This window comes from Bos indicus, chromosome 14, assembly GCF_029378745.1.
Source record: "Bos indicus isolate NIAB-ARS_2022 breed Sahiwal x Tharparkar chromosome 14, NIAB-ARS_B.indTharparkar_mat_pri_1.0, whole genome shotgun sequence".
NCBI classification, from domain to species: Eukaryota; Metazoa; Chordata; class Mammalia; order Artiodactyla; family Bovidae; genus Bos; species Bos indicus.
In genome coordinates, this window is record NC_091773.1 from 21,241,446 (window position 1) to 21,313,534 (window position 72,089).

The following is a 72,089-nucleotide window of genomic DNA, read 5'->3' on the forward strand; positions in this document are numbered from 1 at the left end:
GATTGAAATCAAGCCAATATTGTAAAGCAATTATCCTTCAATTAAAAATAAATAAATTTTTTAAAAATCAAAGGAATAAAATGACCTCTTTGGAAAATCTTCTCAGAGAGCATGAATACAAATTCAGCTAATCAATAGTTTATTTTTTGTTCCAGGGTTACCACAGACAGCATTCATTTAACAAATATTTGTTAAGTTTCAAAGGAACTGAAATCTGGTGGGAGACAAACCACCACCATAAGGCAGCTGGATGATGAGGGTCTGTGGATGCCTGAGAGGGGCAGGAGACTGGCCACTCCAAGTGCTTCCTCGGGACAATAGAGTGGCTCACCCACTGGGGAGCTTCAGGGAAGTAGGGGGAGTGAGGCGGGGAGGGGGATCATTTGAGTCATAAGCGGAACTCTGACTATGGCTTTCAGGAGAACAAGTGGGGAGTTGGGGTCGGGGGAAGGTATTTCAGACAAATGGAAACAAGTTTTGGCCAAACCATGGGGACTGAGAGCACGTGAATATTTCAAGAACATAAGCTACTGTGCAGGCTTCCCCGGTGGTGTAGTGGTAGAGAACCTGCCTGCCACTGCAGGAGTTGCAGGAGACACAGGTTCAATCCCTGGGTCGGGAAGATCCCCTGGAGAAGGAAATGGCAACCCACTCCAGTACTCCTGCCTGGAGAATCCCATGGACAGAGGAGCCTGGCGGGCTATAGGCATGGGGTCATGAAGGGTCAGATACTACTAAACACGTGAGATGCTGCTTAATCCAGTAGGACTGTGTCCTTGTTAGAAGTTGGAGTGAGGAGACAGATACCCACAGCAGGACAACCACGTGAGGATGCAGAGGGCAGACAGTTATCTGCAAGCCAAGCCTCAGAAAAAAATCGACCCTGTCAACACCTTGACCTTGAGCTTCCAGCCTCCATAACTGTGAGAAAATACACTTCTGTTGTCTAATGCCGCCCAGACTGCAGTGTGGGTCATGGAAACCTGAGCAATCAAGAACGTGGGTCTCTAGGACTAGAGCCCGGCCTCTCAAATGGCCTTTCAAGTGTCTCACACTCCACCTATGCTTCACTGTGTTCCCATCCTGTGAATGTTCCCTTCAGATTGTTTTGAATGCTGTTAGGTGAGTGGAAATTACAAAACAATTTCTAATACTTGACCAAGATTGTTTATATGTGAAAGAAATTATTGTGCCCAAGAAAATGTCTGAGACAAACCATTGATCAGACTAGATGCCTTGAGGATCATCCAAGTCATGATTTATTTTTAAATAGTTGTTGAGTACCTCCTACTAGTCAACATGGTCTAGTGAAAGTGAAAGTGTCAGTCGCTCAGTTGTGTCCGACTTTTGCAACCCCCTGTAGCTCGTCAGGCTCCTCTGTCCATGGGACTCTCCAGGCAAGAACACTGGAGTGGGTTGCCATTTCCTCCTCCAGGGGATCTTTCTGATCCAGGTATTGAACCCGGGTCTCCTGCATTGCAGGCAGATTCTTTACCATCGAGCCACCAGGGAAGCCCTTATTACAGGAAACATCCCCTATACATGCTTAGTATTCTGGTATTGTGCTATATCTTTGGAGAGTTATGTGTTCATTTTAATTGGAGGCTGATTACTTCACAATATTGTAGTGGTTTGGCCATACATTGACGTGAATCCGGCACTTAGTGCAGCTGAGAGGAGCTAGCCCATGTCCAAGGTCAGGGGCAGAAGCCGGGAGGACCCCACGCCTGAGGGGAGGCGGCCAAGAGGAGTTACCCCACGTCTGAGGTCAGGGTCAGCAGCCGAGAGTGCCAGGCTGTGACGGCACAGGAACAGCCGAGAGGAGCTACCCCACGTCCAAGGTCAGGGGGGCTGGCCGGGAGGAGCTACCCTACGTCCGAGGGCAGGGGCGGCGGCCGTGAGGAGCGACCCCACCTCCAAGGAGCGGTGGCTGCGCGGGCACAGGAGGGCCTGGAGGAGCTATTCCACGTTCAAGGTCAGAAGGGGCGGCGGTGAGGAGATACCCCTCGTCCAAGGTAAGGAGCAATATGGCTGCGCTTTGCTGGAGGAGCTGTGAAGAGATACCCCACGTCCAAGATAAGAGAAACCAGAGTAAGATGGTAGGTGTTGCAAGAGGGTATCAGGGGGCAGACACTCTGAAACCATACTCACAGAAAACTAGTCAATCTAATCACACTAGGACCACAGCTTTGTCTAACTCAATGAAACTAAGCCATGCCAGTGGGGATACCCAAGACGGGTGGGTCATGGTGGAGAGGTCTGACAGAATGTGGTCCACTGGAGAAGGGAATGGCAAACCACTTCAGTATTCTTGCCTTGAGAACCCCATGAACAGTATGAAAAGACAAAATGATAGGATACTGAAAGAGGAACTCCCCAGGTCAGTAGGTGCCCAATATGCTACTGGAGATCAGTGGAGAAATAACTCCAGAAACAATGAAGGGATGGAGCCAAAGCAAAAACAATACTCAGTTGTGGATGTGACTGGTGATAGAAGCAAGGTCCGATGCTGTAAAGAGCAATATTGCATAGGAACCTGGAATGTCAGATCCATGAATCAAGGCAAATTGGAAATGGTCAAACAGGAGATGGCAAGAGTGAACGTTGACATTCTAGGAATCAGCGAACTGAAATGGACTGGAATGGGTGAATTTAACTCAGATGACCATTATATCTACTACTGCGGGCAGGAATCCCTCAGAAGAAATGGAGTAGCCATCATGGTCAACAAAAGAGTTCGAAATGCAGTACTTGGATGCAATCTCAAAAACGACAGAATGATCTCTGTTCGTTTCCAAGGCAAACCATTCAATATCACAGTAATCCAAGTCTATGCCCCAACCAGTAACGCTGAAGAAGCTGAAGTTGAACGGTTCTATGAAGACCTACAAGACCTTTTAGAACTAACACCCAAAAAAGATGTCCTTTTCATTATAGGGGACTGGAATGCAAAAGTAGGAAGTCAAGAAACACCTGGAGTAACAGGCAAATTTGGCCTTGGAATACGGAATGAAGCAGGGCAAAGACTAATAGAGTTTTGCCAAGAAAATGCACTGGTCATAGCAAACATCCTCTTCCAAAAACACAAGAGAAGACACGGACATCACCAAATAGTCAACACCAAAATCAGATTGATTATATTCTTTGCAGCCAAAGATGGAGAAGCTCTATACAGTCAACAAAAACAAGACCAGGAGCTGACTGTGGCTCAGATCATGAACTCCTTATTGCCAAATTCAGACTTAAATTGAAGAAAGTGGGGAAAACCACTAGACCATTCAGGTATGACCTAAATCAAATCCCTTATGATTATACAGTGGAAGTGAGAAATAGATTTAAGGGCCTAGATCTGATAGATAGAATGCCTGATGAACTATGGACTGAGGTTCATGACATTGTACAGAAGACAGGGATCAAGACCATCCCCATGGAAAAGAAATACAAAAAAGCAAAATGGCTATCTGGGGAGGGCTTACAAATACCTGTGAAAAGAAGAGAAGTGAAAAGCAAAGGAGAAAAGGAAAGATAAGAATCTGAATGCAGAGTTCCAAAGAATAGCAAGGAGAGATAAGAAAGCCTTCTTCAGCGATCAATGCAAAGAAATAGAGGAAAACAACAGAATGGGAAAGACTAGAGATCTCTTCAAGAAAATCAGAGATACCAAAGGAACATTTCATGCAAAGATGGGCTCGATAAAGGACAGAAATGGTATGGACCTAACAGAAGCAGAAGATATTAAGAAGAGGTGGCAAGAATACACAGAAGAACTGTACAAAAAAGATCTTCAGGACCCAGATAATCACGATGGTGTGATCACTCACCTAGAGCCAGATATCCTGGAATGTGAAGTCAAGTGGGCCTTAGAAAGCATCACTATGAACAAAGCTAGTGAAGGTGATGGAATTCCAATTGAGCTATTTCAAATCCTGAAAGATGATGCTGTGAAAGTGCTACACTCAATATGCCAGCAAATTTGGAAAACTCAGCAGTGGCCACAGGACTGGAAAAGGTCAGTTTTCATTCTGATCCCAAAGAAAGGCAATGCCAAAGAATGCTCAAACTACCCCACGATTGCACTCATCTCACACCCTAGTAAAGTAATGCTCAAAATTCTCCAAGCCAGGCTTCAGCAATCCGTGAACTGTGAACTTCCAGATGTTCAAGCTGGTTTTAGAAAAGGCAGAGGAACCAGAGATCAAATTGCCAACATCTGCTAGATCATTGAAAAAGCAAGAGAGTTCCAGAAAAACATCTATTTCTGCTTTATTATGCCAAAGCCTTTGACTGTGTGGATCACAATCAACTGTGGAAAATTCTGAAAGAGATGGGAATACCAGACCACCTGATCTGCCTCTTGAGAAATTTGTATGCAGGTCAGGAAGCAACAGTTAGAACTGGACATGAAACAACAGACTGGTTCCAAATAGGAAAAGGAGTTCGTCAAGGCTGTATATTGTCACCCTGCTTATTTAACTTCTATGCAGAGTACATGTTGAGAAATGCTGGGCTGGAAGAAGCACAAGCTGGAATCAAGATTGCTGGGAGAAATATCAATAACCTCAGATATGCAGATGACACCACCCTTATGGCAGAAAGTGAAGAGGAACTCAAAAGCCTCTTGATGAAAGTGAAAGAGGAGAGTGAAAAAGTTGGCTTAAAACTCAACATTCAGAAAACGAAGATCATGGCATCCGGTCCCATCAATTCATGGGAAATAGATGGGGAAACAGTGGAAACAGTGTCAGACTTTATTTTTCTGGGCTCCAAAATCACTGCAGATGGTGACTGCAGCCATGAAATTAAAAGACGCTTACTCCTTGGAAGAAAAGTGATGACCAACCTAGATAGCATGTTGAAAAGCAGAGACATTACTTTGCCAACAAAGGTCTGTCTAGTCAAGGCTGTGGTTTTTCCAGTGGTCAATTATGGATGTGAGAGTTGGAGTGTGAAGAAAGCTGAGCGCCGAAGAATTGATGCTTTTGAACTGTGGTGTTGGAGAAGACTCTTAAGAGTCCCTTGGACTGCAAGGAGATCCAACCAGTCCATTCTGAAGAAGATCAGCCCTGGGATTTCTTTGGAAGGAATGATGCTAAAGCTGAAACTCCAGTACTTTGGCCACCTCATGCGAAGAGTTGACTCGTTGGAAAAGACTCTGATGCTGGGAGGGATTGCGGGCAGGAGGAGAAGGGGACGACAGAGGATGAGATGGCTGGATGGCATCACTGACTCTACGGACATGAGTCTGGGTGAACTCTGGGAGTTGGTGATGGACAGGGAGGCCTGGCGTGCTGCGATTCATGGGGTCACAAAGAGTCAGATATGACTGAGCAACTGAACTGAACTGAACTGACATGAATCCACCACAGGTGTACATGTGTTCCCCATCCTGAACCACCCTCCCACCTCCCTCCCCATCCCATCCCTCTGGGTCATCCCAGTGCACCAGCCCTGAGCACCCTGTCTCATGCATCGAACTTGGAATGGCGATTCATTTCACATATGATAAGATACATGTTTCTTTAAAGTTTAGGTATTCCAACCTACACAATAAGGCAAGGTACTTGGGGAAAAAACAAACCTGCTCACTGACAGCTTTAACAGTTTTTTGAATTTCTGCTGCAAAGTTGCTGAAATCCTGAGCGAATTTTGCTTTTTCCAGAAGCACCACATTCCAACCATCTTCATCCACGTTTGAGTTATCCTGTTGCATGTTTACACAAGAAGCAGACGAAGTGCTGGAAAATGGAAGCTACGTGAGGATAAAAATAAAATCGGCAAATATTTCTCAGGCATTTGGGACATACAAGGCATAGGGATTTCTGCACTGTGTGATTGTAAAAATAAAAATATGTGACTGGAGTTAGAAATTAAAATTAAGCGGCATGAGAGAAGATAAGCCAGAGTCACATCTTGCTTCACATAGTTTATTGAAAATGATAACGAAGCATTTCTTGTGGAATAAAAGGAATGTCATGTAGTAGTACATACATATTTGGTGTATTATTTAGATCTCAGTGAGTTGTTCATTTCATTTCACACAGTGAAAGAGTGATGACAGATTAAATATTACACATTATGTAGTACCCATGTGGGAAAGTCACTCACTCTATTATAAATTCAGAGCAAGAACTAAATTAAGGACACTCTGTCTGACAAAAATCTAATTTTGTACCCAATGCAAATTAGCTCAGTGTTGTTAATAAAAGGAAATACAAGTCTTTAGTTGAGTTTAAGGTGTGTTTCTTAGAGCTTAAACATTCTCGGGAGACAGAGGGATAAAATGAGTTTGGGAAATTGAAATGAAACTTCCATCCATCTATGATTATGATGTATTATTTTCAAAAATGTATGGAGATTTGATTTAGTTGACATGCTATCTGTGGTTCAAGTTTTTAATTTTTTTCCAAATTTTGTTAAAACGTGTTCCTTATGAAGAAGCCGTTGTGAACTTTCAAAATGGTTCTGTTTGTACGTCGTCTGTGGTTCAGTAAGAGAATGGCTTCAAGAAACACAGCACGTCCAATGAGCTTGTGAAACAGTTTGTGAATCGGGGACATGTTGTAGAGCTGACATCAGAGAGCGAACTCAGAAAAGGGAAGCGCTGGAAGAGAACAGAAGGTACGAATGCCAGTTTCTTAGCCACTAGATAAACTCAGTCCCTTAAGACATTGGGGACTAGAGACCTCATGAATCACAGCTTTTACTGTGGTGCTGGGTTAAAATCAATTCCAATTTACAAGTATTGATATGGGTAATATCCATAAAAATAGGCAATGTTAAGTAAAATTATGTGCCACCTTTGTCTTCATAGCACTCTCTCCTATAAATCCACGGTGTCTAATCAAAGAGGGTTTAAGCACAAAGGAGTCTGGATAATTGTATAAAAATAGAACCAAGATTAAAAGCACTGAGTGTGGGAACTCAGGCACTCGCTAATGTAGGGCACAACCGAATTTTGAGATGGGGCTCACCACCCAACAACGATGCTCTGGGTGCACTCACGTGCCGTGTCTCTGCTGGGACAGATATGAGGGTGCGTCCAGCAGGCAGCTCACAGTCCCCCAGAAAACGTGGTTGACAAGCAAGCAGGGGATGGAGCATTTGTGCCAGGAAGACAAGTAAGGCAGCAATGACCTGTGCCTGCGACGGGGACGGGGGTCCAGGAAGTTACCTGAAGGCAACTGACGCTCTCCATCCATTTCGGGGACCACCTTATTGCATCTGCTGCACCCCAGGCCCTGGACTAAGTGCTGGGGACCCACTGTGTCACTAGATCCACCCACCAGCACTGAGACGCTTCATGCGTCCATTTTTCAGATGAAATACTGCAGCATGAAACTCAGCATAGAATTTGAAAGAAAAGATTATGATGTGGATCAAGTTAAACTGATTTTAACTCATGAATAGCATATGGAAATGTTTACCTGTTGGCTCAGCAGGTGAAGAATCCACCTGCCATGCAAGAGACATGGGTTCAATCCCTGGGTCAGGAAGATCCCCTGGAGAGGAAATGGCAACCCACTCCAGTATTCTTGCCTGGAGAATCCCATGGAGGGAGGAGCCTGGTAGGTTACAGTCCACGGGGTTGCAAAGAGTCGAACATGACTGAGCTACTTCACTTTCACTTTTAAAGTAGAAAGAAGCATCCAGTTATCACAAGAGCGGTCCTGAGAGATTTCAAAGGGATCAAATGGACATTTCTCAATTGTTTAAAACTTCAAAAATATTCCATCTTGTGACTTCCCTGGTGGTCCAGTGGTCGGGACTCTGCAATTCCAATGCTGGTGGTGTGGGTTAGACCTCTAGTCAGAGAACTAAGATCCCACACGCCATGTGGCTTGGACAAAAAAAAAAAGAAATCCATGTTGGTTGCAAATAACCTTTTCTTCAAATACCTTATGCATGAATTAAAATAATTTGATAAACATGATTATCTTTCTTCCAAACAATAGGCTGAGTTTCACATTTTTAAAAAGAATTTGAAAAATAGCAACTTATATATTTATGTCTATATACTAATGAACCTACAGGTGCCTACTTTTACACTGTTACTTCAACCTAGTGTCTTATCTACAATAAATAATTCATAAACATTTGCAGATCTGGGTGAAGAAAATAAGAAATAGAAATGAAAACAAAAAAAATACAGCTAAAATATGTTTTAATCATGTAATGAAATTCAGTTTTTCTATTTTTGAATACTGTATAATTTTGTCAATAAATATTTATGTAGAACTTTCTACATTGAGGTATTAGACTAAACACCATAGGGAAAATAAAAATGAATAAGGCGTGGTTCTTTGAAGAAATTGGCCAGTGGATAAACACAGCATTTCCAGTAAAGGTAAATGACTCTCCTTGCAATCATCATATAAAAAGGGGAAATAAATAGAGAAATGGTGCTGTAGGTCAACACTCATTCTCTATTGTCTCTCATGTACTTTTTAGAAAGACAGAACTCGAGAATTTATTTCAAAGGACCAATAGTATAGAGTCATCTACATAAAAGCCCCAGCCAAGAGTGGCTTCTTCATGTGACAGGCACACAGAGACAGACCCCCGCATGCCACCCAGCGCTGAGTGTCCTTCTGCGGGGGGACTTGGTGAACAACCCCCTAGGACCAGTTTGCTTAACATGACAGCAGAAATCTTTTATTCCTGGCATCTATTTGTTTTAATTCACCTTGGAATTTACACCTAGTTATTATTGAAGAGGCAGAGCGTCCTTGATAGCTGCATGCTTGACTCTTAGGCAAACAGCATCTGAATTTAAACAGTATGATAATTTGGTAAATGCTTTGGTTTTATATTTATGCATACATATTTTATATAAATATGTAGACATATGTATACATCTGTGCACACATACATGCACATACACACATGCTCTTGGGCTTAATATAAAACTTTAATTTGAAATTATTTGAAATGTTACAATACATCATGTTACATATTATTATCACTATTGTTAACTCGAGAAAACTAAAGCCCAGAGGGGTTACATTACCTTCTCCAAAGTGCTTCAGCCTTCTGGTGGAAGACCCAGGATTTGAATCCAGAATGACTGACTCAAAAGTCCAACCTCTCAACCGCTTCACCACAGGACGAATGAGGATCATAGAAATAACAAGATTAACACCTGGATCTCTGATTTGTGCAACTTGGGAATAAAGGCACCTTATCTGTTAACTAAATAAATGAATGAGTGGGTCGAGAGTGGAAGATAAAAGAGATGACTTGAACTCAGTTTGACTCAAAACAATTGTCAGATTTCGGGTCTAAGTATGATGTGGGGACATGGGACACAGCAGACAGGTTGTTTCCAGACACTGACAGGTGTGAATGGAGACACCGCAGTCGGGCTTGTCTTCTGGAAGTGGGGTGCTGTGCATGACGCTGGGTACATTCCCCCTCAGTGCAGCCTCGCTGACTCCAGCCTTCACCTCTCAGATGGAGCCCTAGATCTTCCTTGGGTCACACCTATTTACCTCTCCCACCTCACTTCTCTTGAATGCACCATTTATGACTATGATCCAGCTCCAGCTTCATTTGATCTCATCTGAGGATATGCCATACATGTAAGGTCACCTTCTCGAGAGTGCCTCTCCTGAACTGCTGAGGCCAGGCCAGGTGGGAATTCATCACACCTCCTCAGCACCCTCTGCTCACACCTGTCCCATCACCCACCATGGACAGAGGAAGAGGGCTCTGATCTAATTGCCAGCACATCCTTGCCACACAGCACAGGGTCTGCACAACACACACTTGATGGGGTTCAGGGCAGGCCACCCTCAGATATGCCCCTTGGCATCTTTGTTGCTGTTCAGTCGCTAAGTCATGTCCGAATCTTTGTGACCCCATAGACTGCAGCATGCCAGGCTCCCCTGTCCTTCACTACCTCCTGGAGTTGCTCAAACTCATGTCCACTGCGTCAGTGATGCCATCCAACCATCTCAGCCTCTGTCTCCCCCTTATCCTCCTGTCCTCAATCTTTCCCAGCATCAAGGTCTTTTCCAGTGAGTCAGCTGTTCACATCAGGTGGCCTGGTATTGTAGCTTCAGCTTCAGCATCAGTCCTCCCAAAGAATATTCAGGGTTGATTTCTTTTAGGAGTGACTGGTTTGATCTCCTTGCTATCTAGTACTCTCAAGAGTCTTTTCCAGCCCCATGATTTGAAAGCATCAGTTCTTTGGTGCTCAGGCTTCTGTATGGTCCAACTCTTATGACCATACATGACTCCTAGAAAAGCCTGACTCCTCCCTAGCCTTGACTAGATGGATCTTTGTTGACAAACTAATGTCTCTGCTTCTTAATATGCTATCTCAGTTGGTCATAACTTTCCTTCCAAGGAGCAAGCGTCTTTTACTTCCATGGCTGCAGTCACCATCTGCAGTGATTTTGGAGTGCAAAAAAATGGTCTCTCACTGTTTCCATTGTTTCCCCATCTATTTTCCACGAAGCAATGGGACCTGATGCCATGATCTTCGTTTTCCAAATGTTGAGCTTTCAGCCAACTTTTTCACTCTCCTTTTTCACTTTCATCAAGAGGCTCTTTAGTTCTTTGTTTTCTGCCATAAGGGTGGTGTCATCTGCGTATCTGAGGTTATTGATATTTCTCCCAGCAATCTTGATTCCAGCTTGTGCTACATCCAGCCTGGCATTTTGCATGATATGCTCTGCATATAAGTCAAATAAGCAGACTGACAATATACAACCTTGACATACTCCTTTCCCAATTTGGAACCAGTCTGTTGTTTTATGTCCAGTTCTAACTGTTGCTTCTTGACCTGCATACAGATTTCTCAGGAGGTAGGTAATGTGGTCTGGTATTCCCATCTCTTTCAGAATTTTCCACAGTCTGTTGTGATCCACATAGTCAAAGGCTTTGGCATAGTCCATAAAGCAGAAATAGATGTTTTTCTGGAACTCTCTTGCTTTTTCGATGATCCAGCAGATGTTGGCAATTTGATCTCTGGTTCCTCTGCCTTTTCTAAATCCAGCTTGAACATCCAGAAGTTCATAGCAGGTACTGTTGAAGCCTGGCTTGGAGAATTTTGAGCATTACTTTGCTAGTGTGCAAGATGAGTGCAATTGTGGGATAGATTGAGCATTCTTTGGCTTTGCCTTTCTTTGGGATTGGAATGAAAACCGACCTTTTCCAGTCCTGTGGCCAGTGCTCAGTTTTCCAAATTTGCTGGCATATTGAGTGCAGCACTTTCACAGCATCCTCTTTTAGAATTTGAAATAGCTCACCTGGAATTCCACCACCTCCACTAGCTTTGTTCATAGTGATGCTTCCTAAAGCCCACTTGATTTCTCATTCCAGGATGTCTGGCTCTAGGTTATTTGGGTCATGAAGATCTTTGTTGTGTAGTTTTCTGTGTATTCTTGCCACCTTTTCCTAATATCTTCTGCTTCTGTTAGGTCCATACCATTTCTGTCCTTTATTGTGCCCATCTTTGCATAAAATGTTCCCTTGGTATCTCTAATTTTCTTGAAGAGATCTCTAGTCTTTCCCACTGTTTTGTTTTCTTCTGTTTCTTTGCATTGATCTCTGAGGAAGGCTTTCTTATCTGTCCTTACTATTCTTTGGAACTCTGCATTCAGATGAATATATCTTTCCTTTTCTCCTTTGCCTTTTGCTCCTCTTCTTTTCTCAGATATTTGTAAGGCCTCTTCAGACAACCATTTTGCTTTTTTGCATTTCTTTTTCTTGGGACAGTCTTGATCACTGTCTCCTGTACAATGTCATGAACTTCTGACCATAGCTCTTCAGGCACTCTATCAGATCTAATCTCTTGAATCTATTTGTCACTTTCACTGTATTATCATAAAGGATTTGATTCAGGTCATACCTGAATGATCTAGTGGTTTTCCCTATGTTCTTCAATTTAAGTCTGAATTTGGCAATAAGGAGTTCATGATCTGAGTCACAGTCAGCTCCTGGTCTTGTTTTTGGTGACTGTATAGAGCTTCTCCATCTTTGGCTGCAAAGAATACAATCAATCTGATTTTGGTATTGACCATCTGGTGATGTCCATGTGTAGACTCTTCTCTTGAGTTATTGGAAGAGGGTGTTTGCTATGACCAGTGCATTCTCTCAGCAAAACTCTGTTAGCCTTTGCCCCAATTCATTTTGTACTTCAAGGCCAAATTTGCCTATTATTCCAGGTTTTACTTTTTACTTTTTCATCCCAGTCCTCTCTAATAAAAAGGACATCTTTTTTGGGTATTAGTTCTAGAAGGTCTTGTAGGTCTTCATAGAACTGTTCAACTTCAGCTTCTTCAGCATTACTGGTTGGGGCATAGACCTGGATCACTGTGATACTGAATTGTTTGCCTTGGAAATGAACAGAGATCATTCTGTCATTTTTGAGATTGCACCTAAGTACTGCATTTCAGACTCTTTTGTTGACTATGATGGCTACTCCATTTCTTCTAAGGGATTCTTGCCCAGTAGTAGATATAACGGTCATCTGAGTTAAATTCACCCATTCCAGTCCATTTACATTCACTGATTCCTAAAATGTTGATGTTCACTCTTGCCATCTCCTGTTTGGCCACTTCCAATTTACCTTGATTCATGGACCTAATATCCAGGTTTCTATGCAATATTGTTCTTTACAGCATCAGACTTTACTTTCAACACCAGTCACATCAACAACTGGGTGTTGCTTTTACTTTGGCTGCATCTCTTCATGCTTTCTGGAGTTAATCTTCTACTCATCTCCAGTAGCATACTGGGCACCTACCGACATGGGGAGTTCATCTTTCAGTGTCCTGTATTTTTGACTTTTCATGCTGTTCATGGGGTTCTCAAGGCAAGAATGCTGAAGTGGTTTCCATTCCCTTCTCCAGTGGACCACATTTTGTCAGAACTCCCCACCATGACCAGTCTGTCTTGGGTGGCCCTACATGGCATGGCTCATAGTTTCATTGAGTTAGACAAGGCAGTGGTCCATGTGATCAGTTTGATTAGTTTTCTGTGATTGTGGTTTTCATTCTCTCTTCCCTTTGCAGGATAAGGATAAGAGGCTTATGGAAGCTTCCTGGTGGGAGAAAGGATGCTAACTGTGGGGGAAACTAGGTCTTGTTCTGGTGGGCGGTGCCATGCTCAGTAAATCTTTAATTCAATTTTCTGTTAATGGGTCAGGCTGTGTTCCCTCCCTGTTGTTTAACCTGAGACAAAAGTATCAGTTCAAGTCAGTTGCTCAGTTGTGCCCGACGCTTTATGACCCCATGGACTGCAGCACGCAAAACTTCCCTATCCATCACCAACTCTCTGAACTTGCTCAAACTCATGTCTATCAAGTCGGTGATCCCATCCAACCATCTCATCCTCTGTCATCCCCTTCTTCTCCTGCCTTCAGCCTTTCCCAGCATCAGGGTCTTTTCTAATGAGTCAGTTCTTCCCATCAAGTTTCCAAATTATTGGAGTTTCAGCTTCAGCATGGGTCCTTCCAATGAATATTCAGAACTGATTTCTTTTAGGATTGACTGGTTTGATCTCCTTGAGAGCAAACTATGGTGGAGGTAATGAAGATAATGGCAACCTTCTTCAAAAGGTCCCAGGCACTCACTGACTCACTCTCTGCCCCCGACCCTGCAGCAGGCCACCACTGACCCATGCCTCTGCTGGAGACTCCTGGACACTCATAGGCAAGTATGAGTCAGTCTCTTATGGGGTCACTGTTCCTTTCTCCTGGGTCCTGGTGCACATAAGGCTTTGTTTGTGCCCTCCATAAGTCTGTTTCCCCAGTCCTGTGTGAGTTCAAGCAGCTCTCTGGTGGGGTTAATGGCGACCGTCTCCAAAAGGGGTTATGCCACACCCAGGTCTGCTGCACCCAGAGCCGCTGCCCCTCCAGCAGGCCACTGCTGACTGGCACCTCTGCAGGAGACATTCAAACACTCAAAGGCAGGTCTGGCCTAGTCTCTGTGGGGTCTCCTGGTATGCACAAGGTTTTGTTTGAGCCCTATGAATATCTCTGGTGGGTATGGGGTTTGATTCTAAAGGAGATTTCAGCACTCCTACCATCTTGCTGGGGCTTCTCCTTTGCCCTTGAATGTGGGCTATCTTTTTTTTGGTGGGAACCAACATTCTCCTACTGATGTTTGTTCAGAAGTGAGTTGCAATTTTGGAGTCCTCTCAGGAGAAGATGAGCACATGTCTTTCTACTCTGTCTTCTTGATTAGTGGCTCCTATACACTAAACAAATATTTAAATGAAATGAAATAAAAAAAGGCAACTCATTATTTTTTAATGATCAGTTTTTGTTTTTTTTTTTCTGAGTTTGAGAGTATGATTTCAGGAATCAGCCTATCTGGGTTTGTATTGTGTCTTTCACATTAAAAACATATTACACTGAAGAAGCTATTTAAACTTTTGGGACTTCACTCTCTTCTGTAAGTGAGGAGCATATTATAATCTATTTCATGAAATTGTTGAGCACATCAAAGGAGTTAATGCAAGTTAAGCACTTAGCAAGAATGCCTTACACAGAATAAACTCAAATGCAGCTCTTATTTTGGGAATAAACTTTAGAGAACAAGATAACTGACTTCTTCAGTTTGTAAATAACTTTTGCATAATGCCACAGTTATAAATATGTTCTTGTTCATAAACCACAACTGCCATTCAAACAAGGTTGTTGAATGAATTAGAACTTAAGAGAATGTGCTTGCAGACTGTTTTGCAAGGTAATTCCAAATCAGTTTAAAAACATTTTTCTCCAAAATTGGATGTATGCATCTTTTTTTAACTCACAATTCTTTATAGTGAAAAATAGCACAGAAATCTTTGTAGAGCTTTTTAAAGTGCAGCAATTTGCTGCTTAAAATTAAACCAGTAGAAACTAAATTAAATCAGTCTTGGTGGTGAGAGTTGAAAAAAGGCAACTAGTTTAATGAGTGTGTAGGTTTCAACTGTCCGAAAGAGTCACCCCCAAACTCAGAGCACATCCAGTCTGGCCCAGAGACAGACATGTGTAAGTAAGTAAATACTTCAGGACACAGGTTATGGACATTAATGATTCATTTAACCAAACCAGGAGATTCTGAAGACAGAAGACTGCTTTAGGAATATCCCTGGATGCTTCAGTTGTTGGAGAGAATTAACTTTCCTTGGTGGAACACAAGTTCCTGGTGGGGAGGCTGGGCTACTGTACCTCATGCATTTTTCCATTAATTGATCAAAACTCTGCAACTGTGGACCATCAGTGTCCCAATGTTTCGAAAATACATTGCTGCATTCCATGTATTAAAAATAAACCAATAATGACAGGCTTTAAAAATTGACAAAAACATATAACACTGTCTACTTTTATTTTTCACACTTGTTTCTTACATTTTTTGCTTATACGGGGAAAAGTACAAATAATAATTTTAAAGAAAAAATAAAAATGACAATTTGGGGGGAATTGATAACAAGTTTCACAGAAGGCAATGGCACCCCACTCCAGTACTCTTGCCTGGAAAATCCCATGGACAGCTGAGCCTGGTGGGCTGCAGTCCATGAGGTCGCTAAGAGTCTGACACGACTAAGCGACTTCACTTTCACTTTTCACTTTCATGCACTGGAGAAGGAAATGGCAACCCACTCCAGTGTTCTTGCTTGGAGAATCCCAGGGACAGGGGAGTCTGGTGGGCTGCCATCTATGGGGTCGCACAGAGTCGGACAAGACTGAAGTGACTTAGCAGTAGCAGCAGCAGATAACAAGTTTATCTAATGCTGTGGATTTATATTGTTTATATATGACATAAGAGCAAAACATATGAAGGTCTTATGAGATAATTAAGTATATAAGCATTTCATATCTTTAGATGATGTTTCATTTGAATTAGTGAGAAATACTGAGCTTCCCCCAAATTATTTTAAAGTGAAGGGTTCACAGCAGGAAACCACTGATATTTCTTCATATTGTTAATGACATTTCATTTTCTTTTCTTTATAATTGTACTAGTTATCTACTGCAGTGCAATAAGTTACTGCAAACAACATAGCTTAAAAGAACACAAATGCATTCTCGTGGATGGAATTGTCAATATATAACACATCACAAATTCTATCCACAAATTCTATCCAAAATTACAAAGTAAAATAATCACTACTAATTTTGGAGGAAGTTTAATAAAAGCTCTTTGTATTAAAACTAGAAAATAAGGTACCAAGAAGAAAACACTAAAAAGTGTTCATAATCCTCATAGCCCCAAGGAAGAGAATTGCTATTAATGTCTTCAATTCATAAATTTTAAATTCTGATATACACACTTTGATACATAATGTTGTCGTTACTATTTCTTAAACACTGTATTCCACTTAACTTTCATTATCTGCTTGACAAAATATTTGCTCAAATGATTTTATAATTTCTAAATAACAATTTTAGTTTAAATGTGATCATTTAATTTTAGATTAGTTGAATTGAAGAGTATTAGCCATGTGAAGTTTGTCCTAAATAATTTTAATGTTTCTTGTAATGTAGCATATAATCAACTTTTGAAAATCCTCCATGAATATTTGTAGGTGAAGTGAATTTTAGTTTATAAGGTGCACAATTGGATACACCTCTTATAAATTGATCTCATTAATAATGCTCAAATGCACTTCCGTTAAAGTGAGCTGAGTGGATGTTAAGCTATTTCAAAGGTCAGAGTTTCTAATCATATCACACGTAGATTATTAAATGAAACTAGGCTCTCTCATCTCAGTTAATGATTTTCTTCCTTACATTTGGCTTTCTTTAATGTTGTTACAGCCGTTCATGTTTCTATCTCTTTGGAAATCGGCCTTACTTTTGCTTACATGTTTATATTTAAACATTCTCAGTATTTTGCTTATGTACATCTCCTGCAATGGTGTAGAGCTGAAATTTGCTCATAGACAACACTAGGAGTTTTCTGTTTTTAACAATTCCCTTAACACATTGAAACTTCAGCTCTACCTGGGTCTTATTAGCTTTCTTTAACTTAATTTTTGGTTCATTGATGAACCAAAAATCTTTAGTTTCTTTTGTATCAGTCATTCTCCTTGGGATCTGCACACCACACATCCTGGTTTTACAGGTAAGTACTTTTATATTTAATGGGAGAATATTCAAAGCAAAATCTCACTAACTTTCAACATCAATACTTATTCCAAATAATACTTACAGGAACAAAACAATTCTATTTCATGGGAAATAGATGGGGAAACAGTGGAAACGGTGTCAGACTTTACATTTTTGGGCTCCAAAATCACTGCAGATGGTGACTGCAGCCATGAAATTAAAAGACACTTACTCCTTGGAAGGAAAGTTATGACCAACCTAGATAGCATATTGAAAAGCAGAGACATTACTTTGCCAACAAAGGTCCGTCTGGTCAAGGCTATGGTTTTTCCACTGGTCATGTATGGATGTGAGAGTTGGACCGTGAAGAAAGCTGAGTGCCGAAGAATTGATGCTTTTGAACTGTGGTGTTGGAGAAGACTCCTGAGAGTCCCTTGGACTGCAAGGAGATCCAACCAGTCCATTCTGAAGGACATCAGCCCTGGGTGTTCTTTGGAGGGAATGATGCTAAAGCTGAAGCTCCAGTACTTTGGCCACCTCATGCAAAGAGTTGACTCATTGGAAAAGACTCTGATGCTAGGAGGGATTGGGGCAGGAGGAGAAGGGGACAACAGAGGATGAGATGGCTGGATGGCATCACCCACTTGATGGACGTGAATTTGAGTGAACTCCAGGAATTTGTGATGGATAGGGAGGCCTGGCGTGCTGCGATTCATGAAGAGTAGGACACGACTGATCGACTAAACTGAACTGAACTGAAGAGACAATTCCTAATTTAAACAATTTAATGAAACAGTGCTTATTAATAACCTAGGTTTGATATAGGATTTTTCCCCTGATATGTCATGGATTATAATAAACTCTATATTTCAAAGAGAACTTAATATCCTCAGAACTTAGGAGAGGCTATTTTCAAGAGAATCTTTTATGCTATTTGAAAAGTGGATGTTATCAGCAGAGGCTGATTCATTAACTGTATCACCTTTTGAACACATCATGTTTTGCATCTTTCAGGGCTGTCTCATGCCCTCTGTCCTGCTGTGACGTCTGTTCTCACTTTGATTTCAACGACTTGTTCATGGAAGATATTTGTACCGGCAGATCCAAGGAGAGGAGGAGATGTCCTTACAGTGTTCTGTTAAAAATAGCAACAGCTTTCAAAGACAAACCTGGGAACACTCTTGTAATTAAACTGGTTCATTAACAGCTTTACAAGAATTGCTGAAATCTTACTTCTTAACTTTGAAGGCTTTTTATAAGTTAAACATGAAATAGCCATAACATCATGAAATATTATGCTAATAAGATTAGCCTCCTATAGAAAAAATTAAACTTTCAGTAGTTTCCAAACATAAGCACAATTTATTTGAACCAAAGTCATGAGTAAACATAAATATATTTACATTTGTGCATAAAATAGACTGTATTTAAAATTGCTGGATGTTTTAAAGACAGAACTGAATGCAAAGTACAGGGCTCAAAATTCCAAGACCAGATGGTTCTATAAATCCCAGCAGAAAATATACATCTGCTGGGTCTTTGTGAATCTGTTTCATTTGAAGGAGGTTTTATTTCATCAAATAGCATACTGTTTCAGTACATCGCTGGTCTTCTCTTAGAAATGCACCACTTGTATTAGGTGCTATTGTTTGTTTCTAGAATGAGTGGAGAGAAAATTATGCTCTGTTTGACACTCAAGGAATTGTTTTATGTTCTATCTAAAATCAATTTTATCAGTAGAATTTGATTTATTTGATGTATGGCACAAACAAATATGCCAATTATAGAGTTTGCTGAAATTAACAGGCAGGTAAGGACTTTCGAAAACCATTTAATTGCATCTGTAATCTTACAATATTATGTAAAGACCCTTCTCTATTGATTAGATGATACTGAAAATTACTTTAAATTGATGATAAAATGTCAAGTGTTGCATTTACAGTCTGCTAGCACAGGACTCCAAGTAGGAAGGTCAGGCAGCTGAAGAAGAGTTCCCATAGTTACCACAAGTAAGAGAGATACGCAATAAAACGCAGAAAGCGGAGTGAAGTTAAGCTCTGAGATTCAGAGCACGATAAGCAGAAACAAAACCAAAAACTGGATTTGGACTTGGGAGGTCTGAGTTCCTTCCCTGGTTCTCCTGAGTCAGCTGAGGGCAAGTCACCGAGATCTTTCCAACTTCGGCTTCTTCCTCTTAAAATGAGTGTTTTGTTTCATTTTTTAGTCAAATGATCTCTCAGGTCATCTCTAGCTCTGAAAACCTGTAAGCAAGAAAACTAACGGAGGAAAAGAACCTAGAAACATAATGTGAAGTGCTTTACAGTTTATAAATGAAGTGATGCAAGATATTAAATTACAATGAACATTTGAGAGATTTGGTATTATCTTTTATGCCAGTAAAATAAGATTTGTAGCTTTCTTATTATTTTCTTTGATTCTGTCATTTGCTAATCTTGATTGCTATAACCTTTTGATAATTAGGTTTACATATTCCTTGTGAGGATCTCATGTTTCCTTTACTTTAAAAGTCAGTCGAATCAGTCATTATTTTGAATGCTTGTAACTTATACCTTCAACAGTCCAGGCTCTGCCCTGGACATCTCTTTCTTCCTCATGCTTTGCTCCATATTTTCAGTGAGAACCTGCTGATTCCCAGAACATATGTATGGCATTACTACCACATGAACGATGTACAATTTACTATGGCATTATTACTACTAGAATTACTACTTTTCTGCTGGCCAAAATAAGATTAACTCCAAAGTCAAGCAATCAACTCATCTATAATTATCCCTGCAAGCTAGTTTAATGTTTAAATAGGCTTGAGTCACTTGGTTGGTTGTTTTGATGTAATATAGACTCGTGTTGATTGAACAGCTGGGTGCACAACAAAGAAACTCAACAGGAAACTTCTAGAACTGGTCCTTGAAGGAGCCATCCTAGTCGATGCACCCAGCTTATCTGTAGATACATATAATTACATTAGGTCACACACACCTGGGGGCTTCCCAGGTGGCTCCGTGGTAAAGATTCCACCTGCCAATTCAGGAGACGCAGGTTCAATCCCTGGGTCAGAAAGATCCCCTGAAGGAGGAAATGGCAATCCACTCCAGTATTCTTGTCTGGGAAATCCCAAGGACAGAGGAGCCTGGCGGGCTACAGTCCATGGGATTACAAAATAATCAGACACAACTGAGCACACAGGCATGGACACCCATCTGGCTGCAGCTTGTGCAGAGAGGGGACAGTGAACAGCTTTAAAGTGATGTGTCCAAATACAGCACAAAGGTAAACCCACAAGGCAAAAGCAAAAAGGTGCCAATGCCAGAATAGAACATACAGGATGCCTAAGAAAGATGGGTTCCCTGAATCTGGGGAAGTTGACAGGGTGACTTTTGCTTTTAAAACTGAGGGCCTGGGGACCTACCATTGGTTAGGAAGGGAATCCAGCCGGTCGGACAATCAGCCCACTGTCTACAACATGCCTTGCTAACTGAGCTCACTTCTGGATGGCACACTTCAATAAAGATTTGGATAAATTACAACGTGTTGAGAGACTAACCAATGCACAGAATCAGAACTGTGAAGCAAGTCCAAACTGTGAACACAAAAAATGAATGTCTACTTAGTGAGAATGGAGACTTACTGGGGAGAAGACAGCCGTCTGCAGAGAACGGGGTCACGTGCCGTGTTTCTCCACAAGGAAGCAACAGGATCAAATAGAAGCCCATTGTGATAACTGTGGCCTCGAGGCAATATTAAAAATAAATCCAAATTACCTGTTTTTAAAGGAAATAGACTCTGAGGAAAAACAGGCTCTGAGCCCATGGATTAGCATCTTCACAGATACCGGACAGAAGGGAGGACGGGTCAGCCCACGGTCAGGGTGCTTGCTTTTTCCCCGGAGGTAATTCCTGAGGTTCTGTATAAGAGCAACTTTAATCTTAAAACTTAAAAAATAATGTGTTTTACAACTCAATTCTAGGTCCTACCTTCTCTTCAGAGCAAAACTGGCTTTCTCATCACTTGCTTTGGCATATTTTTAGCCAAGACCCCAGTGTGCAGGAAATGATTAAACAAGAACCTCTGTGACCTTCAACAGCCAACCCGCTGCTTCAGGCTGTCACGAAGGAAAGATGCAGTCCTCATGTTTTCCCCAAGGACCTTCTTCAGAACAGAGTTCATCCAAAAGCAAGAAGGAAGGTCCTTGGCTGACAAATGGATGGCTCATCACAGGACCCTGGGAACTGCAGGAGTGCACATGACCTCAAGGTTCCAGTATCTGGAGGAGGGTCCTGCCTCAGCTCCCAGCCCCAAAGGACCTGGAGGCCAGATGTGCCCGTGTAGAAGGAATGGGCTGTGCTGGACGCTGGGGACAGAACCTCAGAGCACCCTCCCAGCCTGGCCAAGGGCTCTGGGCAGCTCAGCTCTTCCAGGATCCAAGGTCAGATGTCTGCTTCTCAGAAGGTAAAGAACCTAGGTAGATGAGCTGCCTTCCTCCCCGAGCCTGGGAGAATACTTGCCATAAAGAATTTGAAAAACCTATATAAGCAGGAAAAAATGGTATCTAAACTTTCAACTGAACTATAAGAAGGTAAAAATCAATGAAAAAAGAAAGACCACAATCAGGAATCCTATACAAAGTAAGACAGCCTTCACTTTTCAGAGAGAAAAATATATTTTAGGATAAAACAAAACTCAAAACATTTTACACAAGTATCCGAAGTAAAAAAGAGCATTACTTGATTTTTTTAAAAAGCACTAAATAATAAAATAGAAAAGACCACTTCAAGAAAAGGCCAAAGAAAAATAAAACTGAGAAGTAAATGTTAAGGCTTGGTGGCACAGTGGTTAAGACTGCACATCCAATAGGGTGGGCGAGGGTCCCATCCCTGGCCAGGGAGATAAAAACCCACATGCCACGTGGCGTAACCTAAAAAAGAAAGAAGAAACCATATGTATCTTCCACCTGCCACAGTATAGATGTATACATTTATCATTATTGTGTCAAGGTGCATAACATATGTGCATATAATTAGATAAAGAAATAAGGTCAACCTCTGAGGAAAGCGCTAAATAACAGTAAATGAAGAAAGTAAGGGAAGACATTCTCATACTAATAAAATCCTCTCTCACCTTAGGACCTGAGAACCCGGCAATGTAAAAGGAGAAAGGATCTCATGGTCAAAATGCAGCAGCTGTACCTGTGAAAGAGAAGTAGAGCAACAGGAGAAACCTACATAAATATAAACAAATATAGGTACAAAAAGGGCAAGCATGTAACTATGAGGTAAAATGATAAAATCATTTCCATCCAGTAACAAGCCCGGGCAAATCACTCCGCGCTCTGTCGGAACGCAGACCTGGCCTGGCTCATACAGACTGAGCACAAGTGCCCAGTCCCAGAGGGGCATCCCTAAAGCAAGCAGCCAGGCAAATTGTTGCAAACTAAAGACAAACAGGAAATCATCAAATGTGTGTTCATGGCATTGTTGGAAAAACCAAACAGCTGTATCATCCATCGTCAGCGGAGAAATGGGTACTCTTGTAGTTATTCCTGGAACTATAATGTTTACTATTTTACAAATAAATCAGATAATTTTTTAAAGTATATTATATATTATATATGTATAAAATATTATATTAATGCATTATATGGAATTTAGAAAGATGGTAATGATGACCCTACATGCGAGACAGCAAAAGAGACACAGATGTAAATAACAGTCTTTTGGACTCTGTGGGAGAAGGCGAAGGTGGGATGATTTGAGAGAATAGCATTGAAACATGTATATTATCATATGTGAAATAGATCACCAGTCCAGGTTCTATGCATGAGACAGGGTGCTCAGGGCTGATGCGCTGGGATGACCTTGAGGGATGGGATGGGGAGGGAGGTGGGAGGGGGTTAAAATTAAAAAAAAAAAAAAGAAAAAGTATAAACTTATGTTCTTGAATCCACTTTACTTTTAGAATTTTAGAATAATACAGCCAATGGAAAAATAAGCATTGATATACAAAGTATGGTCACATAAATTTTGTTATATTCAATATAGCCATTAAACACTAAACTACATATATATATATATATAAAATTTATTATATATAATTTAAATATATATAAATATATAAATGGGATGACTTGGAGAAATATATACCAGACAAGAGGCAAATGAATGGCATAAAATAGCAAAAGAAGAAAAATCAGCTTGCTCTTTTAGAATTGTCTGCAGTGTCAGTGAAAAGAAATTTCAGATTTACAGATTTAAAAAGGTAGAAAGAAGTCTTCCTGGCATGTAATAAATTAAACAAAGTCCAATTCCTTAACACCCTAGAGTCCTCCAGCCCCGCCACCCACACAAACCCCCCTTGTAGCTCTCTGAGTGACATATTTATGATTCCATGTTCATCCTTTGTCTTATGCTTTTTTACCTAAAGAATAATAAAGTCTAGTTACCCAAACCCTACTGCATTTATATTTTCTACTGCTTGGACACATTAGGTCTTCATTGCAATGTATTTATGCATTTAGAATAGGAACATTTTCCCCAGGACTTGTTGTTGTTGTTATACTTGTAATTAAATTCAAATTTGCAAGTCGCCAATAATCAGTATTGGGTCTCTCAGGTGGCACTAGTGGTAAAGAACACCCCTGCCAATGCAGGAGACCTAAGAGATGCAGGTTCAGGAAGATCCCCCGGGTCAGGAAGATCCCCTGGAGGAAGAAACACTCCAGCATTCTTGCCTGAAGAATCCTATGGACAGAGGAGCCTGGCAGGCTACAGTCCATAGGGTTGCAAAAGAGTTGGACATGACTGAAGCAACGTAACATGCATGTAATAATCAGTATTAACCAGTAGGCTGTTATTCATGGAAACAGAACTGAAGAAACAGTCTTGAAAAAATGCTTCTTTAAAAGTAGCATACACAATTGAGAACCAGTTTAATAATACCTTTCCTTTTAATAAGGGTAAATCATTAAGGCTGCCTAGAGAGGCATTCAGATCCCAAACAGAGTCCACATTTTCATCTAAAGTCAGTTAAAATAGCTAAGTCACTTGAAACACCATTCCTGCACTGGTTTTCATCTGAGAATCATATGATCAGAGGAAAATGAAGAATCCTTTAGCAAGAATGCGAACCGGACTGAACCCAGCAATCTGATTCATGAAGGTAGCAATTTTCGGTCCTTTCTACAGTCCTTTGTAGGAAGAAAGTCACCACTTCAGGTCTGGAGGTGGACAAAGCGGGACTCACAGAAGAACCTCTGGACCCGTTAATTCAAACCATTAGAATGCAACACCTAAGGAAACTACAGAGCAACAATCTACAAATTATTATAATTTCTCAGCATCCAAATGACTCATCAGCCCCTGGCTTACATGTAGCTGTGAATAACACATCACTGTTCACTGAGAGATGTAACAAGCCCATGCCATAAGAAACTGGTCCACTTTTGAGCTGTCACTAAACACCTTCATTTAAAGTTCCTCATTTTAAAGAATGTCTTATAATTTGTTTTTCTGAAAAATTCATGCTTGTTATTCAACAAGCACAAGAAGAAGCAAACTCGCATCCATTTACAAGGTTCTCATCGTGAACATTTTCAGATTCCTTATGTTATGATTGGAACTGCATGTGGCATATTTACATCCTTAGAGGATTTTGCAGCTAAAAAGACTTCTGAGCTCATTGTGTAAGGAAGAAGTGATGCCCTGTGACCAAGCAGTTTTGAGGATGATGGTGCCATGGAAGAACACACCGCCTTTTCCATTCAGCTCACTAGATGTTTACCACTGGCTGATGAATTCCCAGGTATCTTTGGATCCACTGTCAGAGAAGGGCATTCTTGCTGTTGCTCAGGACAACAAATTCAGATCTTAATAAGACTGTTTCCCATATTCAAGATTCTCTCCTCCCCTTATCTGTAAACCTTCACATTGGATTTTCCGTAACAAATATTGCTCACCTTGCTCATAACAAGCACACCACAGTGTCATTAATGAGAGCCCTCTCCTCTTGGTCCTGAGATGTCAGGGTGTGACAGCACAGCGGAGCCTTGGGACCGGCCGAGAGGGAGGTGCCCTTGTGCACCGCTCTGCCTCTGTGCCCTGCACCTGCCCACAGGAGCCACCAGGGGCAACTCCCATGAAGCACAGAGGAGAGGACTTCAGGGTACACAGGTTTCCATCCCAGCTGCACATCCTCAGGATGTTCATTTAGCATCCAGGGACCTCACTTTCCTTATATTAAAACAAGGATAATAATGCCCACCTTGAAAGACTCATAAAGGTCCTGTAAGGCTGGTGTTATGTATGAATCCCCCATCAGGGCTAGAGGCACTGATGTTTAGAAATGGTCCAGGTGGGGTGGACGCAGTAGGACCCTAGGCTCCAAGTCCTGGACTTGAACCCTTGCTCCCACCCAGGACACTGCGGTCCTCGCGTGGCCCCCACTTTGCTGTGCACCTGACTTCCCTCCATCCAGTGGGCACACGACTGGTCTGAGGAGGGATGGGGAAGCCTTGCTCTGTGGTTTGCCTCACTGCTTTCATGTTTTGGAGACTTGGAGGTTTTTCAGTATCCCTGGCCATCATCACTGAGGTGAGGACAGGTACAACATCCTCCCATGGGACTGAATCACTGTCTATAGAACACCGCCACAAAGGAAAGGAAGGGCCAGCACCCAGGGGTCACTGTGGCTCTGGGAGACAATCTCTTTTATTTCCAGTGCTTGCATCCCCGCTCTGCATGTGGCAGCTGACAGTCTCCTCCCCTCCCCTGAGAATGCCCAACACTACTTCCGTGAGGGGCTTATGATTTCATTCTCAGAGAACATGGGAGCTGCCCGAAAATATGGGAGCTGCCCAAGAACATGGGAGCTGCCAGAGTCCACAGCCTCCATGGGTGGCAGGCACGTGGCCATGGTGGGGCCACAAGCACAGGTAGGTGCCCACGTGGGAAAGCCCCAGCACTTTCCACTAACGACCATCCAGCCCTTAGTTCATTTCCGGGCATCAACTGATGATCCATCTCTTCCTGGTCCCAGGTCATCACTCACTCCATGCTACTTGATTTTTTAAAATTTATTTATTTTTAATTGGAGGATAATTGCTTTACAATATTGTGTTGGTTTCTGCCATACATCAGCATGAAGCAGCCATAGGTATACATATGTCCCCTCCCTCCAGAACCCCCTCCCACCCAATTCCACCCCTCTAGGTTGTCACAGAGCACAGGGTTTGTGCTCCCTGCATCATACGGCAAATTCCCTCCAACTACCTATTTTACATAGGTTAGTGTATATGTTTCAGTGCTACTCTATCTATTTGTCCCACTCTCTCCTTCTTTGGAATTATACTTTCCCCATTTATTGAAGGATAATAGAATCCACATCTCAAAAGATACTGTAAGGACAAAATGGATGTGCATGAAGCAACTTGGGAGGCTTGCAAAAGGTGATACGATAGGTATCACAGACCACATTGTATCACTAGACAAGCTCTTTGACTAATGCTAACAGGATTCATCTTCCCCAAATTTCCAGTGAATATGGCTAGACAGCCTACATAGCACGGATAGTCTAACTCAGTTGAATTCCTGGGATGTTTTCTCTCTCGCTGACCCCCAGAAAGGAGATTTATTCAGTACCAATAAATGGTGTTTGGTCCTTGGTGTAGGCATGGGAGATGCAGTGAGTATAGGAGACCAGATCCACCATCGGGTCCCTCTCCCCCTACAAGGCTGGTGTGAGTGGAGGCGGCTGGCAGAGAGCTGTTCTGGCCTCCCAAGGGTCCCCTCCATCAGCATCCTGCCTTCTCAAGGGAGAAGAAAGTGCTTGTGTTTCTTTGTGTACTTTTGTGCAAAGAGCATGATCTTTGACCCTGGCAATAAAGAAATGCATGTACCTAAATCCACACCAAGCAATGACGTGGGCACTGACCTCCACAGCTGTCCGCCACACTCGAACATGGGCCTTGAGAACCTCAGGGTAGCTCACATCATCCCACAGGCGCACTGCCTTCACGCACACAGCAGCCTGGGCCTGCTGACTTCCATGACCAGTCACGGCTGGGGGACCCGTGCAGGGCTGAACACTCCAGGGCTTTGATACCAAAACCTGCTGGTGAAAAAAGAAAGATGAGTGTGACAGTAGGGCCTGAGCTGAGTGACAGTGACGTGCCCTCAACAGTGAAGCCAGGTCAACCAAAGGGACGTGGTGGGAAGACGGATGCTCACTCTCCAGCTGGGAAGCTCTGAACAGTCAGCAACAGTTACAAAGTTCTTAAATCCCAGACTTTTGAACAATTGCTTTCTATTTAAGTTTTACAAAATGATTCAAAGTCCTGTCAAGATTAAAAAAAAAAACCACACCCATCTTTTCATCTAAAACTACATGAACTGGCCTTAGAAATTGCCTGAGTGATTTAATATTGACATGTTAACCTATAAAGGACATATTGCTCTTAATTGACATATACGAGTTGATTATATCTCTTGACTCATTGAAACAAACGCATGCATTTTTAAATGAAAGGATACAGTTTAAGAACACTATTAAAGTGGCCCTTGTTGTTCATTCCTTCAAGAAATAATTGAGCGCCACACACCAAGCGCTTTCTCCTGCTGGGTCCCCTAGAGCAGACTAAAATGCGACGCAGAAGAACCGGGGCCACCAACGTGGTCTTGAGAGCTGCCGTGGCGTCCCGTCCCCCCACCTCTCCGCAGATTCATGTGTGGAAGTGCTAACCCCCAGCTCTTCAGAACAGACTGCATTTGGAGATACAGACTTTAAAGAGTAGTTTAGTAAAAATAAGGCCATTAGGATGGACCCTAATCCAATATGACTAGTGTCCCTGTAAGGAAAGGAAATGTGGACACGGGCTAGAGGGAAGATCACGTGGAGACACAGGGAACAGACAGCCGTCCACAAGGCGAGGTGGGATCCCTTGGCAGGAACAAACTCTCCCAGCACTTTGGTCTCAGACTTCAGACTCCAGAACTGTGAGAGAGTAAATTTATGCTACTTAAGCCACCCAGTCTTGGTATGTTGTCATGGCAACCCTAGCAAACTAATCACATAGGGAAGACAGCTTTCTCAAGGAACCAAAGCTTTCCCAACTTGTTTAGTCTTTGACTACATATATTCTTAAATTATTGCCCTTAAACATATTAGCCCAATGATGTGTTGCAATAAGGCCAGAGTGCTAAAAATAATTTATAAGAATTAATTAAATGAAATAGTATGTGAGTTACATCTGCCAAGGTGCAATAAAAACAGTTAAACTTTTAACTACTTTCTTTAATATAAATCACAAATGGAAGCTAGCTGGAAGAACACTTTTAAGGAAAGAGTAATTTTTAGTATAATGCTAATTAAAAACTTAATTCTAGGCAGTGTTTGATGTCCTTCCTATTTGAAATTTGCTGGAATTTTTTTTTTCTTTTATGAGCTGTGGTTGATTGAATCCATGGATGTAGAACTGAGGATGTGGGCATTAACTGTACAATCTTGACTATGACTCATGATAGCTGCCATCTTTGTCTTATTTATGCTTTTAAATGAAGTGTTTTTAACATTTAATTAATTGTTTGTAGCAGATTTTTCTCTATTAAGTTAGGATGCTCTGTTTTTCCTAGAACGTTAAGAACTTTTCTTAAATTCAAGAGAGATGTTACACTTTTCATGGAATATTTTTCCTACAAATACTGAAATGATCTTTTTTTTCCTGTTTCATCTGTTCATGACATAATAATATGAATATTTAAAAATTTTGGTACCAATTATATTCACAGAGTGAACTTATTTTGGTCATGTTTTATATATATATTGCTCAACTTGGATTTTCAGTACCTTGTTTAGAATTTTTATCTAAATTTCTGTGAGATATTATCTTATAAAAGTTGCTTTTTTCATACTGCTTTTTTTTCTAATTTTGAAATGTTGCTGTCCTCGGACAATAAGAGTTCTGCATTCCCGCCTTTTATACTCTCTGAGTGACTCCATGGGATTTGGAACTGTCTAGATTTATTTATAAATTAAATACTAGGCTTGGTTTGAAGAACACGTGTCAGAAATTTATTCTGAAAAGCTTCCTTCCCATTTGAGGTCACAACGTCTAGACTATTCTGCCAAAGTGTTTTGTTTCTCTTTATTGCTTTGTGCCCTGTTCTGCATTTCCAACAAGATAAGTGGATAATGTGCTACATTAATAAATAAAGTTTGATTATTGTTTTTGCCGAACTGTGTCCTCAAGAAATGTTTGTGGACGCCCTCATCTCCAGCACCCGTCCATGGGGTCTCATAATGTGTAAGCAGGATCCTTTCAGATGATATCAAGTTGAGTCCATAAGCTGGGCTCTAATCCACTATGACTGGTGTCCTTGTGAGCAGAGGAAAATGCAGACACAGACACACAGAGAATACACCTCAGGGTGACGGAGGCCAACGGTACGTGGCAGCCACAAGCCAAGGAAGACCAAGGGCTGCTAGCAAACAGCCAGAAACTAGGTGAAGGATCCGCCCTTACAAGTTTCAGAGGGAGCAGGGTTCCATTGACTCCTTGAATCAGGCTTTTCTACCCTCCAAACAGAGGTCGGGACATTTCTACTGTCTTCAGCCCTCCAGTTGTGGTTCTTGTCAGGGGAGCCCTAGGAAGCTAACGTGATTATTAGCTCCCATAATTTCATGCTAAATTCATCCCTAATTTCTAAAACAGTTTTTCTGCTCATTTTTAATGTAAGGTAATTTTGATTTTTATCTTTGAAGGTATTGTTAAATTAAATGTCTTAGAATAAGTTATAAAGTCATGTTGTATTCTGAATGGTTAAGCTTAAATTATACAGCACGAGCAATAATGGTTAATGGAAATCAGAAAGTTAAAAAGGTGAAATTAATGGCCATGAGTTGTGAGAGTTCAGAAAATATATGGTAGTTTGAGATTTTAAAAAGTAGAACACCGAGCTTTCCCTGATAGTGTAATCTTGGTTTTGTTCATTTCAGTCCTTTGGTATTGATCTGTTTCTCAGGTCATAACCAATTTAGCTAAACATTAAACATGCCCGTCCCTGTTGTCACTTGCTGCTTGTACTGTGGCTCACCCCAGAGCTCTGAGAAATACTGAGAGTCTTTCAACTGTGCATAGCACAGGTACCATATTGAGTAACTTATTAATGCCACAGAGCTGATGTTTGAAACAGTACCAGTCATGAGCTCCAACCTCATCAGAGGGAAGTCTGAGATCAATACATTCTCAGAAACTTATTGATTCACCCGCATGACTCAAGAGGATGCTAGCTCTATTTTTTTAACTTTTTAAATTGTTGACTGTCACTCCTCTTTCTTAGTTATAACTAGCCCCTGTGTGTGTAAGCTCAGTTGTGTATGACTCTTTTATGACCCCACAGACTGTAGCTGGCCAGGCTCCTCTGTCCACGGGATTTCCCAAGGAAGAAAACTGGAGTGGGTTGCCATTTCCTTCTCCAGGGGATCTTCCCAACCCAGGGATTGAACCTGCATCTCTTGCATGGGCAGGCAGGTTCTTTACCGCCGAGCCACCAGAGAAGCCCTCATTAGCCCCGAGCAACAACATAAAGCAAATTCTCTATTAGTATCTTTGGTATATCACTTCACTTGACAAATTTCCTCCCCAAACCTAACACTCAGCGACATACACAGGGGTCAAATCCACATCTCTTATATCTCTTGCATTGGTAGTCAGGTTCTTTACTACTAGTGGCACCTGGGAAATCCTTCAAAATATTAAACTGGTGTAAAGGCAGCATGGTTATGACTGTCAAGATTCGTACACCCTGAGATGGCATGCGATGGGCACTGCTCCTGAGGGTGACGGTGACAAGGCCGACCGACCTCCTTTCTGCTGAGCATAGGCACAGACTTGAAGCTTGCAGATGCGCTTGACCACAGCACTGCCCAAAATAAGTACTGACTTAGAGAGCCCTGCCCAGGGCAAGAGTAGAAACTGTCTTCACCGGGTCTCCTGACTTTGATGACTATAAAGTTTAACTGTTTACATTTAACTTCTAACCCTTCTATTACTGCCAAACAGAAACACTCGTGGAATAATAAGAGGAAACAAAGTCCAGCCATGCTTCAAAGTGGTACTTTTGTTGCTGTTTTGATGTACAAAGAATCGAGAGAAAAGATTCACAGACCTTGAAATGAGCTATTTCATGCCCCAAAGACAACAATGTCGATCCATATCTAATTTCATAAGGGCTGTTTGCCTTAATGTCTGCTTGGAAAGGATGGATAATAATAAGAATTTTCATTCAGCTGGACCATTCAGAGAGGGCAGAAGCTTCTGAATGTTTCCCCTCTCCCCAGGGCTGTACCTGCCCATCTGATTCAGGATGAAGGACAGAAAATGTAGCAGTTATGATTTAAAAGAAACAAAAGCCTGTACCACAAACATTGAGGAAATGTTGAGGAATGCCATTTTGTGATAAAATATCCTTATGGAAAAGCTTTCTGAGACTCTTCTGAATTTTTAGTACAAATATGATCATTTAGTAACTTTTAGAGAGAAAATATGAATCATTCAAAAAAGCACAATGCCCTTGTGAATGTGACACAAAATCACACTTTTTCTGCCTCAAGAGGAATTCATCAGGGCCCAGGGGAGGTCACTCCCCATGTACAGGGGTGCAATATTGATTATTCTGAATTAAAGTTAGCTACAAGTGGTCAGCACAAGAAGAATCATTTCTGTCTCTCTGAAGCAGGAAATCAATCTTTCATTTGAGAGTTTCTTTCTCTGCAGCCAGAGAGAAGGTCGCTTTTATCACCAGAGATGGAGATTTGGGGGGAAGAAGCCTCCAGAAACAAGACTTGTGACTTTTTTAATTGACTCCCCCAAGCCCAAACTCTGTTTAGATTCTTCCATAATTGGATACCAAAACCTAAGTTTCTTATCCTGTCGATTCCTCACCAATTTACTGTGTCTTTGTCTAAAATGTATAAAAGCTTCCTGAATCAAAATTTGTTTCTTTTTTTGTCTGTTAACCTTTCTGGTGTCAACTGGATCATTAGTTCAGCCACAGGACTCAAGGGGGAAGGCTGGAGATGTCCCCTCCCCAACAGCTGCTTCAGCTTCAGAGAAGCCAATGATACATTATCGCCTACCATCCGAGCAGCGGCACGTCCAGCATGACTGTCAGATCAGAAACACGTATGGTACAACATTACGGTTAATTTTTGTTGTTTAGTTGCTAAGTTATGTCAAACTCTTTTGCAACCCCATGGACTGCAGCCTGCCAGGCTCCTCTGTCCATGGGATTTCCCAGGCAAGAATACTGGAGTGGGCTGCATCGAACCTGCATCTCCTGCATTGGCAGGCATGTTCTTTACCACAGAGCCGCTTGGGAAGCCCTATGGTTAACTGATAGTCAGTAAAACACCAGAAAGAAAAGTTAGTCTCTTCATCTGAAGGAAATTTGCCTCAAAATACTTTTCACTAAACACTTACCTCAGGACTCTAAATGCTTCCTGAAAGATTTTAATGACTCATAACTTTTTCGTTTAAAATTCTTCTGCAATTAAAATATCACGCATTTTGGACAGCTATAACGCTCTATCTTTAAGATACATTATCTCTGTAACTGAAATGGCACAGAAAACTAAGCAAGTGGGGAGAATAAATCGTCTCCTTTTTTTCTTACAGCCTTATCCACTTTTTGCTTTTATAGGAGGAAGAACATTTCTTTCTACATCCACATTACAGGAAGAAAATAATCTAAGCTACTTCACTCTATAGTTCATAGAGAACTAAAAATGTAATAGTCATCCAATTTTCAAAAGCAGAGTATAGAATACAGAACTCTAGGCACAACAATAGTCATTCAAGCTCTACTTTGTGATCAGTTAGAGAAAGGGGGAAAGAGATGGGACTAAAAATAAATTTAAAGAGAACAAGAAGAAACAGAAATATAAAAATATAAATGATAACAGAGAATGAAGAATATGACACAAGTACATCCAGGAGGTAACAGACAAGGACAGACTTCACGCAGCAAAAGGAACAGGTTCGCGTCTGCCAGTAATTCGTGTGCAAGGAACACTGGCGTATTTGAAAAGCCATCCAGAGAAAATCTTTCATGGACATAAGATTTGGACCTTTACCACATGACAACTATTAACAAGAAAATCCCCTCCCCTTTTTCACCCCAGTGGTATTTGGATGAGAAGTTTGCTTTTGATGTATGTTTCACAGTCAGGATAAAATACGAACACTGAAAAAATAAACAATTTTATTAGATTTTACCAACATACAATAACTCTTTGAAATCTCTGGTCCTGAGAAACGTTTTCTTTTTGCTCAAAAGGCTCATTAACAAGTAAGTATTGGAGTTAAAGACAGGTAAGCCCAAGACAGATTTTTCCTCTTTTCATAACCAGAAAGATAGGAAAACAACTGAAAAGGGAAATTAAAAAGTAAAAGGTGAAATTATGGAAAGGAAAATAGTGAAGGATTGAAAGACAGGATAAACTTTGGTTTTCAGGGGAGAGAACACTGACATAGAGTAACTGAAGAGATGTGAGTGGTAGAAGCCAGGGCAGTAAGCCAGGGTACACTGGAAAACAGGCGACAAATGGCTCTTGCTCCTGTATTTTATATATATATATATATATATAATGGGCTTCCTAGTGGCTCAGAGGGTAAAGAGTCTGCCTGCAATGCAGGAGACCCAGGTCAGATCCCTAGGTGGGGAAGACCCCCTGGAGAAGGGAATGGCAACCCACTCCAGTATTCTTGCCTAGAGAATCCGGTAGACAGAGGAGCCTGGAGGGCTGCTGTCCATAGGGTCGCACAGAGTCGGACACGACTGAAGCGACTTAGCATGCATGCATGCATTGGAGAAGGAAATGGCAACCCACTCCAGTATTCTTGCCTGGAGAATCCCAGAGACAGAGGAGCCTGGTGGGCTGCCCCGTCTATGGGGTCGCACAGAGTTGGACACGACTGAAGCAACTTAGCAGCAGCACACATATATACTATAGTGAAAGTGAAAGTGTTAGTCACTCAGTCATGTCTGACTCTGCAATTGCACAGACGATAGCTAGCCAGGCTCCACTGTCCATGGAATTCTCCAGGCAAGAATACTGGAATGGGTTACCATTCCTATCTCCAGGGGATCTTTCTGACCCAGGGATTGAACCCGGGTCTCCTGCATTGCAGGCAGATTCTTTACTGTCTGAGCCAGCAAGGAAGTCAAGTATTTATCTTTTCATTCTTAAAACACAGCTACTAAGACTCACAACTATAAAATCCATGAGACTGATGCTAAATTCAATGTCATGCTTTCAAGTGTTGAGCTCATTATTTTGCATTCTGCTTCTGCAGAATGAACAGCACCAATGCCCTCTGAGCCTGGACCTTGGGGATAACTGACTGACATCCGGATTCTAATTGGCCTCTTGTCACTTTTTATTTGCTCAACCATGTGTCTCCCTTCCTGCAGGGCTACAGAGCTGACGGAATGAGTTTTAATTTCAGAAACCAGGGTTAAGATAATGCAAGAATCAAACACGAACGTGGTTTTCTCTGTCATCATTTTTCATTCCCTTTCATATAAAATGAAGACATCATAGTTGATTGATGTGAACATCAATCAACTATTGATTGACACTAACAGCAGATTCATTGGAAGAGTCCCTGATGCTGGGAAAGATTGAGGGCAGAAGAAAAGGGCATCAGAGGATGAGATGGCTGGATGGCAACACCGATGCAATAGACATGGACTTGGGCAAACTTTAGGAGATGGTGAGGGACAGGGAGGCCTGACGTACTGCAGCCCATAGGGTCACAAAGAGGTGGACATGACTGGGCGACTGAACAACAACAACCACAGTTGACTGAACCAGGTGCCTCCATCAGGACACTAGAGGCATTTGTGGAATCAAACAGCTTCACTGATCTCAAGATGCTCGTATGCCAACTATAATTAAAAAAACAGTGCCTCCTGAAGCCTGATGCTCACCTGTGGGCAATGGCATACAACCAGGCGTGTTAGACCTGACAAGGCCTGGCAGGACCACTGGGTGGAGGCCTGTTTGACAGAGGCTGTCTGGCAGAGGCTGGCACCTCAAAACCTGCTCCCTGGGGTGGGAGCATCAGACCTGTGGTATAAATTAATGCCACTCAGATTCCACAGGAACAAGTTTCCTTCTCTTCAAGGCCAACCCAACTTCTATGGCCACCAGTCCAAGGTGGTACCTGCACACAGACTGAAAACACGCCACAGTCTTCACCATCCCTGTTCTGATTTACGGAGATCGTTAAAAAGGAAGGAGAACTGAAGGGAAAACAATTTTGTAATCAAAATAATATCTTACTGTGAAAATTCATGCCTTTGTGTGTTGTTAATTTTACTCTCAAGCTTCTGCCCAGCATCAAGAGTGGATGAGTCAGCAAAACCAGCCCCAGCTTGGCCACCCTGTACGGCTTTGAAAGTCGATTCCATGATGGAAAATATCAAACTGACCTTGAAGTTAAGCACAGTGTGCTATAAATGGTGTTGTAAAAACTTCTAAGACAATAACAACGTTATACAGTCAACACGATACTGTCCACTGCAGACAAGTGGGCAATTATCCTAACGTAAAGCTCCCACCAAGCGTTACTTAGGGAATTAAAGCGTTCCAGAATCTGGTAAAGCTATGTGAAATATTTCCTCTTTTACAACCCTGATTCAAATAGGATTCAAGCACATTAGCAATTTGTCATCTTGGGCAAGATATGAAAAGCCTATCTCTTCAGCCACCTTGCTTTAATGTTAAACATTAAAACAGAGTAAATATTATTACAACCCTATGGATATGTCTTAAAGCAAGAATTGAACTCTCAGTAACATTTCACTGAAAAATAATTCGTGCTGTTTCTATAGCTCTTGAAAGTGTGAGAATTCTGTCAACTTCAATATTAGAGACAAAGGATGCTTTTCACTTAGAGTTGATAATCTTTGACATAGTAAATTTTCTCATGATGATGGTTCAAGAAGTTTAAATTTTAAGAAACATATGAAATAAAAATGATCATGAATAAATATTTTAAATTCATATATGAAAAACAATTAAGCATACCCATATTTTTAGTTCATTTTTTGAGAATATTAAAAATATAACAAATATTCTTAACATTAACTCTCACTTTTATGTCATTTTAACTATCAATTTTTAGGTTTCCTACTTTTAGGGTGAAATAAAGTAACCTTTTTATTATTCATTTGGTTTCAGTATTGTTTTGTTTTTGTACAAATTGCAAAGAGATTTCTTCAGAACAGCACCGTATTATGCAAAACAAGTTCAGTTTATTGAGGCACATTAAAACAAAACAATACTATTAATATCTTATTTGTCTCAGAAATCTTCTCAATTAATGACATACGGAAGAGAATAATCAGGAATTCTGAGCATATTTTCCATCTTTTCACATACAGTTTTGCAGAGGTGGAGGAAGAAGGAGATCATTTTCCTTTGTTAAGTCTTGGCATTAACAGAAAAGGGGAAAAGATCTCAGCCAGGTTACAGAATAAACTCTCAAAAAAAAAAAAGTACAGATGGCCGTATCTGTAGGGCAGGAAGAGAGATGCAGATGTAGAGAATGGACAGGTGAGCACAGGGCGGGACGAGGGGCATGGGACGAACTGAGAGCGTGGCGCTGACATATACACACTGCCCCGCGCAAAATGGACAGCTAGTGGGAGCTGCTGTGCAACACAGGGAGCTCAGCTCGGCGCTCTGTGACAACACAGAAGGGTGGGATGGGGGGTGGGAGGGAGACTCAAGAGGGAGGGGATATACGTGTACTTAGAGTTGATTCACTTTGTACAGCAGAAACTAACACAGCATTGTAAAGCAATCATGCTCCAATAATAAAGGAAAAAACCCACCAGAATGTCAATGTATAGCACAGGGAACTCTACTCAACGCTCTGTAATGGCCTATATGGGAAAAGAATCTAAAAAAGAGTGGATATATGTATACGTATAACTGATTCACTTTGTTGTACAGCAGAAACTAACACAACATTGTAATCATACGTATAAAAAAATAAGTCCAATGGACATCAATTTTCAACACCGCCTGCGTGTCTGTGACCACCCCCCATCACTTCCATGGAGGACAAAGTCAAGACTGAATGTGACTCTTTGCAGGAAAAGGGAGCTGGGTGTGGGGACAGCTGACTGCTCTGTGCCCACCGCGTTGAAGGCCTGGCTCTAGGGACAGGGGACAGACCTGGGTGGAAGGACGGGACCTGTGCCCCTGCGGCCAGGCTCACCACAGAGTACAGAAAGCTCAGTGACAGCAGTTCCTGCCACAGCTGCAGAGGGGACTGAGTATTCTTCACCCCTCTCCCTGCCTTACAGAAAAGCAGCCAGAAAATGTAATGCTTACAACTAAACAGGTCTTTTCACATTAAATCTCCCCAACAAAGACAACCCCTGACAATTGAGGGTTATCCTAGGGAACCAGGTATGAATGCCTCCAAGCACACAGATACTAGCGACTGCCTCTGTGATGTGACTGCCTTTGAACAGAGCAAGGCTACCTCTCTCGCCATCTTGCATCGTTAAAAACACAGGTAGTCATCGCCTTGCAGGCTCCACTGTTTCTTCAGAGACTGGGAAAGGACAGACAGCAACTATTTGCTTTCAGATTTTGATGTTTGAGAGATGTTTGATGATTTTTTCTTTATAATTTTTAAACTATCCAAAATCTGGAAATGCTAGTTACTGATCTTAATATTTAAAGTTTTGAAAACACATGGCTATCTCAGAACAGAACCCATAGATTTTAAATCAGACAACACATGAATTCATAGAGAATAACAGAATAAGACCAGGATTTTATAACATGAAGAATTACTATTTGATAAAGAATTTCTGATCCTACTAGAATAAATAATTGCTGGTTACTAGCTACACTGTCATAATTCAAATAATAATGTTCTATAGATAATTCATTTTTATCATACAGTATTATAAATATGTGAAGATAGATATTTCACTAATAAAAATATATTCTTTATATAAAAGACCCAAAGAAATGGAATATGCACAAGTTTGAAGTCTCAGAAGAATTTTCCAGTGGAAAGACAAGAACCTATTGATATATGACTTCCTATATGACTGCAAAACAGTGACATCTTCAAAGGGTGCAATTTGAGTAAAGAAACCTATTTTATAACCAGGCCTGTATTTATAATGAGAAAAGTTACTCAGTATCTTTTATAGACCCATAAGATCTGGGAAAACTAAAAGGAAAAAATATGCAAAACCCTGTTTAGGAAATCTGCCTATTTCTAAGAAAACCAAAAAACAGACAAGGCCCATAACAGCACTCCATATGCTTGTAGCTGAACTCATTTATTTCAGCTGCTGATTGTCAGCAAGGCAAGTACTCCTAAACTTATCTGCAAAAAAGTAATTCTGGTGTCAGTTCACACGTGCAGACAGCCTCCACGCGGGGACATGGCACTCAGGCATCTGCATTCCTAGGACGTGGCCGAGGCTGGGTTCAGTCTCCAGGAGTCTGCCTGTAAACAGACTCTCTTACCTCCAGGTTGAGCTGACTGACTGAGAAAAAGGATTTCATTTTGTATAAATCTATGACAATCTATCTTTTTAAACAGTCACCACTAATAATCAACTCGCAGAGGTCTACAACACTATAACCAGAGTGATGATAAGATATGAAGCAATGCCAATAACATTGGCCAAGTATAAATGTTTCCAAATATTGAGATAGCTGTGCTTACAGTGGCAAATCTTACCTTGAAGCTTGATTAATTAATTACTAATTTTAATGTGGGATGAAATATACCAGGCCAGAGTCATGTGTGCTGAATTCCATTCATCCTTAAATCTCTGGTTCCACATTTGTTTGGCTATAAATACATCTTATGTTCTACCATTTTTCAATCCCTAAGAAAATACGATACACATTTGCAAATTCCTGCTTTTCTTGTATCCTATGGCATAATTATTTTTGCTGTTTGATACCCATTGAACATAATTTACACTGAAGAGCTTACTTTAAAACATTAATATAGTTTTGATCCACTATTAATGTTATAAGGGAAGGAGGGCAGTGAGGTGAATGGTTAGGACTAGGAGCAGAAACTGTCCAAGAACACTACCTCTTGTGCATGAGAAGCTTAAACACTTTCCAGTAATTCCAAGAATCACTGGCCACAGCTAGACCAGAGGGAGTCAAGTCACATGCTCACATTGCCCTCGGTCAGTGAGGGCGTCCTCACTGACCCTTGGTCCACTGAGGACCTGGAACTCACTGCCCTCACTGCCCCAAGGGATGGAACCCTGCCTGGGGTGAAACAGAATGGTCCCTGGAGGAAAGATGACTTCTTTCAAGATAACGACTGATTGATACAGTGTCATTTGTTCAACAAATATCCCCTGAGCGTGTTCTGTGCGTCAGGCAGTGGATGAGGACCTGTATACTTCCAGTGGAGAAAAGGGGATGGAGGGAGGGAGAGAGAAAAGGGGGGCAGTTTCCAGGAAATGTGGTGTCTCTAATAAAAATAAATATGACGCGCAAAAGTTCACTCGTGTGATTGTTCAGGATGATGATTATTTTTAAATTACATTTCAATGACTATAAATATTTGTTCACGCCCTACTTACTTCTAAAAAAGAATTTCTGAAATCAATAAAGGTAAAACCTGAAAAGGAGAAAACTGCTCACAAATCTACCAACTAAAATACATCAAAAATATTTTCACATTTCTGATTTGCTTCTATTCGTTCTTTCTATGTACTCACAAGTTTTGTACAGCTGTATGGTAACTATAACAATTAGCCAAGTTGTTTCAGAAAACAGCTTTGTAACACTTCACACATTTTTATTTTGTCAAAATTTTCATAAAAACTGCCATTCAAATGTATACAGGTTTGTGTCTATTTTAGGAACACTAGAATCTGAGGCCAATCACCTCATTTTGATGAAAAACTTAAAATGGAAGAAGCAGTTATGTTGAAACTACATGACCCAAAGGAAGTAAGACATATAGTAAGGAGCTATTATTTCTTTAAAGTCACTTAAGTTTTGAACACACAAAGTCCTGTTTTTCAAGTCAATTTGTTTTAGTACCAAGATTTTTATCCTCTCTTGTTTCAGCTCATGACCCACTTTCAAACCACTTCTGAGTTATTAATTCAAAATGGTCTCTTGCCAGTCACTAAAACTCTTAATTTATGCAAGACAAAAGGAATTTTTCCTTAGAGGAATTTAGTTTCACTTATGAAGCTTTCATCATCAAGCAAATGAGAAAGTATAAACTTTATCAAAAGCCCTGAGGCAAAATCAGATACAGTCACTTTAAAAAAAAAAAAAAGGAGAGAGAGAGAAAGCAGAAGGCAGCAGATCTATTCAGTTTAAAAAGTATTACTTGCTAGAAAAAATCACAACGGCAATAAATCAATCTAAGAATCATTACTTCATTTCAGCCAGGCAATCCATCTGCCAGTGTTCTAACACTGTGGTACTTTTAGTTGAGATCTTACCTTATCCCATGTAACTGTCGGCTGTGGTTCTCCCTGAGCCTGACTTGACATGTCCACATTCTTTCCAACTTTACACATGTGTCCGTTAATAATTGAGTAAACACTAGGAGAGCTTCAGAAACAACCCCAAATAATGTCATGTGATACCATATTTGTCAATACGTGCCAGTCAAGTCGAGAAGTTCAAGCAGCATAAATCTGGGGACTGTATTGGTCAATCACGAAAGATTTTTTTTTTTTTTAAATCAATGACTTTGACATCCAAGAGAATAATAAACATCAAACCCAGGGTAGTGGTAATAATGCTAGAAGTGAGAGCAAAGAAAAAGCAAGTAGAATGCACAGCCTTTAATCATGTTTGTATATTTATTTCTTAGCTGAGAAGTGGATACAAGGATTTTCATTATTCTTTCTCAGCATCTTTTTTATCTTTGAAATAAGAGTATATGGTAACATCAAAAATTTATCGCTGGCTAGGATAAAAAGATTTAATCTTACTTCATTTCCATAAAAAATACAAATTACCATGACTCACTTAATAATGAAATAGATAGCTGAAATAGTCCAGTTGCTACTTAGGAAATCAAATTTGTAATTTTTCAAACACCCAAAAAATAAATCTCCAGGAAAATCTTTTTACTGGAGAATTTTATCCAACAATTTAAAATGAATGATATATATGGTTGAGTACCTTTTATGTCCACCTGAAGCTATCACAATATTGTTAATTGCCTATACTCCAATACAAACTAAAAAGTTTAAAAATAAATAAATAAAAAGAATGAACATTGATTCTATACAATCTCATCTAGAAAATAAAAGAGAAAGGCATCTTCCGACTTTTTTGAGGACATGAAGACAGGAAGAAAAATAAGCAGAAAAAGAAGATACAGAACCAGTACTTCTCATGAGTGCAGACACAAAATTCATTAGCATAGTGCATTATTCTTTCATAAGAAAGAATAATGAAAATCCTTGTATCCACTACTCAGCTAAGAAATAGGTATACAAATATAAAATCCATTAATTGAAAAAGATTTATACACTATGACCAAGAGATTCTATTTATTTGCAAGTGATATTATTGTCTGTGTAGAAAATCCTAAGAAACCTATAAAAATACTTCAAAGTGAGCTCAGCAAGATTGCAGGATAGAAGATAAATGTAAAGGAAAAATCAACTGCATGTGTATATTCAAGCAATGCGATATGGACACAGACATTTTAAAATAATACCATTTACAAGTGTTTAAAACATTAAAATATTTAGGCAATATATAAATCTAACAAAACATATATAGAAATTATTTGCTGAAAACTGAAAAATGCTGATGTAAGAAATCAAAGGCTAAACAAATAAAGAGACATATTTTCAAGGCTTGGAAGTCTCAAGATAATAAAGAAGTCATTTCTCTATAAGTTGATACTAGGTTTAACACAATTCCTATCAAAATTTTAGCAAGACATTATTTGAAGAATAGACAAGATTATTCTAAAATGTATATGGAAATGCAAAGGAACTGGAAGAGGTAAACAATTTTGACCAAGAAGAATAGAGTGAGAGGAACCAGCCCACGAGATTTTAAGACCGATTCTATAGCTGCAGTAATCAACACTGCATGGTATTGGTGAATGGTAGACACAGACATGTATGTCAATGGAACAGAGTAAAGAAGCACACAAATATGCCCAACTGGTTTTGACAAAGGTACTAAAACAACTCCATGGACGCCTTTTCAACAATGATGCTGGAGTGACTGGGTATCCATAAGCAAAATAATGAACAGCAAAGTAAGTCTCACCCCTTACACAAAAATTAACTCAAAAAGGACAAAAAAACTTAAATATAAAACAGAAAACTTTTAGAAAAAAAAATAGGAGAAATCATTGGAATCTAGGGCCAGGCAAACACTTTGCATTAAGATCACAATTCACCAAAGAGAAAAACGATAAAAGTGGACTTCACCAAAATTAAAACCTTTTGTGCAGGGCAGAAGAAGATGATGGAGGAGGAGGATGGTGAGATTGCCAGCCTCCCCACAAATACATCAAAAACTCATCAAGATATGGAACAACTACAAAGCAACCTCTAGGCAACAGCAGAAGACCCCAGGCCTCCAGGGTGACAGGCTAAGCTCCCTGAAATGAGGTGGGAGACAGAATGGAGATAGAAAAAGGGAAAACATGGAGAATTTCTGGAAAGCAGCTTGTGCCCTGAGGGAAGGAGGGAGTCCTGAAACACGAGTTCGCATGAACAGGGAAGCTCCCTTGCAGGCAGACCCAAGGGGGAGCTGTGGAATCTTGGAAAACCAAACAAAGCAGGGGCTTAAAGGGCGGAAAACAGAGAAAGCTGCACTTCTCAGCCCGTTAATAGCTCACAGACTGGCCCCAACCAGAAGGCAGGCTCCGGAAACCGAGAGTGGGGAGGCATATAAACCTCGCCAGCACACACAACCCTTGCGGTGCAAAGGGCCAACCAGGGGTGTCCAGAGGGGAACACACTAGCCCCACGACAAAAAGGGCAGGCCAGTGAGACGAAACAAGTGCACACAAGCCTCCCCGACGCAGAGGGCACAGTTGGGGAGCTGAGAAAAGATCCACCCAAGACCCTACCTAGCAGGCTTCAGCCAGCAGTGCAGGGCAGAACAGAAGCACCGGTAATGATCCCAGAGACAAGTGGGGGGCTGGCAGCTGTGAAGATATGCTGAGAGGGCCACTTTGAAGTGGCCACAGAGATTGACGTGTCTAACACTGCCAAAACCAGAAGGACTACCCAAAGACATACTGAACCCATAGACACCAGAAAACCTACTATTGGACACTGAGCTGCTCTTCAGAGAGATGAGATCCAGCTCCATCAACCAGAACACAGGCACAAGCTCCCCCAACCAGGAAAACAACACGGGACAGCAACCCAACCCCATCAACACGGGCAGACTCCACAACCAAGAACTACGACTTTGAGAACTTTTCATTTTTATTTTTTTAATAAATCACACTGTTTATTCCCCCCGAATATTTCTACCTTCATATTAGCCTTTTGCGGTGCTGTGGGGTTTTCCTTTTTATTTTTCTTGTTTAAAAAAAAATCATTTTAAGATTTTTTTTTCTTTTTTTCACCTTTTTTTTTTGATGAGTTCTTTGATTTTGTTTTTTTATATATTCAGCTGTTTTTCCTATAGTTCTTTACTGGCTGTAGCTATTCATGAATATATATAAATCTTTTTCACGTACGTCTATTTATCTTTGCTTTTTTATTTTTTCTTTTCTCTATTTTTTTACCCACTTTTTCAACCCTCATTTTCTCTGTTCCCTCCCTTCTCCTCTTTTTTTTCCCTCTTTTTGTCTTCTCCCTTGTTTCCTTCACTGTTTCTTTTTTCACCATATAAGTTAAATTGTTGAGCTCTCTTTGCTGTATTCCCCAGTTGGCACTCTGCTCATTCTCAGATTTCCAGATTAGGCATTAGCTAGCTCTGCTGTTAATTGGCCAATATCATTTTTGGTTTCCCTTGCTCACCAAGTCAGGAGAAGGCAATGGCACCCTACTCCAGTACCTTCGCCTGGAAAATCCCACGGATGGAGGAGGCTGGTGGGCCCACAGTCCATGGGGTCAATAAGAGTCGGACACGACTGAGCGACTTCACTTTCACTTTTCACTTTCATGCATTGGAGAAGGAAATGGCCACCCACTCCAGTGTTCTTGCCTGGAGAATCCCATGGACAGAGGAGCCTGGTGGGCTGCCGTCTATGAGGTCGCACAGAGTCGGACATGGCTGAAGCGACTCAGCAGCAGCAGCAGTTCACCAAGTCAGTGTCCTGTACTCCTTTCTTTAGAACACTTTGGTTATAACTGTATGTGTGTAAGTATGTGTATGTGTCCCATTATGTCTATAATTACCTGCTTGATCTGCTTGATTTCCTCCCATTAGAACACAGACACAAGTCACCCCTAACAAGAAATCAACACAAACCACTCAATCAACCTTTCCCTCCAAGGGCAAAAACCAAAAGGAAGAAGGAAACAACACTAAAGCCTGGAAAAATGAGACCTCAAGAGGAGGAAGTTAAGGAAAAAAAAATATGAAAAGACAGAGAAATACAGCACAAATGAAAGAACAAGATAGAAACTCACAAGACCAAATAAAGAGGAAATAAGTAACTTATCTGGAAAAGAATTCAGAATAATTTGGAGTAAAGATGCTCCAAAGACTTGAAAATAGAATGGAGAAAATGTAAGAACTATTTAACACAGTTAATATAATCACAAAGAACATAGAAGAAATAAACAATAAGCAAACAGAGATGAATAACACAATTACTGAAATTTAAAATACTCTAGAAGGCAATGGCACCCCACTCCAGTACTCTTGCCTGGAAAATCCCATGGGCAGAGAAGCCTGGTAGGCTGCAGTCCATGGGGTCGCTAAGAGTCAGACACAACTGAGCGACTTCACTTTCACTTTTCACTTTCCTGCATTGGAGAATGCAGGAGAAGAAAATGGCAACCCACTCCAGTGTTCTTGCCTGGAGAATCCCAGGGACGGGGGAGCCTGGTGGGCTGCTGTCTATGGGGTCGCACAGAGTTGGACACGGCTGAAGCGACTTAGCAGCAGCAGCAGCAGAAGGAACCAATAGCAGAATAACTGAGGTTATTCCTCTGAATGAGGAGTGAGCAGGAAGAGAGAATGGTGGAAATAACTGCTGAAGAGCAGAATAAAGGGAAAAGAATTGAGGATAGCCTCAGAGACCTTTAGGACAATATTAAATGCACCAACATTCGAGTTATGGGGGTCCCAGAAGAAGAAGAAAAAAACAAAGGCACTGAGAAAAAATTTGAAGAAATTATAGTTGAAAAGTTCTGCAACATGTGAAAGGAAATAGTCAATCAAGTCCAAGAAGTGCAGACAGTCCCTTACAGGATAAACCCAAGTAGAAACACATCAAGACACATATTAATCAAGCTAACAGAAGGAAAAAAGAACAAGTAGCATACAAGGGAAAACCCATACAATTAATAGCAGATCTTTCAGCAGAAACTCTGAAGACCAGGAGGGAATGGCAGGATATATTTAAAGTACTGAAACAGAAAAATCTGCAACAAAGATTACTATACCCAGCAAAGATCTCATTCAAAATTGATGGAGAAATCAAAAGTTTTACAGACAAGCAGAAGTTAAGAGAATTTAACACCACCAAACCAGGCTTACAATAAATACTAAAGGGACATATATAGCCAGTAAACACAAGAGAAAGGAAAGACCTACAAAAACAAAGCCAAAACAATCAAGAAAATGCCAATAGGAACATATGTATCAATAATTACCTTAAATGTAAATGGATAGAATGCACCAACCAAAAGATATAGACTGACTGAATGGATAAAAAAAAGCAAGACCCATATATATATTGTCTACAAGAGACCCACTTCAGACCTAGAGACACATACAGACTGAAAGTAAGAGGATGGGAAAGGATATTCCATGTGAAAAAGTCAGAGTGGCAATCCTTATTTCAGAATAAATAAACTTTAAAATAAAGAATATTATAAGAGACAAAGAAGGACACTACATAATGATCAAGGGATCAATCCAAGAAGATATAACAATTGTAAATATGCACCTAACATAGGAGCACCTCAATACATAAGGCAAACATTAACAGTCATAAGAGGGGAAATCGAAAGTAAAATAGTCATGGAAGGGGACTTTAACACCCCACTTACACCAACGGAAAAATCATTAAAACAGAGAATCAATAAGGAAACACAAACCTTAAATGAAACATTAGGCCAAATGGATCTAATTTATATCTTCAGGACTTTCCATCCAAATGCAGAAGAATATACTTTCTTCTCAAGTGCACACGGAACATTCTCCAGGATAGACCACATCTTGGGCCACAAATCAAGACTCAATAAATTTCAGAAAATCTTATCAAGCATCTTCTCTGATGATGACATTATGAGACTAGATATCAACTCCAGGGAAAAAACTGCAAAAAAACACAAATTCATGGAGATTAAACAATACATTACTAAATAACAAAGAGGTTACTAAAGAAATAAAAGAAATCAAAAGATTCCTAGAAACAAATGTCAATAAAAACACAACGACCCAAAACCTATGGGATTCAGCAAAAGCAGTTCTAAGAGGGAAGTTTATAATGATACAATCCTACCTCAAGAAACAAGAAAAGCATTGAATAGACAACCTAACTCTACATCTAAAGCAACTGGAAAGAGAAGAACCAAAAAAAAAAAAAAACCTAAAGTCAACAGAAGGAAAGAAATCAAAAAGATAAGAGCAGAAATAAATGAAAAAGAAATGAAGGAAACAATAGCAAAGATTAATAAAACTAAAAGTTGGTTCTTTGGAAGATAAAGTTGAAAAACCACTAGCCAGACTCATCAAGAAAAAAAGGGAGAAAATCAAATCAACAAAATTAAAAATGAAAAAAGAGAGGTTACAATAGACAACATGGAAAGACAAAGGATCATAAGAGAATATTATGAGCAACTATATGCTAATAAAATGGACAACCTGGAGGAAATGGACAGATTCTTAGAAAAGTCCAACCTCCCAAGTCTAAATCAGGAAGAAATAGAAGTAATGAACAGGCCAATTACAAACATTGAAATCAAAACTGTGATAAAAAAAACCTCCCAAAAAACAATAGCCCAGGGCCAGATGGCTTCACAGAGGAATTCTATCAAACATTTAGAGAAGAACTAAGTCTTGTTTTTCTGAAACTCTTCCAAAAAATTGCAAAGGAAGGAACACTTGAAAACTCATTCTACAAGGCCACAATCACCCTGATACCAAAACCAGGCAAAGACAACACGAAAAAAGAAAATTACAGACCAATATCACTGAGGAACATAGATACAAAAATCTTCAACAAAAGTCTAGCAAACAGAATTTAACAACACATTAAAAGGCTCATACATCATTATCAAGTCAGATTTATTCCAAGGATGCAAGGATTCTTCAATATATGCAAATCAATCAATGTGATACACCATATTAACAAATTGAAAGATAAAAACCATATGATAATCTCAATAGATGCAGAAAAAAAGCCTTTGACAAAATTCAGCACCCATTTATGATTACAACTCTTCAAAAAATGGGCATAGAAGGAACTTATTTCAACACAGTAAAGACCATATATGATATGATAAGCCCATAGCAAACATTATTCTCAATGGTGAAAACTAAAAGCATTCCTTCTAACATCAGGAACAAGACAAGGGTGCCCACTCTCACCACTATTATTCAACATAGTCCTAGCTATAGCAATTAGAGAAGAAGAAGAAATAAAAGGAATCCAGTTCAAAAAAGAAGAAATAAAACTCTCACTGTTTGCAGATGACATGATACTATACATAAAAAAAAAAATAAACTATCAGAAAATTACTAGAGCTAATCAGTGAATTCAGCAAAGTCACAGGATACAAAATCAATACATGGAAATCTCTTGCATTCCTATACACAAACAATGAAAAATCAGAAAGTGAAATTAAGGAATCAATCCCATTCACCATTGCAACAAAAAGAATAAAATATCTAGGAATAAACCTACTTAAGGAGACATAAGACCTGTATATGGAAAATTATAAGACATTGATGAAAGAAATCAAAGATGATATAAACAGATGGAGAGCTATTCCATGTTCCTGGGTAGGAAGAATCAATATTGTGAAAATGGCTATACTACCAAATGCAATCTACAGATTCGATGTGATCCCTATCAAATTACCAATGGCATTTTTCACAGAACTAGAACAAAAAAATTTCACAACTCATATGGAGATACAAAAGACCCCAAATAGCCAAATCAGTCTTGAGAAAGAAGAATGGAGCTCGAGGATTCAACCATCCTGACTTCAGACTATACTACAAAGCTACAGCCATCAAGTCAGTATGATACTGGCAGAAAAACAGAAATATAGACCAATGGAATGAGATAGAGAGCCCAGAGATAAACCCATGCAACTATGGGTACCTTAGTTTTGACAAAGGAGGCAAGAATATACAATGGGGCAAAGACAGCCTCTTCAATAATTGGTGCTGGTAAAACTGGACAGCTATATCCAAAAGAATGAAATTAGAACACTTCCTAATGCCATACACAAAGATAAACTCAGAATGGATTAAAGACCTAAATGTAAGACGAGAAATTATAAAACTCTTAGAGGAAAACAAAGGCAGAACACTCAGTGACATAAATCAAAACAAGATCTTCTATGACCCATCTTGCAGAGTAATGGAAATAAAAATAAGAGTAAACAAGTGGGACCTAATTAAACCAAAAACTTTTGCACAGCAAAGGAAACTACAAATAAGATGAAAAGACAACCCTCAGAATGGGAGAAAATAAGACCAAATGAAACAACTGAAAAAGAAATAATTTCCAAAATATACAAGCAGCTCATACAACTCAATACCAGAAAAACAAAAAACCCAATTAAAAAGCAGGGAAAAGTCCTAAACAGACATTTCTCCAAAAAAGACATACAGATGGCTAACAAACACACGAAAAAAATACTCAAAATCACTTATTATTAGAGAAAAGAAAATCAAAACTACAATGAGATATCACCTCACACCAGTGAGAATGGCCATCATCAAAAAGTCTACAAATAATAAATGTTGGAGAGGGTATGGAAAAAAGGAAGCCTCTTGCTTGCTGGTGGGAATGTAAATTGATACAGCCACTATGGAGAATGGTAGGGAAATTCCTTAAAAAGCTAAGAATAAAACCACCCCCAGCAATCCCACTCATAGGCATATATCCTGCTGCTGCTGCTGCTAAGTCACTTCAGTCGTGTCCAACTCTGTGCAACCCCATAGACGTCAGCCCACCAGGCTCCGCTGTCCCTGGGATTCTCCAGGCAAGAACACTGGAGTGGGTTGCCATTTCCTTCTCCAATGCATGAAAGTGAAAAGTGAATGTGAAGTCACTCAGTCATGTCTGACTCTTCACGACCCCATGGACTGCAGCCCACCAGGCTCCTCCGTCCATGGGATTTTCTAGGCAAAAGTACTAGAGTGGGGTGCCATTGCCATATATCCTGAGGAAACCAAAATTGAAAAAGACACATGTACCCCAGTGTTTGTTGCAGCATTATTTACAGTAACTAGAACATGGAAGCAGCCTAGATGTCCATCAACAAATGAATGGATAAAGAAGCTGTGGTGTGTGTACACAATGGAATACTACTCAGCCATAAAAAGGAACACACTTGAGTCAGTTCTAATGAGGTGGACGAACCTAGAGCCTATTATGCCGAGTGAAATAAGTCAGAAAGACAAATATAAATATCATATACAGACACATATATATGGGATCTAAAAATATGATACTCATGGATTAATTTTCAAGGCAGCAATGGAGAAATAGACATAGCAAACAGACTTATGGACACGGAGAGAGGGGAGGAGAGAGAGGGCGAGATGTATGGAGAGAGTACTATGCAAGTTTACATTACTATATGTAAAACAGATAGCTAATGGGAATTTTCTATATGACTCAGGGAACTCAAACAGGGGCTCTGTGACAATCTAGAAGGGTGGGATGGGGAGGAAGATGGGAGGGAGGTTCGGAAGGGAGCGGACATGGGTGTACCTATAACTGCTTCTTGTTGATGTATGACAGCAAACCACAAAATTCTGTATAACAATTATCCTTCAATTAAAGAAAAAATGTTCAATTTAAAAATACTTTTGTGTTGTGATTGATAGACCTTGTCAAGAGGATGAAAAGACAAGTTACCAACTAAAAGAAAATGTCTGCCAACCACGTGCACAACAAAAAGTTAGTATCTAGAATATACAAAGAAACCTTAAAATTCAACAGTAAAAGACCAAACAGTTTACATAGAAAATGGACAAAAGGTATGACCTTGCAATGAACAGACTATTCAGATGACAAATAGGCACAAAAAATGCTCAACATTCCACCCAGTCACTAGGGAAACCAGAAAAAATACATATCTGGTTTGCAAGCAGAAAAGCAGTCATTGATAAGAAGGAATTATTCCTAAATCTTATGGGAGCTGCTCATATGATTGAATACTCGCAGTTGTTATTTATTTAAATGTCTACTTAAATGATAGACCTTTAAACACAAATCATAATTGAATCATTGACAAAATTTCCTACAGACTCTCACACAGTAAAATTTAAAATAATTTGCCCTATTTATTTCAGAAAGAACAAACATGCTCCTTAAGATGAATGAATGTCCATCCATCCAACAAATGATAGGATCCTTTTGAATAAATCACATTCAAGTCAAATTCTAAGGATTTCCAAATATTTAGATCTTTTACACTTGAATTTTTTTGTGAATAGCCAATAGCTACATAAACAGTTTTAACATTTGTTCATGACTCCTGAATTAATATAGAAAATAAACCCACAGGGGCCATTTAACAAGGACTCTATGATCAATAATAATATCTAAGTGATGACTTTCCCAAAGAACTTTCTGAGATGACCTGAGAGATCCCTTGTCTTTGTTGCTCCATCACCCCACAATCCCTGCCACTCCTTGCTCTTGCACACCCTCTGGAAATACAAGAAAATGACAAGATAAATAATATTTAGCAAAGTGTACTTGTTTCAGGTTTCACCTTGTGTGCAGGTAATAAACTTTTTAAAAATCTCCAATTCTGATGGCAAACAGAGTCTCAGGTCCCAACTCCATGAAAGCCCCTGGGAATGCCTGCAAGATATTAGGAATCAGGTCCCAGAAGAGCCGACATGGTCCCTGCTCCACGGATGAAGGAATTCAGGCCTGGGGAGGCTGGGGAACAACCCTCACAGCTAATCCACAGCAGAGACAGTGTGAGAATCTAGGTCACTCAACTCCCGGCCTGCTGCTCTTTCCGGAACATTACACTCGCTCTTAGAATTACCAGGAATCACTTCCAATGAACAAAAATATTTATACAGTAAAAAGTGGATTAATGACACAATGAAAGTAGGTGGTAAGTAGTCATCTAGTCAAGGCAATTGGGAAATGCAATTTCAACTTTTTAATGGTAACTAAAACTCGCAATAAGCCAAGTCAGGATGAAATTCTCATTAGTCAATGTGGTCTCATACACAAAATTTTTTTTTTAATTTCCTGGACTCTACATCCTACCAAAAAAAAAAAAAAAACCACTAAAATGACCAACTTGCTATGTCATTGAAGAAATTTTGATATAATGGTGAGAAAATCCAAAAGATCTAAACATGGAAAGCAGGAAGTATGGGCTGGAGGAATTCAACTGGAATGGTGTGCTGACAATTCTGGGTCTTTTCCCCTCATGATGGTGGCCAGGAGCTCACCCTCAGTGCTATTTTATTAAAACTCACTCATTTGGTGGATTTTACAAAATACCATGATGCCTCTCCCAGAAGAGTATTTTTATTATTCACACTGTTGATGACTATAGGCTTGTTCACAAAAGTGCCCACACTAGGATTCACACCTCTCTTTGAAGCTCTTTTAATTTTGATTTTATCTTGTGCTCAGCCAGTCTAGGGAATGAAATTCATCTTTGGGTAATTGTGATCTTGGCTTAAAAGGACATTAAAAGAACTAAAGAAAGTAGATAGAACATCTGTTAGGATGACACAAAAAGGGTACATCTTAAAATATTTAGTCTATGCACCAGCCAAATAAAAGAATCCTCTTTTATAAATGTAGTGAATGATTAATGGGCCATTTCAAGGCCAATTAAAAATCTCGATACACAGATCTACAAGCAATACAAGTGCACGGCTGCAAGAGACAAAAGATAAGCAGATGGCAATTTCAGTGCCAACTGACTGGCAGAAAGAAACCATTAGCATATTGTAGCTTGAAAAATGAACAGGACCAGAAAGGTGATCAGAGTTCAGTTAGACATCAGCTGATGCAGATGAGCAAACAGAAAAAAAAAAACACAGAAACTAATGCAAGAAAGTAAGAAGGGAAAGGACTAGCTGGGTATGAAACGAAGGAACCAGTCACAGGACAGATATCTAAACGGGCACCTTGCTTCCCAAAAGCACCCATTAAATACAAAATAATGCAAGTGAAACAAAAGCCGGCACCATTCCTCCAGAAGGATTTCTCAGTCTCGACACATTGAAAGTCTGAAAGTAATGTCTGGGTCTTTTGAAAGTAATTTCCCCCAGGAGTTATCAGGAAAAAAATTCATTTCTGTACCTTCTTTTCAGAGCACAGAAAAGGTTTTCATGACATTAACATTTCTAGGAGAAAAACAATTCTTTACTCAAATATGTCAATGGAAACAAGAAATTATTGATCTATTGCTACTTACGGTGTGAATTAATCACTCAGTCATGTCTAGCTCTTTGCGACCCCATGGACTGTAGTCCGCCAGGCTCCTGTCCACGGAAATCTCCAGGCAAGAATACCAGAGTGGGTAGCCATTCTGTTCTCCAAAGAATCTTCCTGACCCAGGGATTGAACCCAGGTCTCCCGCACTGCAGGCAGATTCTTTACTGCTGAGACACCAGACAACTGGTGCTTTGAGAAACAGTTCAGTGCAGAAAACACTGACTGGTGAGTTGACTCAGGCTGGCTGTAGTACTGCACCTGGGGTGTGGGCGTGAAGGTGGGTTACAGGAGCTACTTTGTGGCCAAGAAGCAACTACTATGAGGAGGAAAAAGAGGCCAACATGAAAGGGACTGAATAAGGAAAAGATATCACTGCACCTTGAGTAATGCAGCAACTCTAAGCAGACTTACCCAGCACTATGAGGGGCATATGAATAAACCATACACATGCACACACACCATGCATTAAGCCATCTAAGCAAGTTCTCAGTTACTCTCAGCCAAACATATTGCAAACTGATTCACCAAGTATTCTCGAAAACACGTACGTTTCAATTTCCATATAAGGTGTAGATTGATTCATGAATGGAGTTTCACCTTTTCTGGGAATTTCAAGCAGAAATTAAAGACTTATTATGGTGTTAAAGGGCTTTCCAGGTGGCACTAGTTGTACAGGACCCACCTGCCAACATAGGGGACATAAGAAATGTGGGTTCAAGCCCTGGATCGGGAAACAGTTCCTGGAGGAGGGCATGAAAACCCACTCCAGTATTCTTGCCTGGAGAATCCCACAGACAGAGGAGCCTAGTAGGCTATAGTCCATGGAATTGCAAAAAGTTGGACACAATTGAACACAGCATGCACACTAGCAGACAGAGTGTTAAAATGCCTAATTTGGGGGTCTAAATTTTGGGGAACCCTTAATTCCTGAGACGAATACACCGAAGAGTAGAGATATATTGACTTAACCTATTTCAGCAATAAAAACTTAATGGATTTTGACAATATTAATGCCTTATGCATGTTAGTAAACTGATGGATACTGGACAGAGATGAAGATCACAAAGATCTTCCCTCACATGCTCCCGCTGCAGCCACAGAGACACAGGACAGGACTCGGAGCCTGTAAGACTACAGTACTGCTTGGCCATCAGTACGTTAGGCTTCAGTGTAAGCTGCTGCAGAGAAATAAAGGGCCAGCAGAAGGGAAGGGAGAGCACAGAGAAAGCTACTAATAACCCAGGTAGAAAGGCTTGGATGTGAGTGCCTGACACCAGAGGCAGAAAGGAAGACGATCTGATATGTGTCAGAATTAAACGTCTAAGGACTTGATGAAGAAAAGGTAGCTGAGAGGATGATTGCCTTTTAAAAAGTTATTGATCCTTCTTCATTAAACCAAATATGCTTTCTGGCATATTTTCAAGGAAAAAATAAAAAGCCACTAAGTAAATTCTACTTACACAAACCTGAGTGTTTTTACATCAGACACTTTATCTTTAAAATTATCTCTCCCTCTCATTGCTTCTTAGCCTTTTGGCCAAGATCAAATGCAATATCTGTTCTTAATCAGCTTAAAATTATCTCTCCTTCCCTGGTGGCTCAGACAGTAAAGAATCTGCCTGGAAGGCAGGAGACCCAGGTTTGATCCCTGGGTTGGGAAGATTCCCCTGGAGAAAGGAATAGCAACCCACTCTAGTATTCTTGCCTGGAGAATTTCATGGACAGAGGAGCCTGGCGGGCTACCGTCCATGGGGTTGCAAAGAGTCAGACACAGCTGAATGACCAACACTTTCCTTTGCTTAGGTTGACACAGTTTTCTTCATGTACTCTTTCTCCCCTCCTAGCACGGAAGTGTTATTCTCTTTTTATTTTTTAGTATCTTACCATAATTTTTAGGAAGCCATCCTGAGTTACCAAAATCCAGAGTTAGTATCACTCTCCACCACAGAAAAGAGGCGTGGCGATGATTTAGTGATGTCCTGGATGGCATCACCGACTTGATGGATGTGAATCTGAGTGAACTCCGGGGGTTGGTGATGGACAAGGAGGCCTGGCGTGCTGCAATTCATGGGGTCGCAAAGCGCTGGACACGACTGAGCGACTGACCTGAGCTGAACTGAACTCTGTCCTGACGGTGTTTCCTTTGGTGGTCTGACTGTTCACGTCTCGCTGGCTTAAACCTGATCAGTGCTTAATCTCTGTTCATTCATATTTATCAACATGTTTGAAAATGCTCTGCTTCCACTTCCACCTTTGCTTCCTGCATATCATATCTTCTTATGGACTCAGTTTCCTACTTTCTGAGACACTATTTCTAGTACTTGTAGCACATACCCCTAAGCTTCTAATAACTGACAGTGTAGCTTATGAATGAATTAGGTAGCTTCTAATGAATTGACAGTTTTTTTTTTTCCACCTGCTTATGTTAAACAGATATTTACTCAAAGTAATTGCTATGGCTTCCCTGGTGGCTCGGTGGTAAAGAATCTGTCTACCAATGCAGAAGACTTGTGTTTGATCCCTAAGTCAGGAAGATCCCCTGGAGAAGGAAATGGCAACCCACCCCAGTATTCTTGCCTGGGAAATTCCATGGACGGAGAAGCCTGGTGGGCTCTATACAGCCTGTGAGGTCGCAGAAGAGTTGGACATGACTTAGTGACTAAACAATAACAATTTTCTACACTATATTTGACCTTTCATGAACTTTCAGTATATATTTTATCTTTCTATGAAAAAAATGCTCAATAATAACAGTAAGTTGATATCTGGATATTAGACATTTCTTGATATAAATCCTTCCCTTCCACCTGTAATTTTTCTATATGACATGGTTAGTATTTTAACACATATTTCCACTTCTACTTCACTTTTCCCTCATTTTATTTCTTCCTTTTAAATGTCTTATAGTGAAGTAGTGAAGTTGCTAAGTTGTGTCCAACTCTTTGTGACCCCATGGACTGTAGCCTACCAGGCTCCTCTGTCCATGGGATTTTCCAGGCAATAGTCCTGGAGTGGATTGCCATTTCCTTCTCCAGGGGATCTTCCCAACCCAGGGATTGAACCTGGGTCTCCCGCATTGTAGACAGACGCTTTACCGTCTGAGCCACCAGGGAAGTCCTTAAATGTCTTAGTTTCCTTTTTAATGATTTGTTTCTTTACTCATTGTATTTAAAACCTTTACATCCTACTCTCCATCAGACAACATGATTCTTGACTTGTCCCTTTCTGAAGACTAGTCAGTGCCCTTGTAACCTTGAGCACATAACGACTGAATTTAAACTATAAGAAGCCAGAGCAAGCAGTTTTAGGACGTTATAGCAGCAGTTTTTGTTTTCCAAGCACTCCTGAACAGTCTCCAGATGGAAATAAATTGGAGTCTTCTATCAATTGACGTCTTTTTTCTGGGCTAGATGCCAGATTTAATAGTATTCATAATCACCTTCTTGCCAAATTGTTTTTAACCTACATTTGTTTTTTGTAAGAATTAAAAACACATTCTACAAACAAGTCTGAGTTTCTGACTACAATTATAAATTAAAATTATATACAAAAAAATACAAACTATTTATATCTTAGAATATTACATGAAGAAAAGCATAAAAATTCATAGTTGATTATATGCTGACTTGTCAGTAAATGGAGCATTAGAAAACAAATTTCCATCAAAAGCTACCAGACAAGTAAGCTTCCAAAGATCCCAAATGTCACACTCATACCTACACATGGGCACATACACACATACACACACAAGTACGTATGTATGCATTTATATTCGTTGATTCATATTTTAAACTACATATGAAGTGATGTGTTAGCCACTCAGTCGTGTCCAACTCTTTGCGATCCCATGGACTGTAGCCTGCTAACCTCCTCTGTCTATGGAATTCTCCAGGCAAGAATATTACATATAAGAATATATAAAAAGGTAGATAGATAATTTCTAATTTATATTAAAAGCTTTAAATGAGAATCAAATAATATCCTAAGAAGTAATATTCAGCTCTTTAAGAAACATCTGATAGCTTAAATAAAACTGTTGAAAACACATGCTTGCTTAACCCAAAATTTGCATTATCTAAAATATACAAAGTGAGATTAAAACAAATTTTCATACTTTAATGATATCTGTGGTCCTATCTTACATGAAAGAAAACGTGGATTTCTTGGATGTTTCTCCTAGCAATGAATATTTATGATATTTGACCTAAAGTTGGGAAATATAATTATTAGCACTAAGTGATACTAAGTTATAAATGGAGCCTTTAATATTGGTCACAATGTCCTGTGATCTTGTTGAAACATAATTTTCCTCAAGAATTTTTACCTTTGAAACTTGGGAGTTGGATTAAATGATCCTCAAACATTCTCTCAGTTTTAACAGTTTATCATGATAAAAAGAAAAAAATCCTTAAATTAAAAAAAAATGCAGATGATGAAAAGGAAATTGACCATATTTTTCACTAAACCACTAAAAAATCATTTCTGACATGATGCTCTTCCAAATGCAACTTTATATAATACACTTCATAGAATGAGGACAAAGAAAGGTATTTTACAGACACAAAGAAAATTACACACTGCCGTTGAATTCCTCCACTGTAAGGAACAGGCGTGGCCGTCAGTGAAGTCCTCTGGGGTGTTCACACGTGGCCACTTCGAGCACAGTCTCAGTGAGCTCCCCTGGCCACAGGAAGTCATGGTCACACTACAGCCCTGAACCCAGATGCTTGGGCTGGCACGCAAGGCTTTCAACTGTTAAAAGTGACTATCGATGTTTATTTTAAATCTCCTGAGTTAAAAGTATTTGAGTTCTTCTAGTTTACCTTCTCTGTCCATTTTGACTCCAGTTTTAGTTACCAATCAACAGATAAAACAGAGGCTCACTCGGTGACATATTCTCAACAGAGTAGATACATTTCTATATTTTTAAGTTCTTTTCTATAATTTTTAATTTATTTATATACTTCTGGCTGTGCTGGCTCTTCATTATTTCAAGGGCTTTTTCTCTAGTGGCAGTGAGTGGGGCCACTCTAGTTGCAGTGCTCGGGCTTCTCTTTATGCTGGCTTCTCTTGTTGCAGGGTGTGAGTTCTAGGGTGTGTAGGCTCCAGTAGTTGCTGCCCTCGCGCTCCAGAGTACAAGCTCAGTGGTTCCGGGCTTAGCTGCTCCAAGACATATGGGATCTTCCCAGACCAGGGATAGAACCTGTGTCTCCTGCATTGGCAGGCAGATTTTTTGCCACTGAGCCACCAGAGAAGTCCTACGTTTCTGTATTAATGTGATTTTGTAAAGCACTATATTCATTGATTATAGATAAATAACTAAGATGAAACGAACACACATTTGCTTTTTGAAGGTGCTCCTGTATCCTTATCACACCAGCTGTGCTGAACAGAAGGCACCTGCCTTCTGACAGTGTCCAGTCAACAGGCACTGCATGGAAAAACTAACTCACTGGGCCCCTGTACTGCCCAGTGGGCAATCTCAAAAATGCTGCAGTCCATGGGGTTTCAAAAAGTCGGACACAGCTTAGCAGCTGAACAACAACTACCTTCACACCCATGTGCTAATGGTCCTGGATCTGGGCATACGACATCTTAAGGGCAAGGGCGGCAGAGTGGCCTTGGGTGGGAGACACCCCCTATGCTCACTTATTCCACATGGTGCCCAGCAGCTAGCATCGGGAGCAGGACGCTGACCGTTACCTGATAATTTGTGGGGGTTTTTGGTGTGCAGGGAAAAATCACAAACAAGAAGATGCCAACAATGCTAAACGTACACTCAGATGGGGTGAAGGACACATCAGAGCAGAGGAGTGAGAGTCACCTGGCAGAGCTGTGAGACGAGGGGCCCGAATGGGGCTTTCATTCAGTCTGTTTAACGAAGGAAGAAAGGAACTGAACTGACATCCGCATGAGAGACAAGGAAAGCTTCGAGGCTTGGCCAGAGAGTCAGGCTGTCTTTGGAACCTCTCTCATCTCTTCTTTAATAAAAAGTCTTGGGAATCTTTAGATTTATCAGCAAGGAAATTGCTGAGAACCGAGGAAAATGTCTGTCTTCACCATTCCCTTTGAAAGTCACTTCTAAGAGACACATAAAAGTGCAGTGGACGATCTGGGTCCTGCATGAGTCTAGAGCTCACAACAAAAGCTTTCTCCCTAACACGCTGGACTCGCAGTAACCTCTCTTGGCGAAAGCAGACGAAGGCACACCATAGACCGGGATTTATTTATTTTGGAGAAAATCATAGGTTTTTGTACTTATGCATTTGCTTTCACTTACAATCTCTTTAATGAGTCCACGTGAAAAGAGCTCCCAGCAGGATGTTAGACAATTTGTTATTATGCAAAAATCTGAAAAATGAAAAATAACTTCTAGCTACCACTGAATAATGATGAGTTTAAGGGGTAATTTTTTTTCGCCTAATTATGAACGTAAATACATTTAAAAGTATTGTCCTATACTTCTCAATATTGTACATTTATCATCTTTGATAATTAAAAAAATTCAATAACAACAACAACAACAAAAGGATTTGGGGGAGAAAGGGTGATAACAAAGCAAATGCCAACTATGCAAGGATTTGTTTTAAAGAGTTACATGTACTCATCTCTCACTATTTGATATTTTCTCCTTGCTCCTTTGAGTTTTTTGTTTTGTTTGGTTAGAGATCACAAATGCTGAAGAAAAATTCACAGAAATAAGGTTTTAAACAGATAGGAAATCAAGATGGATGGTGTATTCATCAAAAAGAACAGCACAATAAAACATTCATGATGCAGCAGCCTGCAGAGGAGTCCTGGTTACGGGGATGTGGTGGATGGCAGCCCTCTGCACTTCAGCTTTCAGCCAGCTGAGGTTTTACTAAACTAGAGTCCCAGCTGGTGCTGCTGCGGCCGCTGGTCCTCCAGGCCAGTCCCCTCCCCGGGCCTGGTTTTGCTATCCAGGGTGCCTCCAGGCTTCCTCTCCCTGGTCAGCTTCCACCAGGAGGTGATGGAAGAAGTCTAAGGCAGTGCAGACCCAGAACACAGGCTTTCCTCCTCTCTGCTCCCCGGACATCCCTGCACCGTCTGGCCATCCCACTTCCCGTGCTGTGACCAGAGAAACTATGGCTCCACTGGGATCAGCTAGGGACTGTCGGGTCTACAGCACCAGTGAACGCATCTTCCACAGAAAACACGGGGATAAAGGAGGACAAGACAGCAGTCTCCACAGCACAGAGGAAAGACAGCCCCATGCCACTCACATCTAGAGCCTGGAGGATGGGAGGAGAGACCCTCAGACATGTCTAGGAGATGCCAAGTCAGCCACACCAGCCTCTCACTGAGTCCTCCTTAACAACAAGTGTTCCCACCTCAAAATGAAGTGAGGTCATCTGACCACGCTCTCTCATCAGTGTTCTGCCTGTAGCTTCACTCTGACTATTTTACCTGTTAGAGGTGAAGGTGAAGATGAAGGGCAGCCACCAGAGCCATTCTTTTTATGGGTTTAGAGACACGATGCACAACTGAATAGATAAACATTTTCCCCTGACTCTTTCTATTTTGATTCCTTATACTCATCTTCCCCCCACCCTGCCCCATTCACCAAGTGAAAGTGAAGTCGCTCAGTCGTGTCCGACTCTTTGCGAGCCCATGAACTGTAGCCTACCAGGATCCTCCATCCATGGGGTTTTCCAGACAAGAGTACCGGAGTGGGTTGCCATTTCCTTCTCCAGGGGATCCTCCCGACCCAGGGATCGAACCTGGGTCTCCCACATTGTAGGCAGACACTTTACCGTCTGAGCCACCAGGGAAGTCCCATTCACCAAACTCATAAGCAATGACTGGAGAAGAACTCGTGGACAGTTAAGTTAGGGAAGGTGTGCATGAAATTCCTTCCCCACCACAAACCCTAACCCTATCTCAGGGAATACTGGAACAGAATCTCAGTGGTGGATGGAGAAATAGCTCATAGCACATTGTGGCTCAACCTTGGGGAAAGCCACATCATTTGGACAATTTATGCATGTTTCATTTTTGCCAGGCTACAAGCTCACTTCATTATTTTACAACTAGTATAGTTCAATGTGATAACAACAGAACAATAACTGTTGTTCATTCTCTCACCATCTTTAAAAGGCTGGAAATTGCATCAATAATCAGAGAATGGAAGATGGTATCTATTTCTGAGACAGTGGGTGGTGGTGGTTTAGTTGCTAAGTGGTGTCTGACTCTTGCAATCCAATGGACCATAGCCTGCCAGGATTCTCTGTCCACAGGATTCTCCAGGCAAGAATACTGGAGTGGGTTGTCATTTCCTTCTCCAGTGGATCTTCCTGATCCAGGAATCAAACCCAGGTCTCCTGACGGTAGACCAGAAATAACTGTTTATCCAGCAAAACAAATCAAGGAAAAAAAAAAAAAACTAGCATTTCCATTGTTACTGATTTTGAATCAAGGTATATAAATATTGAAAAATCATTGTCAAAGATTTTTCTTAATTTTATGTAAATGGTGACAAAATGTTCCAAATTCATGTTATTTCAGCATTAGTTTCTGTCATACACGTTATTATGTTCCCCAAATCAGAGATTACTTCTACTTGTTAATTCTGTAACTTCTTGTCTCCAACAGATTAACAATCACTCTTTAAGTCTCAGTATCTTTTTCTATAAAATTGGGACACGATATGATAGTAATAATTATTATTTATCCCCTGTACTACTATCTCAGCGATAGCACTAAAACAGTAATATTGTTTTGGGAGTCTGTTTAGCAGGGATGCAAAAACGTATATCTGTGTTCTGTTTTTTCTTTCTTTTGTCCAACTTCCTGAAGTTACTCTTCAGAACATTTCTGCAGTGTTTCTGGTGATTTCTGCTTGCAGAAGTTTTCCTTTGATTGCTTTACTCCCAACACAGACCTAAAGAGCACTTCTTTCTGTATTGGGAGGGTTGTATAATTATTTGCTGCTGATGTTGTCTGTCAAAGATACTTGGTCAAAAAAATAATATTTTGGCAACATTCTCTGCCTGGAAATTAATAGAAGGACCGACATCTCTCGTGGGACAGAAACATACATGTTGTTAAGAAAGGAAAACTGTGAATGAGTTTTCTTAGGAAGAAGTTCTGAGGAGGAGAGAAAAATGAATCTTCGGCCCGAATTTTAGGTGAATGTTCCAGAAAGCACCCATTGGAAATTAAAGAGACTTCTGAGAAGGAGAGAAAACTTCATACTCAGCTAAGACTCCCCGAGAAAGTCTCTCAAAGATGCCTCGGCCTTGGTAAGGTGAATGCCTGGTAATGAAGTCGTCTCCCGGACTGGCCGGCTCTGGGTCCATCCACGCCACTCCATAAACCCCTAGCAGGACGTAGTTAGGAGTCTGTTCTCTCCAAACCAACAAAATCAATGTGTTTGCAGGCACGACCAGTGTTCCTTCTGGACACAGAATACCAAGGTCGTCTTCTTCTTGATGTTTTACTTTTTAAACTTTTTTACAGACAGAATCACTAAAGATTCCAAAAGAAGCATACAGCAATAGAGATGCAGGTGTAGAGAATGGATGTGTGGACATGCAGGGGGGTGGGAAGGGGAGGGTGGGATGAATTGGGAGAGTGGCATTGACATAAATACATTTCCATGCATAAAAAAGACAGCTAGTGGGAAGCTGCTGCATAGCACAGGGAGCTCATCTCGGTGCTCTGTGATGACCTAGAGTGGTGGGATTGAGGGGGGAGGGTGGCAGGGAGGCTCAAGAGGGCGGGAATATAAGTATACATATGGCTGATTCACACTGCTGTATAGCAAGAACTAACACAACATTCTAAAGCAACCATACTCCAATAAAGAGAGAGGAAAAAAAAGAAAAAATAGGGCACTAAAGCAATATTGTTTCAATTGTATAAAAACAAACGGGTATGTAAATATGTATTAAAAAAAAAAACAGAATAAAAGTACATACACCAAGGAAAAAAAGAAGCATGCAAAACACAAACTATGGCTTGAGGAGGTCAGTGTGCACATTCAAGATAAACACAAGGAGCCTATGAACCAAGGAAGCCCAGATCTCAGCAATCTGCAAACCGCAGGTGCCCCAGAGAAGAACAGCCCAGCTGCCAGGGTCCCCAGCACCAATCGGGAGTTATTCGACCAAACATCAGAATCCTGAGCGGTTTGGCAGAGGCCTTCCTGCAATTTCCTGCCTGTGCATCAAGCTCTAAACCTGCTTGAGCATTTCAAGTCATGTGGCTCCACCAAATGTGCAGAGATTCCTTTCCTTGGCAATGTGATTTAAAAAAAAATAGTTTATGACGCTTAAAGATATGGCTTATCTACCAGAGAAAAGCCTAACTTTGGTAAAGTTCCAGGATTTTCCACTCATTCCTTCTGTTCGCAGGGAAGATGAAGACATGGGTTTTGTGCTGCCTGTGTGGGCCTGCTGCCTCCCTTAGAAGGTTGTTCCCATGCAAGTTGGGGGAGGTGGGGGACCTGTCACAGGATTGTCCCACAGGGGCTTCCATCAAGTCCCACCAACAAGGACCTAGTCTTTGTAACCTGCTGCTGCTAAACTAGTTACGTGAGGATGTGGGGTGACAGGCAGAGTCATCCTGAATTTCTTCAGACTGAGAAGAAAAGCTATGACAAACCTAGACAGCATATTAAAAAGCAAAGACGTTACTTTGCTGACAAAGGTCCGTCTAGTCCAAGCTACGGTTTTTCCAGTAGTCATGTATGGATTTGAGAGTTGGACCATAAAGAAAGCTGAGGACCAAAGAACTGATGCTTTTGAATTGTGGTGTTAGAGAAGACTCTTGAGAGTCCCTTGGACTGCAAGGAGATCCAACCAGTCAATCCTAAAGGAAATCAGTCCTGAATATTCCTTGGAAGGACTAATGCTGAAGCTGAAGCTCCAATACTCTGGCCACCTGATGAGAACTGACTCATTAGAAAAGACCTGGATCTGGGAAAGATTGAAGGCAGGAGGAGAAAGGAACGACAGAGGATGAGATGATTGGATGGCATCACCAACTCGATGGACATGAGTTTGAGCAAGCTCTGGGAGCTGGTGATGGACAGGGAAGCCTGGAGTGCTGCAGTCCACAGCGTTGGAAACTGAACTGAGAAATACCTTAATAGAATAATTTTACTTTAACATTTAAGGTCTTATTTCAACAAACAATTTCAAAGTTACAGGGAAAAAAAAATTCTGATTTGAAACTGAGCTGTGTACACCAATTCGTCTCATTCTCTTTCGAGATTCCACAGAAATAACAGCCCAGATGGTGAATGCAAATAAATAAACACATAACAATCAAAAGGCCAGAATGGGAGAGGTCACCAACAGGCAGAAGATTTCAGCAAACTCTGGAAACACATAAAATTCATGGGAGAAGGATGACAGATGAAATGGATGAGATGCCCCTGCTTAGAGAGAGCCCTGAGGCAGGAAGCACCTGACTGTCTGGGCAGAGACCCCGTCCTTGAGGGTGGGGGCAGGCATGGAGGAGGGGCTGCAAGCAGAGGGGCTCACAAAGCCCTTGGTGGAGAAATACAGCTGACTGTACCCGGCACACCTATAAGGACACCAACTGCTAAGAGGAAAATATATGTTGCCCAATCGCATCAGTCGTGTCTGACGCTTTGCAACCCTATGGACTACAGCCCACAAGGCTCCTCTGTTCATGGGGATTCTCCAGGCCAGAGTACTAAAGCAGATTGCCATTTCCTTCACCAGGGCATCTTTCCAACCCAAGGGATCAAACACAAGTCTCCTGCATGGTAGGCAGATTCTTTACCACTGAGTCACCAGAGAAGCCCAATAGGAAAATATACATATATAATCCTTATTGTTAGTATAAATGCCTCTCTAAAGAAGCTGAACAAACTGACAGAAGAAAAGTAATGGGTTTTGGGTGAAGCTGGACTTGAGAGAAATCCCCTCTTAATATATTGGGAGGAGAAACCTGCCATTTTCCCACCCAATTACCCAAACTAAAACTCCCACCAAGGGGAAATTTTGTAAGAAAACAGACCTGCCTAACAGAGGGCAGGAGACATTGAGACCACCTGCCCAGTATCTTCAAGTATGAACAGACAAGCGAGGAGAGCAGGAAAGAGCAGGCTGGTCAGGACCAGGACAAAGACAGGCCAAGGCAGAGAGAAGAAAAACTAGGAATGACTCTCTGAGTTCACTCAGGTGTCTATCCAAACACACTGTACCCTTTTCCTCCCAATAAAACTCTACTTGTCTCACTGCTTTCCATCCCTATGTGGAAACTCCTTTCTACACAGCTGACCATACTCTTCATCACAGGACTCCAGCAAGACAAACAAAACGAAAGCATGTATTAAAATAAATTAATTAAAAAATTAAAAAAAAATTTTAACTAAAGGATGTGATTATATGCGTTATGATTCCTCTGCTTCTTTATGCAAACATGCATGACTGGAACAAAGACTCGAGGAAATGGCTAACTAGCTTTTAATTTAACTATTTTGTATATTAACATTAAAGGACATCCTTGTAGAAACCTTCAAACTACTAATTCAGACTGTTTTTCAGATCTATTTTAATTTAGATAGATTCCCAATTAAGTTGAGCTGTGTAATTCTTCATTTGCTTTCTTTTTGGAAAACACACTATATTTTCAGGATGCAAGCCGAGTCACCACTTAATGCCTCGTCCAGATTGTAAAAGTGAATATGCTGGTTTATGAACAACCTAGGCCTGCTTTTCCTCTTTCCTACTTTTTAAGCTTCTTTTGAACAACTTCTTTGTTAGAATTGTCACCACAAATAAAACTGAAGTTCAGCAGAGGTACTTTTCATTAACACTATTCCCTCCACCACCATCAGGCGTGCACACTGTGTGGTCTGCACGAGCACATGGTCCCCAGACTGAAGGTCACAAAATCAACAGAGCTCTCTGCTGGGAGGGTAACTCACACACTGAGCCTACTACAAGCAGGGCCAGAGACAATGGAAGGGTTAAAAGAGAACACAGTATTTTATTCGATATCATACCGTGATATCAGGAGCAAGTCATACAGTTACACTTCTCATCAGTAGAACTGTATTCCGCAGTAATGAAAAGAATCGACAAATATTAATTTTCAAGTTGAATATTTTACATGAGCAATTTACACTAGGTCCTTCGTAAGGAACGCATAACTTCTTCCAGCACAGACCTACTAAGAACCTGCTAATCACAGCCTATTTGCTTCCTCCATTGTGCCCCTGGAATAAACCTCCCTACTTCCAGACTCACCTACCGGGATGGCTGGTAGGTTGAATGCTTTCTGCTGGACTTCAATCTCATACACGGTAGGATATGCCTAGTGTTTGAATTCACCACTAATGAATGTGGAAAATGCACAAAAGCAGATTTTGTTCCCAGCAGGGAAATAAGACAACCCAGAGAGTTCTATCTGATTATAAACCAGACGTCTTTAAACTATTTGTCCATATAATTTGACAAATTTCCTAACAAAATTTTTTCAAAAAATATTTTTATTACTTTATACTAATTCTAAAGTGTTAGTCACTCAGTTGTGTCCTACTCTTTGTGACCCCAAGGACTGTAGCCCATCAGGCTCTTCTGTCCATGGAATTCTCCAGGCAAAAATACTGGAGTGGGTTGTATATGATATTTCCAGTTTGGTTTGTTTGACGTATGTTATGGCTTTAGCCTTGTCAGGTAAGGAGAAATTTAACTTCAGTTTTCACTCTGTTCTCAACTTGATAACATTGCCAGCCTACCCTCTCCTGCAACCTTATTTTTACTACACTATTGAAAATCCTAACATTTCTAGGCATACATTACAAATAGATAAATGTAAATGGTGACTTGAAAGAATCTGAAATCTGTTTAAATCATTTCAAAGAATTTAGACATTAATGAATTAGTAGCTATTTCTTCATATGTTGAAAGCAGAAAGCCATCATTTTGAAAGTGAAAGTGTGAGTCTCTAAGTCATGTCCAACTCTTTGTCATCACCTGGACTGTAGCCCACCAGGCTCCTCTGTCCATGGAATTCTCCAGGCAAGAATACCACTATGGGTAGCCATTCCCTTCTCCATAGAATTTTCCTGACCCAGGGATCGAACCCATGTCTCCCACATTGCGGGCAGACTCTTTACCATCTGAGCCACCTGGGAAGGCAGAAAATTATCACTAGTGTCATTTTATATTTTTCCAAATACATTCTCCTCAGATAATTTCATTTATACCCATGGCTTCAGTTAATATCTCTATGCAGCAGGCACACAAACTACATCTCCAGATTAACCCCTAAGATCTAGATTCACACACCCAACAGCTTCTTCCATATCCCCTGGATACCTACCATGGTGCCTCAGATCCAGTGTGTCCAAAACCAGCTCATCATCCTTCTTCACAGCACCTGCTTTGCTCAGCTGTTACTGTCTAGTCAATGGAACCGCCATGTAGCCACGTGTGCAAGTGAAAAAGTAGCGTCACCACCTCTTCCCTCACTCCATTTTTCTATTCGGCTCCATATAATTTTGATTTTGCCTCCACACATCTCTTGAATGCATCCCAGTCTCCTCCCACCCACTGCTCCCAGTCTAGACCAAGCCTCCCCTCTGGAGCTGTGACATAAGAACCACCCTATTGGTCCCATATCCTTGTGCCCCTCTCCTGTGCAAACACACCCTGAAGCTCTTAATGCTTTCACTTTATAACAAAGGTACAATTAATTCCTTGACGGAGCCCAAGCCCCTTCATAATCCTGCCCAAACATGCTTCTCCAGCCTTCTCTCCGTCGTCTCTTGCCTCGTCCCACTCCACCCTGGTCTCTCAATCTTGTATTTGCCATACTCTGCACAGCTGTCTTCTCAGCCTGGTTACCTGTCCCTCCTTGTTTGCCTGGTGAATTCCTACCCAGGCTGTGGATCTCAGCTGTGTCGTCTTCTCCAGTAAGCCCTCCCCGAGCACTTGTCAAGTCCCCTATTCCCGGCTCTCATAGCAACATACGGTTGTGGTTTTATTATACCCGAGTGAGTCTCTGACCCCCATCTCTCTCCCCTAACTAGATTCCGAGCTCCATGAAGACAGGCCACGCCAGGGGTAAGCTCATTTCCACATCCCCAGGGTCTTAGCACAGGCTTAGTAGACAGTTCTCAACTTACAGAGAACGAATAAACCAGCCAGTGTTTTTATATAAGCTTCACCTTCACAAACATGAACTCTTAGCCACATCCTATGGAATAAAACAGAAGATGGGTTTATGAACCTTAATAAAAAATTAATATAGGTGCAGCACCCTATTTCCCAGGGCTCAGTGGTAAAGAATCCACTTGCCAAAGCAGGAGACCCAAGAGACATGGGTTCAATCCCTAGGTCAGGAAGATCCCTTGGAGAAGGAAATGGCAACCGATTCCAGTATTCTTGCCTGGAGAATCCCATGGACAGAGGAGCCTGGCAGGCTACAATCCATGGGGTCACAAAGAGGCAGACACTGATTGAGAGACTGAACAACAAAGTCTCTGAGAAGGGGCACCAAGGAGGCAGCTGACTGGGGGATCCACTGTGTTCCGTTCCCACATCCACATGCTGCATGTGCCCTGTGACTCCAAGTCTCCATACAAATCAGGTAACATTAAAATATGCATTTTCAAGCTTCACTGGACAACAGCAAGCAAGAAAGATGTGTTAGAGCAATAAATTATTCATACAGTTTAGAAGTTAATTAGGCTTCTGAATGGAGATCCTTATTTCAGAGCACAGTAAATTATTCTAAGTGATTTTAAAGGAAAAATAGACTGAATTATCATTATCCATTAGGTTCAAGAGAAAAGCTTTCTAGTATCTTCTTTGCATGTTGTGCCAGAATCGATGGCAGTGGACACTATCAAGATGTATCCTACAAGGACTGTGTTTATGCTTAAATAGTTAACATCAGTTAAAAATCACACAAGTGGAACTCCTCAAGAACTTACTTCAATCCGAAATCAGAATAGTTATCAAAAACGTCATGATTCTAACACACTTTAGCTATAGTCCAACTGAGAGTTGTAAAAAGTGCTTCACCCTCTTATTTCAAGTCTGTATTTCTTTTTGCCTGAACTAATAGCTATAACTGACTTGATGGACATGAGTTTGAGCAAGCTCCAGGAGTTGGTGATGGACAGGGAAGCCTGGAAAGCTGCAGTCCATGGGGTCACAAAGAGTCGGACACAACTGAGTGACTGAATTGACTGACTGAATAGCTATAAATGGTCCATCTGAACCATCTCTTCTTCCCCGTCTGCCATATTGGATTATCTGGTAACTCTGGCAGAACGAACACATGCTCATGATACCATGGTCTTGTTAGGATTACAAATGTCTCCCCTACATCTTCCACTGGAGTGAAGGGTCCCCAAGATCTAGTGCCAACATGTGACTCCTCTCAACCCTCATGGTCTAATAACTGCTCTGACAAAATTTATACGTGCCTATCTCTGAATCTACCTGACTCTTTTCTTTCTACAATGTCTAATGCTTAAAATATTTTCTCATGCATTTAGGCTCAATTCAAATGGTACTCTCTCCACTGAGAGCTACATGATTGCTCATGCCAAAGGTAACTTCACTTTGCCTCAATCCCCTAGCATACTAGTGAGCTATACTGAGTGTCTGTGAAGTGTGAGACAAGATCTTGACCTTCTCAGAGATTAGAGTCTGGCAAAAGGAAAAAGACAAGAAATCAATGATCACACCTAACAGATATGTGTTCTGATAATGGGATGCAAAGAAGACCACAAGAGGACAGATGACTTGAATCTGATTTAAAGATAAAGGTGTGTAGAGAATAGGATTCTTTAGCTCGTTTTTATGGACAAGCTGTGCTTACTGGATGTGAAAGAGGAAAGACAGTTTAAGAAGTGGGAAGACAAGTCTCTGTGGGCACTGAGGCAGGAAGGTGATGACTCCTACAGAACAGAAGGAGTGGGTCAGAGGCCTAAGAGCTTCGGAGCTTCAGGATGATGAGCTGGGCGGGGAGACCACTCATCTCTTTCGTGCTCAACAAGGAAGCTTGAATCTAACCCTGAAAGTCATCAGGGCACACTGAAAGGTTCAAAGAAAAGGAACTTCTTTTTAAAATGTATTTATTTGGCTGCACTGGTTCCTGGCTGCTGCATGCGCTTCTCTCTGCTTGTGGTGAGAGGGGGCTACTGTTTAGTTGTGGGGTGAGGGGTTCTCACTGCAGTGGCTTCTCTTGTTGCAGAGCGTGGGCTCTAGCGTGTGTGGGCCCCATTACCTGAAGATCCTGGACTCTAGAGCACAGGCTCAGTCGTTGTGGAACATGGGCTCAGCTGCTCCACTGCTGTGGGATCCTCCTAGACCAGGGATCGAATTCATTCCTCCTGCATTGGCAGGCAAATTCTTACCACTGAGCCACCAGGGAAGCCCTAAAGAAAGGGAATTCCTTAATGAAATTTTCATTATAAAAACATTATTCTGGTAGTACTGTGAATAAATTGGAAATTAGCTTAAGAAAGAGACATACACACACAAGCTAGACAAGTGGTTTCAATTCAGGAACAAGGGATGTTTCACAACATGGGCAGCTATGGCTGTTGGTTACACCCAGAGCTGATGGCACTATGGGCATCTTATGGGAAGAGGCCAGGAAGTGACTCAAAGTCCCACACTTGCAGGATGGCTCATCTGTCCATATACCCAGGGAGCAAAGTGCTGAGCTGGACCCTGGCTTGATCTTTAAACAGGAAAGGGTGGTGGTGACTTCTGGTGACACTGTGTGGACCACAGATCAGATGGCTGCTTCTGAGGCCGGAAAAAAACAACACAACAGGAAACAATTAAAAGGGTGCCAGAGAAGCTGATGTGGTACATACACACAGTGGAATACTTGTTCAGTCACTCAGTTGTATCTGACTCTTTGTGACCCCATGGACTGCAGCACGCCAGGCTTCCCTGTCCTTCACCATCTCCTGGAGCTTGCTCAAACTCATGTCCATTGAGTCGGTGATACCATCCAACCATCTCATCCTCTGTCGTCCCCTTCTCCTCCTGCCTTCAATCTTTCCCAGCATCAGGGTCTTTTCTAATGAGTCAGATGTTTACATCAGGTGGCCAAAGGAGAATGCTACTCAGCCATAAAAAAAAATGAAATCATGCCAGAGTGAGGACAGTGTAGAGGAGGAAGATGTGGGGTTCGGGACCTAAGGCGATGATAGCATCTTGGGAGGGGTCATGCCTACTTGTCGTGGGAGGAGCTCCTTTTCCTGAGCCTCTAGTTTCCATGCAGATAAAATCAGTCTTATAGGAGCACCAGGAAGTTGAGATTTGTCTAAACAGAATGGACTCTGGCCAACAGGGAGAGTCACAGGGGCCAGGTGAGATGAAAGGGTGCTGGCGCTGCAGATGCCTGAGGGCTCCCGGCCACTCCAGGCCCTGGGCCTCCTGCCTTGTCCTCCACCTAAAGGCTCAGATTAGAGGGGAGAAGCTCTGAGGATGGGAGCAAAGAACAGGCACAGGAGGCCAGCATGCAACGGCCCCAGCCTCACACCTGAGCCTCCCCTAGCTCCAGGGCCCTGTCCCTTCTCTTCCCTGACTCTCACTTCAGAAGCAGCTGAAATAACCTGAGGTGAGGTTGGGGGCTCGGCTGAGGGATTGGGGGTGCTGAGTCAGGCTGGGGATGGTGGGGGGGTGTTGACAGAGAACCCTCCTGGTTTTCACCACTAGATCCAAGTGTGACATGTGACCACTACACCCACAGCAAAACTCTTCAGAAGAAAACAGGATGAGGCTATAGTAAAAAGATCCTCAAAAACCAACATGGGTCACTGGATGCACAAGATATATAAATTTGCTATAAATGACTCTGTTCCAACAATGAGAGAATAGCGCACTGTGGGTGATGGTCCGCGTGTATGCCAGCCTCCTTTGGTTTTAAATTGGCTGCAGAAACCCAAATTCACTCTCCAAATGCATCCACAGCAATAGACTTCAATCTGTTCCATGAGACTCTTACCAACTCTAAAATTCCACAATTCTTGCAACTTTCTGGGCTGGAAGACACTCTCAACTGAACCGTTAAATCCAATTTCCAACCACGGTTGATTGCCACGTGGGGATTTACACCTCAGAGGGAGCTAAAAATGCCTTTGACCAAAGCTTCCCATAAATAGATACTGTTTCCTCTGTGCCCATAACA

At 41.0% G+C, this 72,089-nt stretch overlaps 1 protein-coding gene and 1 pseudogene across 3 annotated transcripts; one reads left to right on the forward strand and one right to left on the reverse strand.

The window, feature by feature from the left end:
* Positions 1–15,303: 15,303 nt before the first annotated feature.
* PXDNL (peroxidasin like) lies at positions 15,304–41,119 on the reverse strand. Of its 3 annotated transcripts, XR_011570569.1 has the most exons (6): positions 40,588–41,119; positions 26,987–27,166; positions 22,181–22,248; positions 21,037–21,977; positions 20,691–20,823; positions 15,304–19,305 (listed from the first exon to the last, which is right to left on the reverse strand). XR_011570569.1 is itself a non-coding variant. In XM_070802526.1 (5 exons), exons 1-4 carry the CDS (start codon positions 40,663–40,665, stop codon positions 21,896–21,898), a joined length of 405 nt encoding a protein of 134 aa, XP_070658627.1. In that variant the 5' UTR covers positions 40,666–41,096; the 3' UTR covers positions 15,304–19,305; positions 20,691–21,895. The 3 variants fall into 3 exon arrangements, 2 of the variants coding, with proteins under 2 accessions (XP_070658627.1, XP_070658626.1); XM_070802526.1 differs by having other exon boundaries at positions 20,691–21,977; positions 26,987–27,163; positions 40,588–41,096; XM_070802525.1 differs by having other exon boundaries at positions 20,691–21,977; positions 40,588–41,093.
* A 13,323-nt stretch (positions 41,120–54,442) lies between these two features.
* LOC139187025 (U2 spliceosomal RNA) lies at positions 54,443–54,580 on the forward strand (annotated as a pseudogene).
* Positions 54,581–72,089: the final 17,509 nt, after the last annotated feature.

Coding starts and splice junctions, on each gene's coding strand:
- PXDNL (XM_070802525.1), bottom strand. CDS start 40,665: ATGTGTAAAGTTGGAAAGAATGTGGACATGTCAAGTCAGGCTCAGGGA. Junction 27,167..40,587: donor CGACAGTTACATGGGATAAG/GTAAGATCTCAA, acceptor TTTTTTCACCAG/CAGGTTTTGGTATCAAAGCC. Junction 22,249..26,986: donor TGTGGCGGACAGCTGTGGAG/GTCAGTGCCCAC, acceptor TCTCTTTCACAG/GTACAGCTGCTGCATTTTGA.